Here is a 72089-nt window from a genome sequence, read left to right as displayed (position 1 = left end):
ATTATGTAAAATTAATAAATCTTTTACACATTTATATATTTATTTATTTTTTTCAAATTATTTTTTATTATGTGTTTGGATGATAATCATGTAATGAGTGGTTGTTTTTGTTGATACTTTTCAATGGCTATCATATAATAGATAATTGTATTTATTGTTAACAGATATTTTTGAATGATTATCATGTAATGGATGGTTATTAGGCTTTTAATATGTAATCGATATATTTAATATATGAAATATTTTTAATTTTTAATTTTTTGATTTAATGTATTAGTTTAATAATGATATCAAAGTTGTCGCCATATTTGACTTTTAGAAAAATAGAAACTAATTTAATGAAAATTAAAAACAACCACCCATTACATTATCATCATCCAAACATATACTTAAAAATAAATTTGATAAAATAAATAAATAAATAAATATGTAAAAGATTTATTAATTTTACATAATTTTATCTTTGGTGGGTAGAGATAATTTTTAAAAATTTAATAATATTTTTTTCACGTTTATTTTTGTTAAATTAGTTTATATTTTATTAAGTTGATGACTTTGCCATTGAAATTGAGTAATAGTATCTTCAATTGTTCTTATTTGGAACAAGATTCAAAATTTATAATCAAATATATTACAATTGAAAAGTCAGAGACCAAAATGACACAAGCCCCAAATTATAGGCACCGTTAATGCAATTTGCCTAACTTTGTTATATACGACTAAATTACTTGGGTTATGTTTAACTCAAATTCAAATATAAATGTTATTTTGGACTTGTAGAATTTATCATAGATTTTGTTTCGATAATTTAAACTATTCATTTTATAAAATTTTATGTGTATATCATCAATTAAAAAAAGTATGTTATCGAAAAAATAGACGACTAGTGAGTTTTTTAAAATAGATCAATTTTTTTTTAGACTAATGTGATAAAATAAAAACAATGTGTACATAGTTTGAAAAATAAAGAAATGTTGTGAATAAATTACAAAATATCACTAGATTGACATATTATCATATAGTATTTTATACCTATGCGATAATTTCTAGACACAAAGGCTTCATTATTTAATAATTGATTCTCATTTGAAAATAATTAATTTAATATATATATATATATATTTTATATAATCTATACTTTTCCACAACTGCTCCCACAATATTATTCACCCCAAAGTATTAGTAAATTAATTTAAGTATTTGATAAACATGTCATGCAAGGAATCTATTTTCTATCAACAATGCCCTATATATTCAGAAAAATATTCATAAAATGAAATCAATAGACTATATTCATTTTAAGAGTAACTTACATTATACTAATTTTAAATTTACAATGTACACCTCACTTTGAATAATTTTTGAGACACAAATTCAAGATAGGTCCTTGCCGTATAATGCGAAGTAAGTTAAATTTATAGTATTTTACAACGGACAAATTTATTTCATATTCTTTTATTTTAAGAAAAAAATCCCTTTCTCAATTAAAAAAAATATTAGCAAAAAACTAATGTGGAGTATTGTACTATGAGCAAATACGTCCCACACAATTCATCTTTAAAATAAGTGGTAGGCCCGTTTCACTTTCTTAAAATTTTTGGTAATGAATTGATTTGAGTTAAATCCGAACATTTTTGGTAATATAATGTTAGATAATGTCTCAATGGGATCACATAATTAAATGTGGTGTTATCATTTATAAGAAGCCTACAATTTAACTGATTCAATTTAGTTAATAGGCTTAAGGGTATATGTGTTATGGACCTAATGTGTAGATACTAGTTATATAATTTCTATTTCTATGAGGGGCAGAAATAGAAATTAAAACATATTGGTTAAAGTTAGTTTTCATTCCTTTTGAACTTCCACAACCTTTCAGTTTTGAAAACCAATAAATAGAAATTAAAACCAATAATGGTTAAAGTTGATTTTCATTCCTTTTGAACTTCCACAACCTTTCAGTTTTGAAAATCAATTACAACCTTTAAAAGGTTATGGTCCCTATTCCTTCCCAGGTGGAAAAATAAGAACACTGCCATTTTTTTCTAAATCCTCTCAAGGAGAAACATAAGGCACCAAAGGGGAAAGGATTAGAAGGCAATAACATAATCAATAACAAAGAGTTCATTGATAATCACGCTTCCGTTTAACCGTTCATCAATGGATTCAGGTATGTCATTTTGTCTTGATTTCTTGATAATACACATGGTAAATGATCCAAAGTGTAAGGTTTATGTTCTGAAATTTATGTTTACATATAATTCTAAAACTATTTTTTGTGTTTTTTTTTTTTGAAAGAATAAAAATTAGTTTGAGAATAATAAACATCAAAAAAATATTTCTAAATTGCCTTTCAAATAGATAAAATTATATAAAATTGATAGGTGCTTTAAATTTTTTTTACAACATTAGTTTTTTATTTTAAAAAAAATTATGAAAAACAAACCAAACATAATTAACTTCTATCAGGCGACTAAAAAATTTTAATCTAGGGACCACTAGAAGATCTAACTAATTGGAGGTCTTGCTTAGGTATGCATTTTCTTTGAAGTCTTCTAATCGTGACATTTGGAAAAAGCTAATCTAAAATATTTTGAGATTTTTTGACCAAGTTATTGTATTGATTGAGTTCATTTACCAACGAACTTTCCTAGTGATGACATTTTTCGACGTAATCAACTTTGTTAGAGATATAAATGAATGTTAGAGGAAACATCCTTTGCAAAGATATATAACAAGAAAAATTGAGGGGTCATCAACATTTAACGATGTGTTGCTTTTGCTTTCAAGCTAAACCACAAATGTAGGGGTGGCCAAACTTCAAGTTGGATTGGATTTGTACCGAATTTGTAGTATAGTAAAAGGATATGTATCATTTCAAACCTAGCCTAATATGGGACATAATCTAAATTATTACAACCGCGATTTTAAAACAAATTAAATCCCAAACCGGCCTACATAAAATAATAAATATTAACTATTGTTTTTTATTTGTTATTTTCATCTTGAATGGATATTAAATTATTTTATTTATTATTTGAATTTGAAACGTTAACAAAATTCAATAGTAAAATATATATAATTTTTAACAAATGTTTTAATTTAAACTCTAGAAAAAAAGTAAGGGATTTTTTTTAGGGTCTCTCGTATTAAGATTGTTAGGTTTTTATTCTTGGCAACCCCGTTTGACAAAACTCCTTTAAGTTGTATTTGTTTTCGCACTTTTTTTTTCCAGTGAGGCTATGAGTGTTTAGATGCGAATCTAACCCGAATTGTGCCTTACAGAGAAGTTTATGATGTTAATGCTTTCAAGATTGCTACTTCGTTGATTATGACTGGGGTCGAGCTGCCCGGTCAGCTCGCGGGGTCGAGGGGCAGCGCCCCCGAAGCAAAATGCAATAATGCATTCAAAGTTGCCTTCCCACTCGAGCGTCCATTCCCCCGCTCGAGCGGAGAACGCTGAGTTCCAGAAGTTTGGTGAGTCTGCAAATATACTGTGATCCGTGTTTTCACGCTGGAGCGTACACTCTAGTGCGGAACACGTCATATAGAGTCCCCGCTCGAGCGTCCATTCCCACACTCGAGTGGACCTCGCGATTTCAGATTCTATAAATTCGCAAGTTACTCCAAATCTAGGATTACTTCTCCAGATCTTCTTCTTGGGTTCTAGGGTTTATATCTGGGGATATTTTGCTAGTTTTCTTTGATGTTTTGATTGAGTATTCAACTCATGGTTTAAAGAGTATACATCAAAAGATTATTTGTTTGTTCTACACAAAAGAGAGAGTTGTTTTTCAGTGGATTCTAAAGAATTCGAGCCCAAAGCTTTGGTGGATTCTGGAGTGCCTCATCATCTAGACAATTTCGAGGTGAAGACGGGGTTGGAAGAGGCACATAGGGGTTGGTTCAATTCGGGCGTGGATTCGCTAGGTAATTGAGAGTATACCTGTGTAATTCCTTTATGTCTTTTTAGTGGATTGTTTTGTGGCTTTTGCCGGTGATTTTTTTTTATCATAATTGGAGGTGTCCAATTGTGATTTTTTCACGTAAAATCGTTGTGTCGATTTGTCTTGATTGTTTGATTGGGATTGTTATATACTGCTTAAAATTGATACATAATCACAAATCAACATCTAGGGGATTTCTAGATTTTTCAAAGATTTTATAACATAAAGGACATCTAATATTTTCATAATATTTAAGGTCCCTCAGCATCAATTTAGAAAAAATTAGATGAGAATTCCTCTGGATTCTAGTCTAGAGATTTTCTCTAATTTTCGCAAAAATTTCTCTAGGTTCGAACAACAAAGAACTGTAATAATGATTCAAAATCAAAACTTTGGGGGGCTTCTAAAAAAAAAAAGTAGAGTATTTGAAACTTTACTTTCAAGATAGGTATGAAGATGAATTTGGGACAAGCAGCCAAGTTGGAAAAAGCCAAAAAATGTCAGCAAAGCCAGGGTAAAAGACTAATGGCCCAACACTCCCATCCTCCAAACTAAGAACCCTAGTTTCCCATTGACCATATGCCTTAAGTTCATCATATTGATCATGAAAGTTTTCATCATACAAACTGCAACATTCATCCAAAAAGAAAACACAATTCTTCTCTTTGTATCTATCGAAATCTGCAACAAAAACAGAGTAGGAGCAATAGGTATCCACCAACAATACTCTCTCACCCAAATTTGTCACTTCAGCCCATCTATGCTCTTCTTCATTCAGCTTATAAACCTTGAAACGAATAGAGAAATTCAGAGAAATTCTAAGAAATTCTAAGAAATTTTTTGGATTCCAGTTTAGAGATTTTTTTTGGATTTCTAGAGAATTTCTCTAGATTTCTCTGAATTTCTAAATCACGAAATATAAGATATTAGGGGAACAAAAAAGGTAAAAGGTCTAAAGCATATCAAACAGTAATTGAAAAATCCAATTTTATCATTCAAATTGATCAAATTTAAAGCAAATATCATCAAAACCAAGATCCAATTAAATAATTCACAAAACAAAAACATAAATTAAGAACATATGAGTGTATATATAAAAGGTCTATGCATCACGACGACAAAATGATCGGCTAAGAGAGGGAGATCGCTACAAAACAACCATCGCCTTCGCAATCAAGCCAAATCTGAGCCGCCATCGCAACCTCTTTTCCACCATCACCAAACCCACCAACGCAAGCAAGAGAGAGAGATTGCTACAAACCGAGATTTGAAAACCAAATCTCTCTTAATCGTGTTCAGTGACTAGAGATTCAACCAAGGGCTTGATAATCGAAGTAAATGGAGGTTTTGTGACATGAGAGGAGAAAGAGGCGGAAGCAGAGGTGGAGGCAATGGCAGTGGTGGTGGCAGTGACACAGGCGAAGCAGACAGCGGAGTAAGGTCACAGAGGCAATAGATTACAGCGGAGAGGAGTTAGAGGAGAGAGAGAGAGAGAGAGAGAGAGAGAGAGAGAGAGATATGAGGTTTGATTTGAAAGAGTCAAATTTCTCTGTGATATATGGGTGTGGGGTTGAAGAACCTTAAATATCATAAAATAATATTATGGATCTCTTCCATTATTAAAAATAAGAGAGGGACTTTCGACTAATTTTTTCAAAAAAGTACATATATATTTGTTTTATATATATATGTATATATATTACTTTATTTTATAATTAAAATAATATAAAATTATAATTAGTATTGGGGAAATTACCCATAGGTCCCATGGGAAACATGTGATCTCCATTTAATCCCATAACTTTTTCACTACACCCAAAAGTCCTTTCCCCTCTCTCTCTGCTTTTTGCTTCCCTTCCTCTCTCGTTTTTTTTTCTACATTTTTCTGTCACCGTGTTTGTCATAGAAGAGGACCACCGGTGATCATATCTTTCTCCATTGATCGGGGTTCATTGATAACCACCAAGCATTGAAATCAACTCCGACGAAGAAGATGATATATTTTCCGACGAAGAAGATGAATGGATCTACTTAGATCTGATATAGATCTACTCAGATCTACATCAGATCTGAGTAGATCTACACAGATTTGGTTAGACATCCGTCTTTCCCCTTCGATCTCTTTTTTTTTTTTTTCTCTCTCTCTGCTATACACTTCTGTTTTTCTGTTCTAATGGAGAAAATTTTCGAATTCTGAACAAGCAGTTTTCGAGTTTTAGTTACAGGCGGTGAAAACTGTAAAATTTTACAGTTTCAAATTTTTTTTTAGTACTGGAATGAATCATGGTTTAAAACTGTAAAATTTTGCAGTTTTATAACATTCTTTAGAACTGTAAAATTTTACAGTTTGATAACATGTTTTTTAATTTTTTTTTCCCGACAATATTCTAGACATTCCGGTGAGTCTCCGGCGACCGTTAAACGGAAGTCCGACGGTAGTAAGATGTGAACAGTGTCTATAAATTAAAAAAAAAAAAAAGATTTTTTGGTAACAATTAAAAATGTGTTGGACTAATTGGTGCAAGTATTTTGTTTTGGGATTAGTTGGGTTTTGAACTTGTTACATGGGACTTATCAATAAGTTCCCCATTAGTATTTTATAAATGGGGCGGGCCAAATTACGCTCGGCTAGAATTTTTTATTCCAAACCCAAACTAAATATTAATGGGCATAAAATCTCAGCCTTATCTGGTCCTATGGTGAATACTGTGGTGAATTCATTTGATTTCTCGATATTTTAAAAATTATATCCAATCCTTAAAGTGTTTAGTTTCTTAACAAATTTTCCTCTTTCATTAAATTTCTGTTAAAAAATAAATATAATTTGTTGATGTCAGTATTTGAATTTTATAAATAACATTTTTGCCCTTTTAAAAGTCAAGTGAACCTTATAAAGTCTAATGTGCCTGTTTGGTGCAGCTTAAAAGTTACTTGTTTCAGCATTCAGTTTAATTTAAGCTATTTTGATGTGTTTGGTTTAGCTTAACAATGCAGCTTATAGTTTTTGTAAGTCAAAAATCAACTTATTCTTTGAGTGGGGCAGAAGATACTTAATTTATAAGTCAGAAATCAGCTTATGTTCATAATTATAAGCTATAAACTATTAAGGCATAAGCTATAAGTACTTTCTCACAACTCTACCAAACAGAGCCAATATATCCTTTACAAAAAATGAAAATACCTAAAATGCCAAGCACTATTTTATTTGTCAAGTGTACTAATTCCTTCTCCCCCTCCCAATTCTCTGCAAACAAGAATAGAGCAAGCTCCACCTACGACAATTGCAACCCTCATTACAACTAACAACCTCATTATTGTTGTAATATAACAAAAGAAAATTTAGTATAATATAAAATAGGGAAATTATATGGTAGTGGAGGGTTAAAAAAAAAATACAAATTAATAATAAATTTTACAAATATAAAATAATAAACTATTCCGGCAATCAGTAATTAATTTTTAGAAAATGAGTGAGAGCACTAATTAGTGCTACCACTAATGATGTGACAGTGTGTTCCATCATGAATGATTTGATGTTTTGGCCTTGGTGTTGTATTTTTTTTCTTTTTTTTATTGAGTGTCATGTCATTAGTGATCTTTTTAGCGCTTCAAAATTAGTAATCTCTATCATTGTTGTTAATTTTTACAGTTGCACTGACATGTATTTTCTCCTATAAAATATTACATCTTACCAGGTTGTCAAATGGATCACCCAATTTTTTTGAATATCTACAAAGATATTTGCCACGAAATTCTCAATTTAATTATAATTAATTTGGACAACGAAGTTCATCGCATTTATATTAATATTTTGTCTAAGAAAAAAGATATTCTTATAATTTTTTTTATAAAATCTACTATAAAAATAATGTGACTGTGACATTTATGTAACTAATAATCAACTTGAAGGATTCTTAATTTTAAAGTGATAAGTTCATAATGGTGTCACATTATTCTATATAAAATTTTGAGTAAATTATAAATACATCTTTTGAAATTTACTTAAAATACGAATTATTTTATGTGATTTTAAAAATTACATCTCGTCTATTGAAATTTTTAATTTCATAATAAATAACTCATTTTATTAATAAATCATCAAGTTAATTAACAATTTTTAATGATGAGTAATGCTAGAGACCCCAAATATTCTACCAAAAGTTTTACCAAATGTCTCACATGGGTGTGGAACCCACACAATGTAGGTCCCATGTGAGTCCCACACCCATGTGAGACATTTGATAAAACTTTTAGTAAAATTTTTGGGGCCTCTAACATTTTTGTTTAATGATATCAAAAATTTATTTCAATTAATAATTCAAGTAACTTATTATTGTATAGGAGAACAATTAAGAATTTTATTTTTTCAGTTAATTCTGTTAAATAAAAAATTATGACATTGAAATAGTTATAATTTTTTAAATAGTAAAACGTAATTCGTATTTTAAACAAATTTCAATTGTATATTTAAAGTTTGTCTTAAATTTATATATATATATATATATATTGTTTATATAAAAATTAGTAATTAATGTGAGATAATGGACCCCTATGATTTTTTTCAAGCCAATCACCTCTCACAATTACTCCACTTTTGAAAAGCAGAGATAGGTGGTGATAACGCGGACCAACCAATGCTGGCTTTGATGGTTGGACCCACCTACCCCTGGCCCCACCCATCTCTCCAATTGCAATTTTCAAACCAACCGTTATAATAATATAATTTTTTTTTTAAAAATCACCGAATACAAAAAACATATATATGAATATTTGACACATTTTCATATTTTGTTATATTTAATAAATTTTAATTTTTTTTTTACTTTTTGTGTATATTGAATCTAAAAATTTTAAAAATGATTAAAATATTTAAAAATTTTATTAAAAATCTAAAAATATGAATTGAAAACTCAAAAAAAAAAAAAATGAAAACAAACAAATGTTAATATCTTTGAGTAATTATTGGGTATTCGCAAGTTCGCTATATAACATTGTTTACATGGTATTTTAAATTATTTTTTGTATAGTATAAATTGGTTTTAATCAAAGCTAAGTAATTTATTTCTATTAAGTGATTAAGATATAAGAATGACTTACAATATATATTATAATATCTCATTTGTTAAAAATATCACGTAAATAACATCAAATAATATTTAAATATTACTTAGTAATAGTACTATGAACTCAAAAAAAATAATACGTGTGCAATTATGATTTATTTTATATGTAGATCTCACTATTTATAATTGAGAAGTTATTTTGAATTTTGAAATCAAATTAATAAAAAGATCATTAGTGACAAAAATTCAAAAAAAAAAATTGTGAATGTCAAGCGAAGCCTGAATTTAAATCACACAACACTTTCGAGATAACATGGATTATGGCTCAAAAAAAAAAAAAAAAAAAAGGTTACAAATTTTCATACTTCCAAACTAAGCTTTCCTAATTTAATAATTTTTCGCAATATCTCTCTCTATCTACAACTAAACAACAAAACAAACCCAATAATTTCAAGTATAAAACCAAGACCCAATCAACATAGGCCTCGCCCAAACAACCCGCGGGGTCCGACGACCTCCGCTTACCCCCCGGTCAAGGCCCCAGGGGTTGGGCAGCAACAAGAAGGCCTCACCCATGTCGCACCACCCCAGCCCCGCCGCCCCTCCTCCTCCACCACCGGCGGTTGCGCCGCTCTTAAAACAGAAATCGTGGTCTCCCGACGCCTACCGCGACGAGGCGTGGCTGAGGCGGAAGGGAAACCACGACAGCCGCAGACGGCGGAGCAAGAGCGTCACCGACGAGGACCTCGATGAGCTAAAGGCGTGTATTGAACTAGGGTTCGGGTTCGAATCGCCGGAGATCGATCAACGGTTGTCCGATACTTTGCCTGCTTTAGGGCTCTATTACACTGTTAATAAGCAGTTTTATGAGAATTCGAAGTCCTCCACGACGGCGTCCGAGTGTGACTCGCCGTCGTCTTCCGTTGGTAACCACTCCATATTCGATCCCGGTAATTTCCTCTCTTTTTGTTTCAATATGTCGAGTCTCAAAATTTAAGATAATATCAATTATGTAAAAATAATTATTGTTAAATTAAATTTTAAATAAATTTTATTTTTAAAAGCTTCGTTTCATTAGTTTAATGAAATCTAATTGTGTTTGGTATGTGGGAAACTTGTGGTGAAGGTGATAATCCTCAGACGGTGAAGACGAGGTTGAGACAATGGGCACAAGTGGTGGCTTGTTCGGTGCGTCAATCTTCTAGCTGATCAAGATCATCTCATCAATGGTTTCAATCAAAGCAAACCGACCATGGTTTATTTATTAAAAAAATAATCAAAAAACAACCAACTTGTTTGATTGATGCGAACCAACCATGGTTTGATGCGAATATGCTTCTCCTCCTCCACCATCACCGCCGTCGTTACACTAGTGTTTTTTTTTTTTTTTTTTTTTTTAATTTTATTTTATTTGGTATCTATAAATGTAATAGAATAAAAAATTAAAAAGGAAAAAAAAAAAAAAAAAGGAAATATTGCAGTGGGGATTGACTTTTTGTTTGTTTGGATTTTTTTACCTAATTTGTATTTGCTGTTTGTGCTTTGCTTTCTTTATTTGGTTTTAGGTACAATTAGATATTTCATATCTGATCGAATCTCATGTGAAAAGGTCCAAATTTGTGCGATATTCTTTTATTTTAACTTCTTTTTTTTCTTTTTCTTTTTTATTTCTTCATCCGCCGTGCCAATTGAGCTGCCAATGCTTTAAATTTAGCAACATCTAAAGGAAAAACAGTATTATTCAACCAAATAAGTTGCTAAAATTCGACAACATTAGACTTTGTATCAAGACATCACAAGCACCTACGTAATAACCAAAATACCCTTACTAGAGCTACAAAATATCAATTTGGCACATATATATTTGATTTGTCATTCAACAATGTAGATTACCTAAATGCCTCGTTTGTTTTCAAAAATAAAATGGAAGAAATTAATAGTGAGAGAATTTTTAATGAGGGGATTAATAAAATTGTGTTGTTTTCATAGTGAGGGAATTAATAAAATTGTATTTGTTTTGTTAGCAAGGGAATTGATAGTAAGGGAATTGTTAAATTATTTTTATATAAAATAATAAAACAAATAAAATTATGTTTTTTAGTTAACAAAAAAATACAAAAACATTAAACATTAATGTTTAAAAAAAAATGTCCAACAAGTTAAAAAAAAAAAATTCAGTAGCCGGACGTCTGACAACTCACTAAGCCGACAGACTATTTTTGTAGTACCACCTCTTCGCTCGGACTATCAATCCGCTCTCTTAAGATTTATCTTAGTACGAACGGATTACCAATTTGGAGGCCACAAACAAAACAAACCTGAGCTAGGTGTCAAAAAGAAATGAGTCCAAGTCACATGTGTTGCCAGCAATGATGATGTGACAACAATTGACAAGAACCATGAGTGGTCCATTAGGCACACAAGTATAGTGTTTGCGCGGTGGCACATTAGATGGAGCGAATCGAACGAAAGAGAAAGTTCCAATAGAAACATGTAGACGAAACACAAATTGAACAATTAGAGTGTGGACATAAATAGGTGCCACATCAAATAAAGTGTATCAAACGAAGAAAAAAAAAATATCAACGGGGAGATGTAGAGAAAGCATGAATCAGATTGTAAACATGAGCTTAATGGTTGTCTGCTTTCAAGTAGAATAATTGAGGTGGCATTGTTAATATCTCTACATTTTAAGGTTTCAATCCTTGGTAACAAAATAGTTTACCAGGGTTATGAAAAGTAAAGTATAATGACAATATCGATAGAGAAGTTAAGGCCTAGTTTGGGAAGACTAAATAAGTGCACTTTTTTACTTTTTTTGTATTATGTGTAGAAAAAGTAGAGAGGAGATGTTGATTGATGTGACCCAAAAAAGATAAAAAGATGAAATAACTGCACTTTTTTCTTTGTAGCTAAACTTGGCCTAAATATGTGTCAAAAAATGTGGGTGCTATGATGTAAAAGAAAAGGATTGTTTCCGTGCAACACTACAAAAAAAAATTATCAAAAGGAAGAGTTGTTGTAGAAACATGTAAAAAAATAAATTGGTTCACTTATTTAGATGCAATTAGACTGAATTGTTTTTTGTTTATTAACTAGATTTTCCAACCCATATTCTTTTTTATTTTTTTAAAAATAAGGTTTCTATATTTTTGGTAGTGGTTATTGGTGGGGGTTTGGTTGATTTATGCTTCGTTGATTGTGGTGGTGGTTCGTAGTGATAGAATTTCCTAGTTTAATTACTATACTGTGATGGTGAGATCTAACACTTCTATATTGAACAGTGAAATCTTACTTTGTATATATATATTTGAGAAATTTCACTAATTTGGTAAAATTATCTATAAAAATTTCAATTGGTGATGGTGATTAGTGGTGGTATTTCACTTTTTAAATTCTACACACAGACAGTGAAGTTTCACTATTTTTCTTGGACAGTGAAGTTTCACTATTTTTCTTGGACAGTGAAATTTATTGTTCAACCGTAAAATCTTGAGAATTTTACAATTTTGATAATCTCTCCATTAACATTTCCACTATTGATGGTCAAGAAGATGGTAGAGGATTTTTTTTAATTTTCTTTTTATATTTTTTGTAGGGTATTTAAAAAAAAATTTGTTGGCTTGAACTTATTTTACCAAACTTTTGAATATCCAATTCATTAAAATTTGAGGAAATATTATTTTGTCCCACAAACTATCACTCAAAAATTAATTGAACTTATATTATTTTAATAATATTGATTTTACACCTAAACAATTTGATTTTAGATCAATTTAAGCATTCAAATTTCAATTAAATATAATTTTGTGCATGTTAATCATTTGGGATGATTCTTTTTATTACATGGATTTTTCAAAGATAACAAAGGTTGTATTTTTTCGCTATAAATTTTATCATTTAACTGTTATACTTCGACATTGAGATTTTATTGTGTTAACATTAGCTTATACAATGAAATTTTATTGTGGTAATGTTAGTTTAGAAAGTAAATTTTCATTTTTTTTTCTCTAGAACTTTACATCCAACATTGATTTTGTTTGAGACAAGTAGTGGTAACTTGTGGTATGTACAGCAGTTAAAAAATTAATAATATATTTTTATACAAAATAATATAAGTAGTAAAATTTTTGTACGCAAATTATGAAAATAAAAAATATTGAAATTTACAATTTAAATTCCATAATTTTATCACAGTTTATTTATTATTTTTTAATTTGTCACAAATTTAATCATATAACTTTCAACCCCTTTGATAGAATTGCAAACTTAGGTAAGCTAAACCCAAATAACTTGAGTCGAGTTTAAATTTTTTTAAAGATTGAACAACATAGTTTTTAATTAAGTGAGAACCTATGTAAAAATTTAAAAATTCAAATTAAATTTGAGTGGACTTAGACAGAAACGCCAAATAACCTGAGCAACCAAAACAAAATTATATATATAAATATATAAATTGTTTGCTAATTTATATTTTTAAATAATAAATAAAATTAATTAAAAGTTTAATACTAATGAACGAAAAAAAAGCAATATACTTAAGATTTCCAATAGAATTTTTTTTTTAAATATTTAAAAATACACCTTTTAGAAAGGGATTGATATTATAAAAAAAATTTACTTTTTATAATGGCATAAATAATTTAAATATGATTTTTTAGAAATTATTTTTAATTTAAAAATTACAATAAAATATTAAATAGAATAAAAACAATTTTTTTACAAAATAAAAGTATTTGAATAAAAAAAGGTAAGAAGAAAATTTAATATGGTATTTTCATTTAATTTGAAAATAATTCTAGATGAACAATAAATTATCACCTATAACCCTATTTTTTTAAATAAAAAAAGTTTAACGAACTATCACTTTTAATATAAAATAATAATAATAATGCTTCTTCCTAATTTATTTTAGCAAAAGTAACTTTTTAACAATTTGAGCCAAAGATATCTTTATTCTTTATTTTAATTTTTTTAATTGACAATTGAGATTTAAAAAAAAAATCTAACAAAATTCACCATGTTTGGTAAGTACTAAAAAAGTTATGTTTTGTTCTTTTATTTAAAAAAAATTATATTAAAAAATATTATTATTCAAGTCCTTATAGTTTAGAAAGATATAATTTTTTTTATAAAATTTAAAACAAAAAAAAGAATATGACACATCATTATGACACATGTAAATATGGATCTCATTCTAATTATAGTAATATAATTTGAAGAAGAATTTAAATTTGAAATTTTATTTTATAATTTAATAAAGGATGCAAAATTAAAGGAATGAATATTGATCTCATTTTAATTATAGTTGTGACGCTCCAAATTTTTTTTTGAAACGTCATAAGATTTAAATAACAATAACTTACTAGATAAAATTTTAACTATTAATTAGGAAATTTTAAATTCTTACATAGTCAAAGTCCAATAACAAAATAAAACTACAAGTTCACACACAACGTCACAACATAGTTAAGTACTAATACAAGAAATAACAAGATTTTATTTTGATAAATTCTTGACTCTAAATTAGCCAAGGTTCGATATTAGCAGCAGCTCCAATCTCAGCTTCAGTTCCTTCCTCGACATAATCTGGCATGAAACGCCAGGGCAACAAAATATATGTCATGAGTTTTGCAACACAGTAAGAAAACATAACCAACCTACCATTCTTTTTTAGAGAAAATAACGAGATTATAAACACGAGATAATAATATAATTGTAAATATAAATTACAACCAATAAAATAGTTCAAATAATTTTAATAACTTAGGTGACCTTTGAAATCTCGCCAAAGAGGTTTAACTTATCAACCACTAAGTCATGGTCACGGTTAATTTGGAAACCCCCTCTTTGTCAAATATTCAAGAACTACCAAAGATGCCCATGCCCGGAGTTATATACCCAAGCCATGACATCCGTGGTCTGTCACAAGGGAACGGTCTGCCAGGGGTACGTAACTTTCCTGCGTGCCACTCGCACATCCACCCTTATTCCAAAATCAAATACCGACAAGAGTTCAAATAATCCCCGTGCCATCTTAGGGTTTTCGTGACACGATTTACTTAAAAATTATTAAAAACCAGGGATCACCTTGAATAACCGGTATTAACCCTCTATCAACTCTATATAATAAACACAAATTATTCAATGTCCAAAATTTAACAGACAATTAATTTAAACCATGGTATGAACATAATAACCTACATATTAAAATTTTAAATAAATTATTTACACAATCCTAAAATTCGTGCCATTGAACAGAATACTCAATAGGGATGTTTAGGTCACTTTTCAGAAAGAATTTCATAAAAATAAGATGTAAATAATCCTGTAAAATTTCCAGCAATCTTTATGACACAAATTTGTCACATTTCCTTACATTAATTCAATGCTTAATTTTATAGATCAAATCCATAGTCTAAAAATTTATCATGAAACTAGACTTTTCAAATTTCATCTTTTAGTTAGAAATTACCAGATTTGGCTTAGTATAGAATTTTAAATAAATTTTCAAATACATAGTAAAATATGTCTCACAGTTTTAGATTTAGTTAAAATTTTGTATAAATTCGTAGAAAGCTCAAAAATTGTTTCCAAAATTTCTGAATGAACTAGACATCATTATCAACAACTTTGTAGAAAAATTATCTCGAAATTTTGAGTATAAAATTGTCTAAAAATTCGAATAAACATTTTGGCAGATTCAAAACAGATTATTTTCAACACAATTTTAAATTTAATTAAAAATTTGTATAAATTCGTAGAAAGCTCAAAAATTATTGCCAAAATTCTTGGATGAACTAGATATCATTCTCAACAACTTTGTAGAAGAAATCATCTCGAAATTTTGAGTATAAAATTGTCTAAAAATTTGGGCAAACATTCTGGCAGATTCAAAACAGATTATTTTCAACACAGTTTCAGATTTAATTAAAAATTTGTATAAATTCGTAGAAAGCTCAAAAATTGTTGCCAAAATTCCTGGATGAACTAGATATCATTATCAACAACTTTGTAGAAGAAATCATCTCAAAATTTTGAGTATAAAATTGTCTAAAAATTCAGACAACATTCTGGCAGATTCAAAACAGATTAATTATTTTCAATCTTCTCTTTAAATGTATATACTACACATGCAAGCTTATTTCTTTACAATAATAAGATGATTTTAAGACTATCAACATCTTCAAACACTTGATATACACATCACAAAATTCCTACACACATACATAAAATTTCTATTTATGAGTAGTCATTTTAATCACAAGGACATAACCTGAAAACTTTACTAATAAAAAGAAATGAGAGGGCTGAGAGGGTTTTTTTACTTAATAGTAGGATTCAAATGGGTAATGAAATGGTAGAAAAATTTTACTTCCTTAACCTTCCTCTTTTCTTTTCCTTCTACTGAATCTCTCCTCACCCGTTGTAGACGTCCCCCGAACGCCCCGGGAGGAACGAGTCCCCCGTTCCATTCGATATTGGGCTCACTACAGTTCAAGACTCTCAAATTGTCACGGTTCTTAATCTGAACCAAAGAGTCCAAATCCGGCAAATCGTTTTGAGAAAACAGATTTTTGAAAGAAGTGCCAAACATGAACTACTTTGCCAGATACAAAGTCGCCACCTAAATATTTTATTTTGGGGGAAATTTAAGAAACCCTAACTCGTTGCCTAAGGCCACGTGTCCGTCATCACTAAAGTTGTCTTGGCTCGGGAACTTGGATACGATTGGGGAAGGTCACTTCGTGAGCACCCCCGCTCGCCCGATCAAAGATCGGCTTCTACTAACTATGATATCAAGTTTTGAAAACATTGTGTGTTCTTATTCCGGTTATTAGCCTAGATTTACTATGTGATGCGCATAGCATACAAGTATAGACTGGATCTCCTGAATTGGAACAAAACATTTCATGTTTGTTTATTTGAAAATGGTTTGATGGTGCTACCTGCAAGTAGGCTAAGACGTGAATTTGCCACCCTCAGGTGGGCTTAGAAAACATGATTTTGCCACTATCTAGTGGGCTTAAAACACACATTTGATGAATTGTTCCAATTCAAATAACCCAACCTTCACCTACAGGCATTCAGACAATTATATCATGTAAGCATATAGCCTCATGGTAAGCATGCTATTCATGGCAGTCACTCACACGCATGCAAGGATGCTAAAGCATAAAACTTACCGAGTACTCCAAGCCAAAACAGAAGCTAATTAGAAATCCATGCATGATCCTAATTATACAGAAATGCCTAATGCAACACATGCAAAAATGTAACTATAGCAGGCTCGGCTATTCTAGACATGGCATATGAAATGCTACAGCTAACATGTATTCAACTTGGAATTGAAAATACAATGCAGTTAGTATGATGCGCCGAGCCCGGTGCATGTAAAACAGATGAATGAATGCAAACATGCTATCATACTGTATGCTAATTAAAGCATGCCCTAATCTAACCATCATAAGCGGGTAAATAAAAGGGAGAAAGACGTGGGGTTGGAAGACATACATCACATACACGCACACTTATTACAATATTGCCCTCGCGCAGAGGGTCTGTGAGAACCCGAATATAAAAATTTAGTAAATAATTAAATAATAATATTACAATCTCAAATATTTTGGTGGTGAATTCTAAGGTGCAAATTAAATATTATTGGAGGATCTTTTAATTAATTTTTAAGCCTAAAATAAATTTATGGTGAAAGTCTTTAATTTAGAGACAAGGTTTATTATAAAAAAATAAAAAAAAAAAGAGAGAGAGAGAGAGAGGAGGGTGTGACTTGAACTCTAGACCACAAGGTTAATATATAAGACTCCTACCATTTGAGTTGCATATAATTTATATATATGTTTTGTATATTTATCTATTTATTTGACCTATGTGTGCCCACCACTAGTATAAAATAAAATAAACACAAACTCTACTCTATTATTTGTTCACCACATAGGGCAACAACACAGCAGCCATAGGAGAGGGTTTGAGAGAAGGAAAAAAAAAAAGAAGATGTTGCAATCAAAGAACTTTTGGGTGTGTTGTGTTGTGTGTGATCATCAAAGGTTAGCCCTCCTAGGTTTTCTTCTTTTCTTTCTTTGTTCTTCATCCTTATGCTATAATTATTTTATTCATTCATGGAGAGGTTGTAGGTTTATGTATTGTGTATATACATATCCTATTAAGAAACTTGAGGAGCTAAATTTATGTGTAAAGATTGGGTGTAATTTTCAGTCCAAAAATTCTGTGTAAAGTCACAAATTTTAAAAATCAAGAAACCATATCAAACGGATGAATTTTAATCTGAAATTTTTACAGTAGATCAATTACATATTGAATTGCATATCTGAATTTTTTCATAATTTTTGGGAGTCAAAATCCATATAAATTGAGGTATTCAAATCTGTCCAGGAAACCAGTCCGAAACAGTAAATTCAGGAGTGTTGTTCTCTTTGGGTATAAATCCAAAAATTATCAAATTAGTGTCATTAGAACTGGTTACGAGTCTAGTTTTGCATGTTTTTGGCCTTGCATTGATTGCTCATGTATATTAAGAGAACCGTCAATTTCTTTAAAGTGCTGCAGAAAACAACCTGTTTGGATATAATAAATTGTAGATAATTATTTTGATAAGCAAATCAAGTGAAACCAATTGGGTTTGAAACTTAGGATATATTAGATCATATTTGGAGGTTTTTGGAATTTTTCGAATAGTGTAGAGTGGGTTTTGTAATTTTCAAAGTTAGCGAATAGGTTGGGAAGACTTGTTTGAAATTATGTTTTATCTTAAAGTCACAATTAATTAAGTTTTGACCGGAACCTATGTCTTGGGTGATTTTAGACCTTGAAGAACATGAACTTAGATAATATTTAAGAGTAACGGTGAGTTGGGTGGAGCCGTGTTAATGCGCTTTAGTTTGGGGTTACTTAGTTCGTATTCTTTAATATTTTTAAATTAGTAGTGACATGTAGTTTTCATATTGGTTCAGGGCACTAGTTGGACTTTCATACTCTATTCGAGAATTATATTATTTCGGTTTCAGGTGAGTAGTTTCATGCTACATATTTTTATAAATGTTCCCCTACCCTGAATGTTGGAAAATTAAATTGTTGTTTCATGATTAAACTGTTTTGATAAATTATTATATTATCAATTGAATCAAATTATTTCTGAAACATGTGTGAACTTGGCATACTGTAAACTATTTGTTTTGGTCTCATGTTTACAATGATGAACTACCATGTTTTGCAAAACTGATGTGTATTGATTATTGGGACCATGTATGTATTTAGTCTAGGGAAATTATTCCACTGTGTGTGGTGACTCTGGCCACTAGGGAACAGATCCGGGTTGGGCCGTGATGACTCTAGTGCTCAACAATTGTAAGGAAAAGACCTTTAAAAACAACTAGGTGACCTTCAATCGGATCGTCTTTGAGAAAAGGCCCAGGTGCCACCCTGAGGATGACTCTTAGTTCGGTATTAGATCCAACGGGGCTTATAGCCTTGAGAACTGTGTGGCAGATTATTTGTTTTTATTGGTACTCAGAAAATTATTGGTGTTCATGTTATAATCTGTTTTAAGTGGAAAATGTTGTTTATCATGTTCTTGCAAGACATGAGTATTTTAAGTGTTGAACTGTGGAACCTTCTTTTTGAAACAGATTGTATTTACCAAACTGTATGCCAATCTAGTTTCTGTGATATATATCTTATTTTGGAATTGAACCCTGTTTTCAAAACTGTATTTACTATCCATGTTGCTACTCACTAAGCTATCAGCTGATTTAGTTGTTTACCATTTCCAGGTGTTAGAAGGACTTAGAGTGGACTCATGGCGTAGCAGGGACTCAATTGCATGGACCTCTAGGGCATTCCTTTAGTTTAGAGTGTTATGTCAAGTTTGTGCATATTTATATTTATTCTTATCGAAGTTCATTTAGGATTATTTTTGTTATGTGGGTTGTTTATATCCCATAAGTTTGGATGGTTTTTGATTACGGTTGATTTTGCCGTTTATAATTGTGCCATGTCTGGATTGAGTTTTGGTTATTTATTATTGGACTATTGTTCAGTTGTTCAATGTAATTGGATTCGTGTTTAGGCTTACGTATGCCTAGGGCTAAGTCCCTGTGGGTCACGGCCGGTCATGCCTGGATTTGGGGTGTAACAGGGTCCGAATAAATAATATACAGTCCCGAATAAATATTACAGTCCAAATAATTACAAAATCCTAATTAATTAACAAATTAAACTAGGTAAGCTGTAAACTAGCATGAAAGTTAGGGACTGCCTCGACGCTGCTTCGGATGATGAATGATGCATGTCTGGGTTGCTTTGTGCGGAAATCCACTGCGATGCCCCGGTTAGCCTCTGTTTTGCAATAATTTTTTTGAAAAGCTCGCCAAGCACCGGAAGACTGCTAATTCTCGATTTGCTGCAACAGAGAGCAGGAAAGGGACATAGCAATGTATTTTCACAAATGTATGCATGCTTCAGTCCTCGTGCCACCAATCACGCACATCGATGCATGATGGCTGAGGAGTCGAATTGCACAACTCAATATGAAATGAATGCACATATAAACACAACAAAACCTAAATTCCATCATGGATAATCCGGAGTGTCGGTGACTGGGAATTGAGACACGTTTCGTCACTCGAAGTACGAAACGTCCCTCGTTTCCCGTGCTCGGGCTAACTCCTATCCCAAGCACAATGCAATATGCATGACATGCATGAATGCAACTAATATACAACCTAGCATGCACAATGCTATGAAATGGCATACACGATGCACGAGGTAACATGGCATACACAATGCGCTAACATACAACCTAGCATACGCAATGCTATGAAATGAAATGGCATACACAATGCACAATGGACTTACACCAACATGAGTGGACCTCAGCCACACTCACATAGGAGGCCATGAGATGAAAAAAGACACTCGAAATGCGTGCACACATGCACGCAAACCGAGGACCGAACCTAAGTCACGAATGCCACTCTACCAAAGCATGGCAAAGCATGGAATATGGCATACAAGCATGCGAATTTCAGTAGCAAAATATGATGCAAAACATCCCCAAAACATGGAAACATGGCACCCGATACATGGAATGAGACCCGAAACATGAAATTAGGTACATGGAATGACCTATGGCTATGCAAAGGATGCATTATTTGAACATGAAGTGTGAAGAAAGAATCAAGACAGTCCCAAAACAAGCATATTTACAGTTTCAAGCAAGGCTAAACAATGGACACAAATAGGGCTAAGTTAACATGCAAAAATGGCCCCAAAAGGGAGATAATGAAGCAAGTAGCAGCTGCTGGACCTAAATGGCCAAGATCCCTTCAACAAAGTTGAAGAGGGGCTCAAAATGAAGCAATTTACAGTTTACAACAAGCCACGGATCTAAACACAAATAGGCCTAAAACAATGTGCAAGAAATGGGCCAAAAGGGAGACAAAGAAGCAAGTGATGGTTCCTGGCCTCAAACAGAGGGAGGCCCTTCAACAAAGTTGAAGAGAGGCCCAAAACATGGTATTTTACAGTTAGTGATCAAACCTAAAACAGTGCACATGCAAGCTTAAAATATTATGCAAAATAAGGCCTAAAAAGAGGTTTAAACACAAAGAGAAAAAAGGGAGTTTCAAACAACAAAGGTCCCTTGATCAAACATGAAGAAGGGGTTAAAATAAGGCTATTTACAGTTCGGACCAGAGCCCAAAAACACAAGCACAAGGGGCTAGCAAATCATGCAAAAATAAGGCCAAAAGAGGGATAAAGAGGCAAGTGACAAAAGAAAGTCTCAAACAGTAAAGAGCCTTCAACAATGTTGAATAAGGGCTCAAAATAAGCCACTTTACAGTTTATAACCAAGCTCAAGACAGTTTACAAATGAGCCCAAAATACTATGCAAGAAAAAGGCATACAAGAGAGGTAAAGAAGAAAGTGTAAAAAGGAAGCCACAAACAGGGAGAGGCCCTTAAACAAACATGAAAAGGAGCTCATAAAAATTCTATTTTCAGTTAGGGTCGGAGCCCAAATATGCAAGCAAGTATGGCTTAGAAAGCATGCAAAAGGAGCTCAAAAAGAGGGAAAGTATTGCTCACCCTTGTAGATCAAACTTCAACAGCCTCTTGGCTTGAGAAAAGGTGTTCCTTGCCTCTGGAAAACAGCTCCAAGTGTCTGGAATAGATGGTGGTGGTATGGTGCTAGGTGGTGGTGTAGAAATGGTATAGGGTTTGGGAGATTTTGAGGGTTAGAGTGTAGAGTAGGAGAGATACAATATGGAAGCCTCAAAGCAAATTTTTGTAACCCCTCAGATGGGTGCTGGAGGTGCTGTTATATAGGCAAAAGAGGGGGAAAAAAAGGGGGGGGGGGAAATGAATTCAAGTTTCCCCCCAAAAGTGCAGCCTCCCGAATACACAATCTAGGGGGAAACAAAATACATATCTGTAATGTACCTGGAGAGAGGATCAAGGCCGGCTGGTTTGCTAGGGTTTAGGTGGCCGGCCGGCTCTCCCCATGGCCGGCCAGCCAAGGGTCAAAAGTCTCAATGAAGATTAATGGCCGGCCATACCAAAAAGAAGGCCTCTTATGTGTGCACAACACAACCATGTGGTCAAAAACTGGAGAGGATGAACCAGGAGAGAGAAAAGGCCACTTTTAGGAGGGGTTCAAAAGGGTCACACACAATTAATGGCCGGCCATATGATATTGGTGGCCTCTAAGGTGTGTACAACACAAATATGTGGTTTGGGGCAAGAAAAAGTGACCTTAAGGTGGTCAACATTGGCTTTCAAGTGAGAAAAAACGGGCGACGGAGGAATAAAACTGGTTGTCAGAACAATTGCCATCCTCCCACCTTTCTACGACCTTCCTAACAATGAAACAGAGGTCCCTGCCAAAAATGAACCCAAACCGATGCAAAATGAAGGTTCGGAGGCCGAAACGCGCAGCCCAAGGCCCCGAAAACTAACTGTTAGGCACCAGAAGTGGTGTTCGACCACGAAGTTGGTTTTTTGAGCCACAGTGTCCCTCAAAAGGGAGCAAATAGGATGCATGCCAAAAACTGGAGCAAACGGAGGTGGTTAAGCGGTCCCGAACTGAGGCACATGGCCAATGGCTCCGAAAAATCGAAAATCGGACTCCAAACCGACAAAATGGCCTACGACCACGAAACGTAGCCTACGGCTACTGAGAGATGATCTACGAGACCTCTCCCTCCCTTTGGGAAGAGAAAATAGAGAAAACAGAGCCTGGTTCGCAAACCGAGGCAAAGCATGAAAGAGTCTGGAAGTCTGGAGGCAAGGCTCGCAGCCGAGACTCTGAAACTTCTGAACGAGAACAATATGCAACATCACCAAGCTCTCAATCGGTGACGTCTGAGTCTTAAGGTCGGTCAAAAATGGGGTGTCTACACCCGTATATACTTCTTTTGTTTGTATGTGATAATAAACTGTCTATCTAGGGTATATATAGACAAATCTCTCTCTCTCTCTCTCTCTCTCTCTCTCTCTCTTTTTCTCTTTCTCAGTATGTTATTCTCTGCCACAATTTTACTCTACCCAAGAGTCATGATGTGGTGGAATTTACCAACCTACATGCAAGTTAGCATGTGGCATATCCTTGCCACCGATTCTGATTCTCTTCTTTTTTTTTTTTTTTTTTTTTAATTATTAAATAATTATTGAACATCCACAACATTTTTATTCTTAATAAGGTCTTTGTTAGTGATTGAATTGGGTTAATTTAAAACTAATTTTTACACTATTATATATATATTAGGTAGATTCTGAATACAATTAATTAATTAATTTTCTTTTAAGAATAATTTAAATATGGGTTTTCACAATCTACCCTCCTAAAAAAAATTTCATCCTCGAAATTAATTCGTACCATTAGACTCGAAAAGTTGAGGGTTATTGGCATGTATCATATCTTCTCGCTCCCACGTTGACTCTTTCGTCCCACGATGTCTCTAGAGAACTCGAACCAACGGAATAGTTTTACCTCGTAATTTCTTCTCGCGACGATCTAAAATTTTGACAGGTTTTTCTTCAAATGTCACGTCTTTATCAAGATTAATTTCCTTCCAATTGATGATGTCAGAAGAGTGTGGCTCGTATTTCCGTAGCATGGAGACGTAGAAAAACATTATGTACTCCAGCCAGTTGAGGTGGTAGAGCCAAACGGTATGCCACTTCTCCTATTTTGTCCAAGATTTCGAAAGGCCCAATGAAACGAGGTGACAAAGTTCCCTTCTTTCCGAAACGAACAACTCCTTGGCGAGGCTTTATTTTCAGAAACACATGATCTCCAACTTTAAATGCTAAAGGTCTTCTCCTTTGATCTGCATAGCTTTTCTGCCTACTCTGAGCGGTCTCAAGCCTTTGCCTAATTAGTTTCACCTTTTCGGTAGTTTCTTGAACGAACTCTGACCCTAAAAGAGGTGCTTCTTTGACTTCTGTCCAACATATTGGTGACCGACAAGGCCGTCCGTACAAAGCTTCATACGGTGCCATACCAATACTTGCTTGAAAACTGTTATTGTAAGAGAATTCGACTAGTGGTAAGTGTTTCTTCCAACTATCCTTAAAGTCCATCACACAAGCTCGAAGCATGTCTTCTAAAGTTTGAATTGTTCTTTCTGATTGACCGTCAGTTTGAGGGTGAAAAGCTGTACTAAAACACAACTCTGTACCCAAGGCTTTCTGCAGACTTTGCCAGAATTGTGACGTAAAACGAGAATTACGATCTGACACTATTGAGACTGGTATTCCGTGCAATCTAATGATTTCTCGAATAAACAATCGACTTAAAGATTCGAGTGTGCCTGCTAGTCCTATTGGTAGGAAATGTGCCATTTTAGTTAATCGATCAACCACCACCCAAACGGCATCATGGCCTTACGACGACCGGGGTAATCCCGTTACAAAATCCATTGTTATGTATTTCCATTTCCACTTAGGTATTGGTAAAGGTTGGAGTTTCCCTGCTGGCTTTTGATGTTCTGCCTTCACTTGCTAACACGTCAAGCACTTAGATACGAATTGAGCAACGTCCTTCTTCATTTCACTCCACCAATACTGTCGCTTAAGATCCTGGCACATTTGTTTCATCCCGGATGAACCGCAAAAACCGAATGGTGAAATTCTTTAAGTACTGCCTCTCTTAATTGTTCGATGTTTGGCACAAAAATTCTACCTAAATACCTTAAACTACCATCTTGGTGGAGCGTCCAATCCGGTGAAGATTTCCCAGACACTAATCGGGCCTTGATGAAGTTCGCCTTCTGATCAAGTCTTTGGGCTTCCAACACTTTGGTAAGAAGTTGGGGTGTTGTAACTATTGTAAACAACCTACCCTTCCCATTCTGAGTCTCTGGTTGTAACTTAAACCCATTCATGGTGCTTATCATTTCTCATTCTTTAATTGATATGTTGGCTACAATCTCTCTTGTCTTTTGACTTAGTGTATCTGTTACAACATTAGCCTTCCCGGGATGATAAGACAAAGTGAATTGGTAATCTTCATGGTACTCTATCTAGCATCTCTGCCTCATGTTCAAATCTCTTTGTGTGAACAAGTACTTCAAGCTTTTATGATCGGTAAATATCTCAAATTTTTAGCCATAAAGGTAATGTCGCCAAGTCTTAAGTGTGTAGACCACAGCCGCCAATTCCAGATCGTGAGTAGGATAATTTTTCTCATGATTCTTCAATTGTCTTGATCTGTAAGCTACTACCTTCCCGTTTTGCATTAACACACTACCTAACCCTTCCTTAGAGGCATCACAATAAACAGTGTACCCAACGTCACGTTCAGTATGATTAATATAGGAGCGCTTGTCAGTCTCTTCTTGAGTTTTTGAAATGACTGCTCACACGTTTCGTTCCATTCAAACTTTACTCCTTTTTGCGTTAGGCGTGTCATCGGCTTGGCTAATTTGGAGAAATCTTGAATGAATCTCCTATAATAATCTGCTAATCCCAAGAAACTACGAATCTCAAACGTATTCTTAGGTTGTTTCCACCCCATTACTGCTTCTACTTTAGCAGGATCCATTGATATTCCTGATTCAGACACAATATGACCTAAGAATTTTACTTCCTTCAACCAAAATTCACATTTGCTAGCTTTAGCATATAATTGGTTCTCTCTTAGAATTTACAAAACGGTTCTCAGATGTTGCTCGTAATCTTCCTCCGATCGTGAGTATATCAAAATATTGTCAATGACTACTACCACAAATTGGTCGAAATAGGGGGTAAAAATTTTGTTCATTAAACTCATGAATACCCCAGGCGCATTCGTCAAACCAAATGGCATTACCACAAACTCATAGTGGCCATAACGGGCTCGAAACGCTGTTTTGGGTATATCATCTCCTTTGACACGAAGTTAGTGATATCCCGACCTAAGGTCAATTTTGGAGAAACATTTTGAACCTCTTAATTGATCGAACAAGTCATCAATTTTGGGTAAGGGATATCGATTTTTAATGGTGACTCGATTTAGTTATCGATAATCGATGTACAATCTTAAGGTTCCATCCTTCTTCTTCGCGAATAATGCTGGCGCTCCCCAAGGGGGCGTACTTGGTCTGATGAACTTCTTGCTCAACAGTTATTGTAACTGCTCCTTTAATTCTCGAAGTTCGGCTAGCGCCATACGATGTGGTGCTATTAAAATTGGTGAAGCCCCAGGTTGAAGCTTGATCGTGAAATCTACGCCTCGTTTTGGGGATAATCCCAGTAATTCGTCAGGGAAAATGTCAGCGTACTTGCACACCACATGGAGTAATTCCGGATCCTTTCGATTTTCGTCTTCCAAAATTAAACTTGCCAACCATCCAGTCAGTTGGTCATGCCACCGCGACTTGCGACACATTGGAGTTAGAGAATCTTTTCTATCTTCTTTAAATTGAACTTTCGTGCCATTAAGGGAGGATGTTGTCACTGTCTTATGGTAACAATCAATAATGGCTTGATGAACTGACAACCAGTCCGTTCCTAGAATGACATCAAAATCAGACATATCCATAACCCTTAGATCACATATCAAATATGAACCGGAGATTTCTAGTTCACAAGACTTACATACTAAATTTACTCGGGTTTGGCCCCCTAAGGGTGAAGCAACACTTATAGCTATTTCTAACGTTTCGGGTTCCAAACCCAAACTTGACACACATGCAGTAGATATAAAAGAATGCGATGCTCCGGAATCGAACAATACTTTAACCTAAGAATTCATAAGGATTAACATACCTTGAATTACTGCTGGGTTACCAACATCCTCTTCTCCTTGAAGAGCATACATTATTCCTACTGCCTATTGGTTAGTCCCTCCTGGTTTCTTTCCATTTCCAGCTCCTTGTGGTTGTGTTCTTGGTTAGCCTGCATTCCTAGAGGCTCGTGGCTGCCCCTTGTTGGTCTGAGTATTTTGAGTAGGCTTAGAACCTTGCCCTAGCTGGCATTTGTTGTATTGTTGTGCTCCTCGCTGATCCGTGAAATACTCCCCACCCTGAGGACACTCACTTCGACGATGCCCTTGCTGACCACATCTGAAACACTTTTCTTTTCACTCAATTACAAAGTTTCCTCCTTGCTAGTTTCCTTGATTCTGTCTTTGTTGCTGCTGCAACCCGCCGACATAAGGTGTCACGACCCAAACCCGGCCCTATGGGTTTAGCACCGTAACCGGCCAGTAATCCGAGATTACCGAAGGCCTGCAGAACAGTAGAACAGTAAAACAGAGTATAGGGTCTGGTCGAAGCCAAAACAGTAAATAAACAATGTCCAATGAGCTGTGACAGTCTGTATGCAAAAAGACTTTTCATGCATTCATACATACAAAAAGTACAGTCTATACAAATTTACAGTCACACAGTACAGGGACCTAATCCCTTGATAACAGTACAGTTAGTAGCTGACAGTCTATACAGTAATCCAAACAGTATGGAGACAGACAGGGGAAAAACAAAACGCCCCAAAGCCATAGCATGGCAACTCGGAACCTCTCAGTGAAGCACAAAGGCTGGCTTGACGAAACTGGAGTAACCCTGACGCTCCTAGCCGCGGTCTGGTGCCTGAACACCTACATATATATATGAGCAGTGAGCTAAAGCCCAGTGAATAACATAATGCGTAAAGAGGTTAAGAATGAATGTCCTTACAGTATGAAAACGGTTCATTTAAACAGTATTACAGTCGTTCAGTCAGTACAGTCATATGTGGTACATCCATTAGCATAACAGTACAGTAAACAGTAGGTCTTAAAAGACCGAGCAGTAAATGATGGCCATCAGTCAGTAATAGTAGTGGTTCCAACAAGGGAACCGACAGAGAATTCTGTCACAGTAACAGTAAACAGTAGGTGCTAAGGATGCCACAATATAGTTCAGAATATAGGACATACATTCATTCAATTAACAGTAATCAGTTCAGAAAACAGTACAATTCAGTTGTTCAGAAAATAATCATTTGTGAACATATCTTTACACAATCGTTACTCACAGAGTTTGGGCTACAGTATGCTAGAGCGTCTCCCCAGTCGCCAACCCTACACAGTTAATAGATTGAACACACTTAAGCTACACAGCTGGGAGAGATAGTAACTTAACCCCTAATGCCTCGGTGTGTTCTACATCTATATCCTCAGTAAGATGCCTTAAACTAGGCCTAAGAATGCCTAGAATGGAATGAGGATGCAAAGATGTACTCAAAAAGCAGTTTCAGAAGTTTCAGAAAAACAAAGTCCCGCTCGAGCGCGGTTTTCCCCGCTCGAGCGGTCATGCAACAAAGGTACACGCTCGAGCGTCAAATTTTCCCGCTCGAGCGTACTGTAAAAGTACTGGATGGGTGAAATATCCGCTCGACGGATGCTCGATCGTGAGACACATGCCTCCGCTCGAGCGCCCAATCCTCCGCTCGAGCGGACTGTAAAACAGTGCAGAGAAAAATACTGGATGCTCGGATTCTACGCTCGAGCGTCACTAGCCCCCGCTCGAGCGGAAGTGCAAAATCTGGGAATTCCATATTGCACCTCCAAGCCAAAACCAGGTTTTAACAACTCAAAACTCGATCTCTTGGGTTGAATTTCCAGAAAACATTTGTAAACACATAGAATAACATGGTTCAAAGCTCAATTTGAGAAATCAAAGTCCAAGGGTGTTCAATTCAAACTCAATTTCAACCCATTTTCAAGAACATGATGAACATGCAAACATGCATGAATTTTAAACAACTCAAAGCTCAATTTGATGCTCTAAGGAGCCAATTGATCCAAAAACAAGATGAAAACATGGACTACACTCAAAACATGGACATGCATGTAACAATTTGCCATGAACTCAACTCAAAATCCAACAAGTCAAACATGCATGCATGAATTATGCTCTATTTCAACATGCTAGAACTAATCCATGGCTCAATTCTCAATTTTGACATGAATCATGCAAGAACAAGATAAACAAGAGGGTAATTACTCTACCTTAGGTCTCCAATGCAAGATTAGGAGCTCAATTATGCAATCTACACTTCAATTCTCCAAGTTTTTAAGCAAATTGAGAAGAACTCAAGCTTTCTCTCCCTCTCTCCCTCTCAAGTCGGCAAGAGCAAGGAAATGGCTGAACAAAATGTTGCCTACGTGTCTAATGAGGTTCAAATTTATTGTATTTAGTGGCCACTAAGTGGTCTAACGGTAATTAAGTCCAAAACTCGCAATCCATCAATATTTAATCTAATTTAATCATACCTAATCAGTTTTTAAGTAATTATACCATAAAATCACATTAATTATGATGATCATAAAACATCAATCAATTCCCGATTCGGCCGCCGATAAGGCCTTCAATTAGCAGTTTAAACATAAAACGTAAACAGATCAAATAAACAATCGAACAGATAGAATACAAATTAACATACATACTCAGTCAATTCAGTTCTAGTTTTCAGTCAGTCAGTTCAGTACTTTAATCAGTTCAATTATCAGTCATAATCAGTTCAGTTTGACGGAAATCAATGTTTATCGGTAAGTAGTGATGAGGGTTATTACATAAGGTGCTGGCTCAGGATGGTCTCTGGTGTTACGGACTAGGCCCACTTTGCGTGGTTGGTTGCTGTTCCTTGATCGCTGATTTCGAATGTGTTCGGAATCCGCTAACTCCCGTTCCACAATTAAAGCTCGATCCACCATTTGAGCATAGGTGGAAAGTTGCACTGCGATCAATCTTCCTCTAATGTCTGTGTCCAAGCTCCATTCAAATCGCCTAACCTTATCATCTTCATTTGCTACTATGGCTGAAGCGTACCGTGAAAGGGTTTCAAAACGGTTCGCATATTGAGCGACTGACATTTTTCCTTGTTTCAGTAGGAGGAACTCTTGAATCATTTCTCGTCTTAGCGAGTTAGGAAAATACTTTTCCATGAACAGGTCTTCGAACTGTCTCCAAGTTAATGTCTCTACTTGTCGAGTACTTTTGATCATTTCCCACCAATGATCTGCTTCCCCTTCCATTTGAAATGCCGCCATGGTCACTCTATCTTGTTCATTTAGGATGTCGGAAGTATCTAGCAACATCTTAATTTGTCTTAACCAAGCTTCAGCTTCATGGGGGTTTGATCCACCAAGGAATTTGTGGGGACGTAGCTTTTCAAATTTTTCTATCATTTCCGATTTGTTTTGATCTTGGTTTCGAGGTGGTATATTGCCTACCCTATCAGCAATCGCGCGTATAATTCGAGCGACGTTGCAATCAGACACTCCATCACCATTACCGTTGTTATTATTTCTTGTTTGTCTAGCCATTCTGCATGATGGGATTTTTTTTTCCTTTAGTAATTCGTGATTTGTTCATTTATTTATTTATTTATTATTATTATTATTATTATTATTATTATTATGTGCAAGGATAGTAAAAAAAAAACTTCATTAATTAGATTAGATAAGTTACAATTAAATAAAACAAAGGAAAAGATTAAATAGCATACTACGGGCAAAAGATAGCCCTTACAATCTGAGTTAACTCCTATACTCACAATTCTAAACTAGGCAATTTTTACATGTGAGCATACAAAACAATCGGTTAGCCTAGTTTATAATTCCCTTAAGACCCCTTAAAATATCCAAGTAAAGTCTCTCCACACAAGGGCTTCCGGCTCCCATGTGGCTTGGAAAAGCCCCATGAATCGCCACAGCACCCTTACGAAGATAGCAGTTTTGCACACACGATGCCCTAGCAGCTGCACCGGCTCCTCCCGATAGGTCCACCAGTCCCTGAAGTCCACTGACCCATCTTTCCTTACAATTCTGCTTGGGTCGGGCATGATACACTGAAGGCTCCAAAAGTCAAAAAGGCCGCCCACCTTATCGGTGAAACCATCCGGGAAGGGGCCTAATTGATATACCCAAGGAGTCTTTTGTCTTAGAATTTAGACAGGTCCAATATAGGTACCCACCCAACTCTCAGTTTTCCAAGCACAACCTCATAGGGGATAAAGTCTGACATATACAAAAGAGCCAATCTGTAACCCGTTTCGCACATCCCAACCCTCAAACGTGGCTTCTACATCTCTAGTGCTCTCCTCGGTATTGACTTCTATAGACTCATTTTCAGTGTTTGACTCAATCACAATAACCTCCAGGGGGTTGTATATTGGTACAACTTTTTCAGACTCAGGTTCAGGCTCAAGTTCAGGATCAGGTTCAGGGTCAAGCTCAGGCTCAGACTCATAGTCTTCTATAGGCATCTCCACTTCTTCACTTGGGTCAGATTCTATGTCATAGTTTTCCACCAAATTTTCCTCGTTAGAGTTAATGTTTGATAACCCTGGCATCCTACAATTAAAAGGTTCTAACTTAGTTAAGTCACCGAAAATTACAAATTAACGTAAGGTTTTCTTAAATGTAAAATAATAAATTACTACCCATGGCCCAAAGGTTCAAACCTAGGCTTTGATACCAAACTGTGACACCTTAAATCTTTTTTTTGAAACGTTATTAGATTTAAATAACAATAACCTGCTACATAAAATTTTAACTACTAATTAGGAAATTTTAAATTTTTACATAGTCAAAGTCCAACAACAAAATAAAACTACAAGTTCACACATAACGTCACAACATAGTTAAGTGCTAATACAAGAAATAACAGGATTTTGTTTTGATAAATTCTTGACTCTAAGTTAGCCAAGGTTCGATATTAGCAGTAGCTCCAATTTCAGCCTTAGTCCCTTCCTCGACATAATCTGGTATGAAACGCCAGGGCAACAAAATATATGCCATAAATTTTGCAACACAGTAAGAAAACATAACCAACCTACCATTCTTTTTGAGAGAAAATAACGAGATTATAAACACGAGATAATAATATAATTGTAAACATAAATTACAACCAATAAAATAGTTCAAATAATTTTAATGACTTAGGTGACCTTTGAAATCTCGCCAAAGAGGTTTAACTTACCAACCACTAAGTCATGGTCACGATTAATTTGGAAACCCCCTCTTTGTCAAATATTCAAGAACTACCAAAGATGTCCACGCCCGGAGTTATATACCCAAGCCGTGACATCCGTGGTCTGCCCCAAGGGAACGGTCTGCCAGGGGTACGTAACTTCCTTGCGTGCCACCCGCACATCCACCCTTATTCCAAAACCAAATACCGATAAGGGTTCAAATAATCCGCGTGCCATCTTAGGGTTTTCACGACACAATTTACTTAAAAATTATTAAAAACTAGGGCTCACCCTGAATAACCGGTATTAACCCTCTATCATTAACTCTATATAATAAACACAAATTATTCAATGTCCAAAATTTAACAAACAATTAATTTAAACCATGATATGAACATAATAACTTAGATATTAAAATTTTAAATAAATTATTTACACAATCCTAAAATTCGCGCAATTGAACAGAATGCTCAATAGGGATGTTTAGGTCACTTTTCAGAAAGAATTTCAGAAAAATAAGATGTAAATAATCCTGTAAAATTTCCGGCAATCTTTATGACACAGATTTGTCATATTTCGTTACATTAATTCCATGCTTAATTTTATAGATCAAATCCATAATCTAAAAATTTATCATGAAACTAGACTTCTCAAATTTCATCTTTTAGTTAGAAATTACCAAATTTGGCTTAGTATAGAATTTTAAATAAATTTTCAAATACATAGTAAAATCTGTCTCACAGCTTCAGATTTAGTTAAAAATTTGTATAAATTCGTAGAAAGCTCAAAAATTATTTCCAAAATTCCTGGATGAACTAGACTTCATTATCAAAAACTTTGTAGAAGAAATCATCTCGAAATTTTGAGTATAAAATTGTCTAAAAATTCGGGAAAACATTATGGCAGATTCAAAACAGATTATTTTCAACACAGTTTCAGATTTAATTAAAAATTTGTATAAATTCGTAGAAAGCTCAAAAATTGTTGCCAAAATTCCTGGATGAACTAGATATCATTCTCAACAACTTTGTAGAATAAATCATCTCGAAATTTTGAGTATAAAATTGTCTAAAAATTCGGGCAAACATTCTGGCAGATTCAAAACAGATTATTTTTAACACAGTTTCAGATTTAATTAAAAATTTGTATAAATTCGTAAAAAGTTCAAAAATTGTTGCCAAAGTTCCTGGATGAACTAGATATCATTCTCAACAACTTTGTAGAAGAAATCATCTCAAAATTTTGAGTATAAAATTGTCTAAAAATTCGGACAACATTCTAGCAGATTCAAAACAGATTAATTATTTTCAATATTCTCTTTAAATGTATAAACTACACATGCAAGATTATTTCTTTATAATAATAAGATGATTTTAAGACTATCAACATTTTCAAACACTTGATATACACACCACAAAATTCCTACACACATATATAAAATTTCTATTTATGAGTAGTCATTTTAATCACAAGGACATAACCTGAAAACTTCACTAATAAAAAGAAATGAGAGGGTTGAGAGGGTTTTCTTATTTAATAGTAGGATTCAAATGAGTGATGAAATGGTAGAAAAATTTTGCTTCCTTAACTTTCCTCTCTTTTTTTCCTTCTACTGAATCTCTCCTCACCCGTATATACTTCTTTTGTTTGTATATGAGAACAAACTTAGTCTATCTAAGGTATATATAGACAGATCTCTCTCTCTCTCTCTCTCTCTCTCTCTCTCTCTCTCTCTCTCTCTTTTTCTCATTATGTTATTCTTTGCCACAATTTTACTCTACCCAAGAGTCATGATGCGGTGAAATTTACCAAGCCTACATGCAAGTTAGCATGTGGCATATCCTTGCCACCGAATATGATTCTCTTCTTTTTTTTTTATTATTATTAAATAATTATTGAACATCCACAACATTTTTATTCTTAATAAGGTCCTTGTTAGTGATTGAATTGGGTTAATTTAAAACTAATTTTTACACTATTATATATATTTTAGGTAGATTCTGAATACAATTAATTAATTAATTAATTTATTTATTTTCTTTTAAGAATAATTTAAATATGGGTTTTCACAATAATAACATAATTTAAGTAAGAATCCAAATTTGAAATTTTATTTTAAGAATATAAAATTAATTTATAAACCAATCATATTGTAGCACGTGTTAACAAAAAATTAAACAAAATAAAATAAAAATGAGAAAAAAGAATTACAACTTTTAACCTTAATGAAATGATAATATTTTGCAATTATAATAGTATATAGATATATTGATAAATTATGGAATAGATCATTATTTAAAACTTATATATTATGGGATAAATCATTGTAATTTTAAATTTAAATTAAGAGAATGCTTTCCATTTTAGTGCTTCTCAAATTTGAATCTTGAAATGGATTAGTATAGTTTCTATTTTTTATTTTATATATTTGATATACTTTTCGTATGAAAGTCATAAATCAAGAGATATTATTATTATTTTATTTGCTTGAATGAGACCTATAGAGGATTTTTTTTAATTATTTAAAATCAAAAAATTAGAAATTTTAGTTTGAGATATTAGAACTCTCACAAGACTTGTAGTTAGAAACCCTTATTTATTTATATAATATATAGATAGATAGATAGATTTAATAAGAATTTATATTTATTTTAGATATTTTTTAATATGCAAATTATTTTTTTAGATTTTTTATAATAATAATTTAACAATCACATCACTAACCATGGTATATGGGAGAAGTTGAAAAATATGTAGCAGTAAGTATGAAAGAAGTCAAAAAAAATTGTGAGTTGAAAGCAATCAATAAATGCTGAGAGTTTTTTTTTTAAATTAAAAAATTAGAAAATTAAAATTGAGATATTGGAGCTCTCATAAAATTTGTGGATTAGAAATGCCTTTTTTCTTATATAATATACAGATAGATAGATATCTTGCTTATAATTTAAAAAAAAAAAAACTATTTTCAAAAACTGATATCTACATTAAAAAAAAATTATAATGTCTTAAAGTTTAAAAATCAAACAAAAGATTCCTTGGTCAATTAGATGCACTGCATGAGCTTTGTCCTTTGTGCTACAAAAGAAAAACAAATTTGTATAATGAAGTGCTCTCACTCAATCTTTTCTCTAAAAAGAATTCCCTCAATTATAACTTTTGTGAGATTATAAGAGAGAGAGAAAAAAAAAAGGGTAGGTGTGTGAGTGATTTTTCGATCACACTGCTCAACTTAGTATTCAGCTGGAGAACACTAGCAGAATAAATGACACTTGGCAGAATAAATGACACTTGGATAACCTGTAACAGAAAGAGAAGATTCCGGCAGTGGTTTGTCCACCCGGGGCATTCCGACGATCAAGTCAGTATATCTCTGAAAGATAATTAATAGTGCTAATCTCACTGTTCAGAATATAAATTGCATACCTTAGACCTACAGGAGTGCCTCTCTTTTATAGCTAACTCAATCCTTGTCCCAACAGGAGCCTAACTCTAATAGACTTAGGATTACCATCAATCGTGGACTCCTAGTAGGATTGAGATAAACTCCCTAAGAGTCTTATCCTTTCCCAACTGTAGTCTTCCCCTTTTCTAGGACTCTTGTGCCTTATCCGCTTATCTCGGATTCCGATATCTTCGGAGGTAACCTCGGCCTCGCCGAGATAACCTCAGCGTCATGTCCAGAACACGTGGCACCTTGGCGGACACGTCGGCGTCACCTTAGTCACGTATTGGTAGTTAGAAAATATATCCCCACAGTAGGCATGGAGAAAAAACTAAAAGAATAATACAAAAATACATGAGTGGCAAAAAGTATACTAAAAATAAAGGATATAATTCATTTATTTTTGAGTCTAATGGGTGTCACATGCATAATAAATTCTGTCTTCGTATTTTAGTGTCAAAGTAATTTTTGGAATACTTTTCTGGATGCATAGGCATAGTATTAGTGAAATTTAAGATGGCGCATTTGGAATCACTTGTTTTATTGTTAAATAAAAAATTTAAAGAATAAAGATTGGGACCTTCTTTCTCCTACCCTTTTGACCTTCTTTCTTTTTTAATTGGTCACCTTTTTTTTCTTCTTTTTTTTCTCTTCTTCCAATCACCACCCGCCACGTGTGTGGGGTGGTGAGGGTTAAAATTTGAGGGAGTCTAAATCACTGCTGAAATTTAAAATATAATAAAAAAAAGTAGCTATTAAGACCATTTGTAACTGATTACATTATTTGAATCGTGACAATGTCATGTTTAAGCACGTCGTTGTGTTAAAATTCAATATTTTGAGATATTCACTCTAACGGAGTATGTTAGTTTTTAGCACAATTCAATTTCTATCACGTAATGTGATCTTGTCTACTTAATTATATGTATTGACAATATCTTTAAATTATAGTATATTTAATTAAAAAATTATAATTCAATAATTAATATTTTTAAAATATTCAATTCATTAGCTTGAATCAAACTTACATAAAAAACAATTAAATAAATTTTAATGGTTAACATTTTCTTGTAGAATACCTTTAGATTGTATTTTGAATTAAAATTAATTAAATATGACAATGTGTTCTTAAAAAATATTAATTTTTAATAGAAAAATACATAATGTTATATTTTTTAAAGGACTGTATAATAAATTTTAAAAAAATATCATTGATCAAACATTTATTGAATTTCACACAATGATTCTAATTGTATTTTTTTCTTTTAAATTTTAAGGAAAGTGAGTATAATATATCCTTTTTAAAATGACAAAAAAAAACTAACTTAGGATTGATTTGGAAATTAATAATATAATTAAAAAGTTAAAAAAAAACTATTAAAAAGGTTAAAAAGTCATGCAGAAGTGAACAATTCTCACATTCTCTTTTTGGTATATATATATATTTTTAAAAAATTAAAAAATCATTCCCAAACATTTTAAATTTTGAGAGATTTACGTATAATTCATAATAAATGAGCTAATTGTCTAATAGATTCTATGAGAATAAATTACATTTTTCATTAAACACGATTAAAAAATGTTACTAATTGTTAATTTTCAACGACAGTTTAAAATTTTTGTCACAAAAAATGTCACTAGTTTTAGCGACAATTTAAAAAAATCGTCACAAAAAGTCACTAAATTTCAATTCAAATTTCAGCGACAGTTTGAAAATTTTGTCATAGAAAAAATCACTAATTGTAATTTTTAGCGACAATTTATAAAAAAACATGACAAAAAATTACTAATTGTCAATTTTTAACGACATATGTAAAAATCGCTCAAAAAATTTATTTTTAACAACGTTTACTAGGATTTAGGTCTCGTTTGAGAACAAGTTATTTTAGTAATTTTTTAGTTTTTTACAAATAATGTGCAAAAAAACATAGAGAGTGATGCAACAACTTATAGTGATTTTTTATAGGACTGCGCATAGGGTTATTCGAACCGCACAATCTGCCAAAACACGAACCGATCCGCATACAAATGGGCGGTTTCGCAGACACAATGCGAACAGATGCGGTTTAGAATATGGCATTATTGTAGGTTGTGGGTTTTGCTTGCACCCATAAGAACCTGCCCGTAGTTAGACTCTTTTTTTTTAATTTCTTTTTTTAATTATTTATGATGGAGTTTGTGAGTTTATAAATGTTTTTATTTTATTTAATGGGTGTGAATTGGATGAAATTTGACAACAATTTATTGTTATTTTATTATTACATTTTGGATAAATGTAAAAGTTTATGAATAAGTACTTTTAGGTAAGTTTAGGATTTTGAATGATTTTACTTTAATTGTATTGTTGAGTAGTGAATGATTTTAATGATTTAGTTTAAAATTTTGAAAAATTTGCTTTTGTTAGTTTATGATTTTATTTAAAAGTTTAGGATTTTAAATGATTTGCTTATGTTGAAAATTGATTTTGTTGTGTTTTAAATTTTATAAGTTTTAATTCATTAATTATTAATATTGAGCATTTTAGAAAATGGGAGAAAATGGCTCAAAATAAATATTTACAAAATGAAAAAAAAAAACTCAAAAATAAATTTTTAAAGAAAAAAGTTCAATTCGCAAAACGCCCGCAACAACCCACACATCTGCAAACTTTATCCGCACAAATCGCAACCCACACTATGGGCAGTTATGGGTTCAATTTTTTCCAAAGCAGTTATGCAGACAAGTTCAAACCACAAACCAAACTGTGAGCACCTATAATTTTTTGGCTTTTTAACCAAAATGTTTAATCTCCAAATAAGATCTTATTTTCAATAGAACTTGATAAGAATTAAAAAGCTATGCATAGTTTTTTTTTTTAGATAAAAAAGAAAAGGATGCTTTGTGGTGTCATCACTACATCCGTAGGCCTAAGCCCTAAAGTAACCTACCCTGATTTAACCCAATTCATAGAAAAGGGACCCACCACCGAAGGGTAACCCAACCTGATTTAACCATACGTCACATATGAGCCCAAATCAAGATATCAGCGGAGCTCAACCATACGGCACAGATGAACTCAAGATTTGATTAAAGTACAGAGCGAACTTATAGGAAGGGACCCACCTCCGAGGTACCAGCGGAGCTCAACCATACGCCATAGATGCGCCCAAACCGAGATATCAATGAAGTTCAACCATACGCCACAGACGACCCAAGCAAGATTTGATCAGAGTACAGAGCGAATCTATAGGGAGTGACCCACCACCAAGGTACTAGTAGAGCTCAATCATACGTCACAGATAAGCCCAAATCGAGATATTAACGGAGTTCATTTATACGCCACAGACGAGCCTGAGATGAGCCGAAATCGAGATATCAACAAAGTTAAACCATGCATCACAAACGAACCCAAAATTTGATCAAAATATAAAGCGAGATCTCCATGTACAACCATTGAAATTACCTACCATTTCACACCACTTCCGAATCGAATCTAAGTCACGCCTGTTCTCCACTAGGCCAGTATCCCGGGGGTGGTGAGCTATGCATAGTTTATCCTCAAATTTTTAGCTCATATTTTATAATTAAAAAAAATGAAAAAATTACTTTCCAAACAAACTCCTAAAATTATTGCCAAACGAGGCCATATTCCAGATTCACAGCATATATCCACTAGAAATATCAAAACAAAACAAAAAGAGTGCAGTGAACCAAGTATGGGTGTCGTCGTCTTCTCCAGCCACTCGTTACGGTCCCCTTTCTCAACTTCACCTCTTTCTCTCTCCCCTCTTCGTCCTCCTCTTCCTCCATCAAAACCACCTCAAATCTCCTTCTCCACATCATCGCCTCAAATGGATCCACAAATTGGAGGTTCGAGCAAGAGATTCATGGACTTCCCCTACGTCTCAGCCCCACACAGAGATCTGATGGTGGAACTTGTATCAACAATGGAGTCACGTCTCGAGTCCTACCTCCTTCCCTGTACCCTCCCACAGGATGTCCAGTACTACCACAACCACACCGGGACTGCCCATGCCTGTCTCCACATCAGATCTGGCCTCAAACCCTCCCTGGTACTCTCTCTCTCTCTACATATATATATATATATCTATCCATGGAAAATCCTTGTAAACTGAGTAAAATCCAAGGGACGTTAGATTTATAGATAGAGGAGAAATGATGTACGCACACAATTTTAGACCCATAACACTATGTTTGGGAACTCAGTACAGAAAAGAAAAGAAATGATTAGTTAAGCTACAAGAGAAAAGAAAAGAGAAGAAAGGATTGTGATTTTTCCCCTTTTATTTGGATAAGGAAAAAATAAAAGAAAAAAAATATTTTATGTTATATTATCAAAATAATCTTTTTATATTTTCAGTCATTTTATTTCTTTTATTTCTATAGGATAAAATTTGTATTATAAAAATAATGATTTCTTTTCTCTTCCAATCTCTCTAGTTTTAGAAAGATTGAAAATGAGGCTGATAAGATAAATGAGTTTCTCTTCGTTTCTCTCCATTTCTTCCTATTTCTCTTCAATTAAGTTATCCAAATAAGTAATCTCTACTTTTTTTTCTTTTCTCTCCAAATCACTCAATCCAAACATAGCGTAAATTCGCGCACAATAATGTGGCAATGGAGTTTGGCCTACATGGTTGAGTATATAAGTTTGACATTTACTATGCTACATCATTATGGATCAAATTAGGGATTTTTTAGGGGTAGAATTAGGTTTTTTTCGGGGTCAAATTATGTTTTTTTGGTCAAACTATGTTTTTGTTTTTTTTGTTTTTTTTAGGGATCTCGAACATTTTTCATTACATAAAACCATATGATTTCTGTTTTTCGGTGGATTCTCTTACGTTTGAACATTAATCACTGTGTTGGTTGAGAAACAAAAAACCACACGATATGTTTTTTGTTGTTATTGTTATTGTTTAAATGAGACATTCACATGATATAAATTAATCACTGTTTTGGTTGAGAAACTGAAACCACATGATATGTTTTGTGGTTGTTGTTGTTTAAATGAGACATTCACGTGATATTTAAGCGTTTTATAGAATCATGTAGAATCTCACATTGGGAATAAATAAATAGGAAGTGTGTGGTTGTTCTATAAATGTTTCGTGTAGTATTAGTCATTTGATGCTCAAAAATCTGAATATAAATTGAAATAAGACCGTACCTCATGAAAAACTAACCAGAATTCTGGTTTTCAATTTTTGGTTGGTCTTGAGTGGCTGGTTTGATTTCACCGATTTTTCTTTCAACATTACTTGGAATTAGAACCATGTGATACTTTAAGAGAAAAGAATATTAGAACCATGTGTGGTGTGAGATATAAACAAAATACTGAATTTAACTTTCATGGGTACTTTCATTCAAATGTCAACATATGCTAAGAAACTATATAAAGTTACCATATGGTGTAAATTTGAATGGGAAGAGGCATGAAAAGGCTGGGTAGATTGGTTCCTTGTCTCCCAGCCATAAAGGAGCTAAGGCAATTCAATTGTGATTGTTTAAAGCCTGCTATTGGAGCATCCTCATTTGGAGGTATTTGCCCTTTTAGTTGTGCCATATGCTAAGCTGTACTCACTTGTCTACCTTTGAAATTTGATATTTGAGTCATGTGAGTGTTGACATGTTATGTGGAAAAATTATTTGGTGCTCTTGGGACGTCTGAACAGTCCCAAGAGTCATACGTTCACGTGGGTTCGCTGCACTTAAGGATGGCCTCACGTGATCGTGTGGCTTCTGGGGGCATTGCCCTAGGAGCACCAAATAACTTCTTGTATAATTGAGATTTATGTCTACAATGTAGGGATAGAGCGTAATTGTGGAGGGTATATTTGCCTCACATTGATTAATCAAAAGATTAATGGAGGAATGAGTTGCATGATTTTTGGATCTACAAATAACAAGCCATTAGTGCTACCCAATTGGTGATTGCCGGTTGGAGGGCACTCTAATGCTTAAGTTAGATAGTGTTTAGTATATAAATATGATTAACTAATAAATGTAATAGTTACACTCTGTTTGGACCGAGAGGTTTGGTGAGAAAAGAAAACAAATGGAAAGAATAAGGTTTCTCATCACTTGTTTGGATGATTAATAAGGCGAGTAACGGTGAGAAAGAAAGAAACACGAAGAGAGAGACAAATCATACCAAACTTAAGTTTTGTTTCTCACCAAAAGTGGTGAGATTTGGTAAGAAACCAAAATTGCTCTATATAAAAAAGTTTATAATACCTAAGCTACCCCTCTAAAGACAAAACAAATAAAATAAAAAGACAGATGTATTCTCTTTTAGTCATTGTCCATCCAAACAAGAAGGTGAAAAACCACAATCATTTTATTTTTTTTCTCACTTGGGTGAGAAACTCCTATCATTTCTTTTCTTCTCTCTTCTCATCTCACAATCGAAACGGAGTGTTAAGGTATACCTCTTCTTGATCCGTCCTCCAAATGAAAACTACATGCCTTTATATAGGCAAACATGTTACCCATTTCATCCAATGAGAATAAACCACATGTATGGCTAATCTCAGCCTCAAAAACTCATCCAAATGCATGTATATATGAAAACAACTTGACAATTTGTAAAATTGCATTTATTAATTATTATTATTTTTTTTTTAATGCCAATTGGGTGGACCCATTTCACATGGATATATATATGGCTATACATGTGACTTATTCTCATTGGATGAAATGGGTGGCATATTAGCCTATATAAAGGCATGTAGTTTTCATTTGGGAGAAAAATCCAGAAGAGATATGGCTTAACAATTATGTTTATTTGTTTGGTCAACGCTATCTAACTTAGGCATCGAAGTGTCCTCTGGCCGGCAACCGCGGGCTGGTTGGCACTAATGGTTTGTTATTTTGCAAATATGGGAATGGTGTGTGTCTAATCTCTCCATTACTGTCTCAATTAATTAATGTGAGACAATTTTGCTCTCCACAGTAATAGTGACAGCATTGGAGGTGTCTTCATGGCTCCCTGTGTATATGAGTTATACACCAAATGGTACTGCCATGGAATGGAAAGGTCCAACAAGGTTTCAATAAATTATTCATCAAACATGCATTTCCCTTCACTAAAGATAAGGTTTTTGGATGAATTGTGGGATTGGTAAAGAAATCAACATGAGAAAAGCAATTTTGTCACAAGAGTATGATTGTTTGCATGGTGTTTCAAGTGACATTCCATTGCAATAAATGGGCATAGAAGCAACCACAACTTTTTAAAATTTCAATATGTGGTAGAAGCTTTGGCAATTTTTTTTTAAGCTAGATGTGTCTTAAAAGTGGTGCGTTGATACTTTACGACTTAAAATTATCAAGTATTAGAGAAATAAATAGCTAATAGTTATTGGCACAAATCAAGTATTGTTTGACTCATCCATTTGATATCTAGTGATTCCTCAAGTTTGCATTGTATTCTTTGGAAATTATTGCAAAAAAACCAACCAACTTTTGTTCTTTCTATGAATTCTTGTATGTTTGCATTTAGAACCATGCGATGGTTTAGAAGTATTAAATACAATTAAATTATAATTATGGATATACCTCTTTCGCAAAATCATTCACAAAAATTGCTTCTGCTTGACTACAAGCCTTCCACACATTCGAGTATAACACCAACTCTTCAATAGTGAGATTAGTAGAGCCTCACTATGCTCCACATAAGTTGAACGGAACTTAGATGGTGGCCTTAGAGATCTACACCAAGAGAGAGAGGAGTCTAAACAAAAACTACCAAAACACTCTCACTTGTATACACACTTCTCTCTTTTGATCCTAAGTTGGAAACATATTTTCTGGCTAGGGATTGCATGGTTGTGGTTATATGTTTAGTGGCTTCTTTATGTTAGATTTAGATTATTATTCATCTTCTTGTGTGGCTTACAATGAAGATGCCCTTAATTATGTGAAATGGCATGTTGGACTTGGACACATAGGAAAAGATAGCATGGCTAGATTAGGGGTTTTCTATGTGAGTCTTGCTCAGCCCACCCACTTGGGTGCTAACTAACAAGAATTGAAAATTAGAACCATGTGTATGTGTCTGATATAAACAAACTAATGGATTTAACTTCCATGGGTATTTTGGTTCAAATGTCAACATATGCTAAGAAGCTCTATAGAGTTAGTATGTGGTGAAATTTGAACATGAAGAGGCATGAAAGGTTGGGTAGCTTGGTTCCTTTTCTCAACCATGAAGGAGATGAGGCAATTGAGTTGTGATTGTAAAAAGCCTGCTATTTGGAGCATCCTCATTTGGAGTGTATTTGCTCTTTTAGTTGTGCTACATGCTAAATTGTATTATATTGCCTCTAATCTTCAAAATTTGGGAATCTCCACATTCAGTATTTCCAACTTTGAAGGCAACCACCTATTTGGATGTGCTTTTCTATCCTAATCCATTTGAAACTTAGTGTTTGAGCCATGTGAGCATTGTCATGTTGACATGATAAATGGAAAAATTATTTGGTGCTCTTGGGGTAATGTCCCAATAGTCTCAGGAGTCACACGATCGCGTGGACCCCATGCATATTGGGATAGGCTCCACATGATCGTGTGGCTCCTGGGGGCATTGGAGCATTGTTCCAAGAGCACCAAATAATTTCTCGGATAAGTGAGACTTTAATGCAAGGATAGAGGATAATGATAGCATTAGAGGTGGCTTTATGGCTCTGTCTCGTGTATATTTAGTTATACACCAAATGGTATTACCATGGAATGGAAAGGTAACGGTTCAACAGGGTTTCAATAAATTATTCATCGAGCATGCGATTCGCTTCACTAAAGATAAGGTTTGTGGATAATTGTGGGATTGGTAAAGATATTAGCATGACAAGAAGGAATTTTGTCACAAGAGCAGGGTTGCTAGCATGGTGTTCCAAGTGACATTCTATTGCACTGCAATAAATGGACATGGAAGCACCCAAAAAGTTTTTAAGAAGTCAATATGTGGTACAAGCTCTGGCAAAAAAATGAAGCTAGATGTGTCTTGAAAGTGGTGCACAGGTTACATTACAACTTAAAAATATCAGGTATTAGGGAGATATATAGCTAATAGTAATAGGCACAAATCAAGCATTTTTTGACTCATCAGTTTGATATTTAGTGATTATATATAGTAACTCCTAGCTTTTCTATATCTTCAAAATTGGTCCTTGGGATGTGTATGTTTTCTTCTCAGGCTGCCATTGTTCTCATCTTTGCCTTGGCAAAATGAGTATTTTAGTGCTGCTGCTGGTAAGCTGACAAAAATGCTTACTTTTGCCCCTTTTTTGTATGAGGGCATTGGACATATTCTTTGCTGCTGCTTTGGAATATAAGTTGTTAGTCCATGAGATAATATTGAGCCCCAAAAGTACTAAATTGGCAAACTGTGTCCCCTTGAGTCGATGGGGTTTCTCTAGCTTGACTAGTCAAGCGGGGGTCCCACCTCTTCATCTTGACCTGACAGTCCTGGGTGGGACACTATTCAAGCAAACTTGTGACCACCTTCCTAGTCTCCAACACTAACCACCTTGACTAGTGTCCGACACTAACTACCTTCCTAATACATACACCGCAGTCTGCAGATGCCCCTAGGATAGTGCCATAAGTTAGCAGTTAGCTATTCTTTTCCCATTTTTGCTGCTCCAGTGGACATGCTATCTTCCTTATTTGCATTGTAAGCCACCAAGTCTGTTTGAAGTCTGTTTGTTAAACTGGGCTGGCCAAGTCACCCATTAACTTGTTAGTTTTGTTTTTTTCCTTCCGGTTGTACCTTTTAAAATTTTATCCATTCAGTCTATATATTTGACACATTCAATTGGACCTCACTCTCACCTGACACTCATTTTTACACATCTATTGGAGCAACCATTCATTCTCTAAATTAACATACTTCACACAAAAACTTGAGTACCACTTTAACCATTTTTTGTCAGTTGACACAAATTTAACTTCTTCTCTGGAGATGCCCCAAGGAAGTTAAATTGCAATGATATGATCTGAGCTTTAGTATTGTTATTGTCAGACGATGAAGGTGGCTATTCCTTCTTGGGTCCTCCTCTCTTCTACTTGAAATTTATGAGCACGATCCGGTCCAAACCTCTGAAAATTTCCATGTCTACCAGATTGATTTCATGTTGGGAAGTTGGCTACACTGTGAGTTACCAGCAGGAGCACTGAACATAACGAGCCTCTCTGCTTATCTATCTCCTTTAACTGATGCACCAAACTTCTTAATGGAGCTTATCCAGAGCAGCCCAACATCCCTTGTCTTCATACTCGATCTGCCACCTCGAAAAGACCTTGTTCTCCATCCAGACTATCTTCAGACCTTCTATGAAGCCACCCAATTAAACAGACACCGACAACTACTCGAGAAAATCCCTGAGGTACGACCTTACTCGTCCTCGTCACTTTACATACGTTTTCTTGTCTCTCCTACTGCTATTCTGGTCCGCATAGAAACTGGCGGAACAGAGCGTATGGAAGAGATAGTTAGACATCATGTTAGTTCGATTGCTAAGGAAGTGTTGGGCACATGGTTGGATTGGTGCGCTTGTGGAGAGAGAGATATGGGAGAGGCTGACAGGGATTATGTGGCCAAGAGGGATAGAATGATTAAGAAAAAGACTATTGAGATTGATTTGGGATCGAGCTTGCCAAGGTTGTTTGGGGAAGAAGTAGCGGCCCGAGTTTTGGCAGCCATACAGGAGGTTTTCAATTGATGAGATTTGAGTATTTGGTATCTGTATTTTTGATGTATGAATGTGATAATTGTTATTGTGTAGTGGGTGTTAATGCCAACTGATATATATATGTAAATACTTGAACTTTAGGTGAAAGATCACATCCTTTTTTTTTATGGAATGTCTATTCAATAATATATATGGTGAAGCCTATTTTGGTAACCAACTTTGAACAAAAGAGCTCATTTTTCCAAAAAAAAGAAAAGAAACACAATCTTCAGTAGCATAACCACATGTCAAGGAAGTCTATAGCCTTTGCCATCCAATCTATAAATTTTATAAGGAAAATGGGATTTTTAATTTGAAAGATTTTAATACCTCTAAAGTCTCAAACTAATTTTTCTGAATTTTTGTAATTATAAATTCGCTCTATTTCTTATGCGGCATACTCCTCTCACTCTATATTTATTTGTTTTGGCTTTTTGAATTTTAAAGTAAATCCAAACAAATGCACAATATCTTTAAATTCTCTCAAATCACCCTTCTTTTATTCCCTCTCTCATTTATGGTTCTTTTATTGTTCCTTTCCTCTTCTTCAATTCCCGTTTTCAAGTTTCCATAGGCTCTTGAGTCGTGAGCACACAACAAAATTGAAGATTATAATGAGCACTTATTATGAATAAATGGCTTGGGAGTTTGTGTGGTAATTGACATGTGTTCTTGTCAGTTAATCCAATTATCTTTTCGGATACTTATTCACTTGAGTAATGCTAGAGACCCTAAATATTTTATCAAAAGTTTTATCAAATGTCTTACATGGGTGGGGACACACCCATGTGAGACATTTGGTAAAACTTTTGGTAGAATTTTTGGGGCCTCTAGCATTTTTGTATTCACTCAGCTGTAAGTATTCTCTCCTGCTTTTCCTCTTCCTATAGTACATCCATTTTGATTATTCTTAATTTTTTTATCGAAACTTATGTACTGAAGAAAGTAAACTCGAGGTTGCAAGGCTCTCAAGATTGCAAGGCTACTAGTGAATCATGCGAGCAGTAAACTTATGTATGTGTGTGCGTTGGTTTTTTTTTTTTAATTTTTTTTAATCTGTTTGGATTAAAAATTAAATTTAAATTAATCTTCTTCTCTTTTTTTTTTTTTTTTTTAATTGTTGATTTTGTTTTGCTCGGTATATATTCCCATGCTATTACTAATTTTAGCTGATTCTTACAACATTGCATTGTTGTGAGATAAAAAATTATGATAATTTTTCATCTAAAATGCTCTATTAGCTTTAAAACATTAATCTAAATTTTTAATTTTTTTTAATTTTTAAGTTTTAGTAAATACACATGGCATAGAAATATTAGTCATCTAATTTGAAAATTAAAAATCTTAAAATAAAATATCAGAAGTAAAATTTAGCCATCTAATTTGAAAGTTAAAAACTTATAAAGGAAATTCTAAATATAACTTTAGTTTTATATAATTTCAAATTTTAAAAATATTTACTTCAAAAAATAAAATAAAAATAGAAATGCATAATTTTCCGTTTTCCTATATTTGAGTGATTCTCTCCTTTTAAAACCCAAAAATTATGGGATAGTTTTCATAATTTTGAATTTTAAAATTTATTTCTTGACGGGCTATCCAATTAAATTTTTTTTTCAATTTCTTAAATCAAAAAATTTGAAAAATTAGTTTGAAGAGATTTTATTTATTTGTTTGATTAATTCAGAAATTATGTACGACACATGAATAATTATTACTTTTTAAATTGAAAATTTGATTTTAGGCAATGATCAATTTGAATTGATCTTTTTATTTTATTTTATTTTAGGTAAAGATGTTAGAAGATTTTGAAGAAATTTTATTTATTTATTTTTTAATTCAAAAATTATATGAATATTGTTGGTTTTTTTGGCTTTCGAAGGTTATTATTGTAATTTTAAGCATGCTAGTAAGGATCAATCAGTCCTTATAGAAGATTAATTGTCAACCAATTATCAGACGATTGTGTTTTAGTTCTTTTAGCCTCAATGAAGAGGACTTTTACTGGTGGCTTTGTTTAGGAGAATTAAGCAAACAACGATCAAATGAAGAACAATTGTAACATTTCATTAAATAAAAATGAAAGACTTACAATCATCCAATTCAGCCTCGTAGAGGTTTACAGTAACAAACTACTTGAAACTACTCCTATGAACGAAGTGTGGTGCAGGAATTTTAAGTACAAAAATATAAAGAACAAGAAATGTAAAAACTGGAAGGAAAATAAAGTAGATAAAAATTGGTTTCTTGGATCTGAGTCTGGGGCTTCTTTCTAGGACCTTCTCTGCTATTTATACTTCTCAATGACAACCGTCGAAATGAGTTTCTAACCGTCGAACCATCCCTCCATGATCACTGATCATGTTTCCTCATAATTAGCTCCATTATGCCATATCTGCAGTTAGGCTTCCATCCTGATTTTGAATTTAAATATATGAGTAACCGTTAAAGCCACGTCATCTTGCATCTCTTTACTGATCTAGTGCTATCCAGATCTACAATAACCAATACTAAGGGATTGTTTGTGATGACCTAAATAAGTGCACTTTTTGTCTTTTTTACGAAAAGATGTGCAGAAAAGTAGAGAGATGATGTGATGAAAAAAAGATAAAAAGATAAAAAGTGTGTACTTATTTAGGATAGCCAAACGTGGCCTAACTGCCACGTGTGTGATTACGATTGAAGATTTGAATTGTCTTCCCGTATTGCCCTCATCCTACCACGTATTGAACTGTGATTAGCCTATACAAAATATGTAGCCAACATTACCCCCCCGCACTAATATACCCAATACTTGGTGATATTAGTGGATCAAGGTATTTTATTCACGTCTTAGAACGTGTATGGACTTTGCATTTTCAGAAATGCAACTGTCATTTATCAATGAACATTTGCATTAAATTTTCTTCTATCCTTTGAACATTCCCACTATCTCAATATTCAAAAAGACTAGTTCAGCTCTCATGGCCAAGTAGACTGTTTCTTACCTTGATCAAGCATATGAAAAGTTGTTTGATAATGCTGTTCGCCCTCAAAAGAATCTTCATGCATTGATTAGCCACCTTTACCCACCTTTCCATAGTCAAGTCATGGAAGCTTTTGCAAACTATCAATCTTTGGATTACGAACCTATTGTCTACAATTCTTTATCCCAAAATTTTGCAAACATGAATATTGGAAGCTTTTCCTCTGACCCAAAACCTTCTGTGTGAGATGAGGCTGTAACTTCTTCTTCTTTTGGGGCTTCTGATTGGAGAAGCTGGCCAGAACCTGAGGAGTCCAAGTTAAGAGAGCGAATCAATCATCATTTTGTCAAATTTGTTGATCCTTTAACTTTCCCTCCCTTTGCTCGAAGTTCGGTGGTTTACCTATATGTACCCATCGACCGGCGACGCCGTTTGGAAGATAACTTACTCGTAGCATGGTATACGTCTTCTATGCCTACGAAGATAGTACGAGCCACTCGTCGCCCATAAAAGGCTCAAGGGTATAGCCAGTCATTCTTAGCCTAGAAGGCAAAACTTTGTTCTTCTGACTGGCTTGATATCGTCAACAACCCCCAATTTCATCCTTCTTTCGAGATAGAAGCTCTTGTACCTTCTCTTCCGCAAAACCCTCACTAGATGGAGAAATTGAGACTTACTCTCTTTGAGGACCAGTTTCACCCTCTATCTCCTCCTACTAAATATCAGTGACAGCAAGCCCAACTTCTGCTTGCGGCCTTTTTTCACTTGCCTTTCAATGTTCTTGAGGACGATGTTCCTCTCAAGAACTTTCGCTGGGCTTGTGATGTTATGACCAGGGGTCATGTCCTTAACCCTATTGCCCAAGTAGAGCTCCAAATGTTTTTAGACCAACTCCCACTGTTCTTCATTGGCATCACATTTCTATGGCCACCACTCGATCTTTGGATCAAATCTCAACCCGTCGAGTTCATACCCGATATGAAGCAGAAAACCTCATCGATGAATATGATGATTTCAAGAATAAAGACTCTGCATACTGGGATGGCTTGGACATGGATGAGATAGAACAAGGGTTGAAAGAAACAGAGCTTGAAATAAAGGCCGAAAAACTTTTTTATCAAGTAAGAGCATATCAACTTCAGCAGCCTAACCTGGAGAAGGTAGAAGATAGAATAAAGAAGGAACAGAAGTTCATTGACCATAGTTAGAAGAAGTTCCATGACCTTATCATTTATTCTATTCCTTATTTTTGTGAACTTGAATATGTAGCCAATAAAGGCTTTTGATGTAATTGCTTTTGTCTTAATAAAGTTAAGATGTTTTCTCTTTATTTGACATGGTTTGATTTTACCCCATTTGTCAAAGACAAACAAACTTAGGGTTTCGAATTCAACAATTTCATCCTTCGAATCTCGATTCGATCATACCCAATGAAATACTGGAAACCCAATTTGAACTTTTTTAACTTATGGAGTGTAATTGACAACTTTTGCCCGTTTTTTTTTTTTTTTCAGAATCAGAGTTTCGGATTCACCAATTTTGCCCTTCGAAACTTGATTTGATCATATCCAATTCCCCAACATATGGTTAATATAATCGAGTAATTTCAAATTAACTAATTTTCCTTCGAACAAACAGTCTATATTTTCCAAAATATGGAAACTTTTTTTAAGGACTGCACTTTTTTTTTTCCAAAAAAGTGATTTCTTTTGTATATTACCAAACCAACTATTGGTTTAAAACCTAGAACAAACAAATTTTAACCGTAAGGTATTTCAAATTTTGCTTTGAAGGATTTTACTTTTATCAAGAAACCTAAAAACAGGTCTTTAATCGTTTTAAAGTAAACAAATGCCTGGGCATTCTTGCACCCTTAGGTGAGAAATGTGCTTCGAAGTTGACTTCCTGTTTTCGAAGCTGTTTATCACTTGATTTCGATGCCAAAACTTGGCTTTGAAGCCAAAAGTTTGATTTCGAAGCCAATATTAGTATTTGAGATGCATTTCCCTCCCAAATTATCACCATTGAGGGAAACCTTTTGTATTCGTACTTTTAACACTTCTTTATGAATTCAACCCACTTAAAACGATTGGGTATATTTTTCAGACACAAAGGTTTAAAAACCCTTTTTATTTCGTGCTTTGAATTCACTTGTTTGCCTAACACACAAACTCTTCATCTCTATTGACCCTTTCTTTCTTGCTGCTCGTTACTAATGAAGTCTTCTTTCTTGAAAGTACCAACTGGCAAACGTATAAGCCCAACAATGGCTTTGAAAATATGTATTGAGAAAGAAATTGATAAATTTAAAACTGGTGGATCGAGTGCCATAGATGGACGCTTCTTTATTCCTCGCCATAGCAAAAAACAAGAATATGTCTTAGGTCCTATCTTTCGAGAGGTTTCCGCCCAACTTCATGCTTTGTACTCTCGTTTGGAGGACCACTTTCTTCTCTATGAAGGGGGCTTGACTGAGGAAATTGGAGGATGAACCGACCTCATCGTTGCTGGCCAACATTGAGTCTGTATTCTCGATGCCCTTCGTCTTTCCAGGTTTATCATTCCTGGAGATCATTTTTTGATTCCTGCCGCTCTTTGTTTTTGGAATATGGCCTTTAACTTTTTTCAGTTTCGGTGTGGTCTGATGGCTCCCGCTGTTCTTGATATCTGCCATCTCTTATGGCTTTCACCACTTGGTACTTCCTTTACATCCAACTATCTAGACCTTTCGGTTAATTTTGCTCTTCCACCTTTGAATTCTTTCTTCAGTGACGTCGTAAAGGCTGAGAATAAAAAGGAAGGCCCTGTGAGTGATCGAGAACTCTTCTCCTTTATTTTATATTGGCTGTGTAATTTTTTTTTTTGTATATCATCTCAACGAATCATGCCTGAGTTTGCCCCACTTGCAAAGGCCCTTGTTTTGAAGAAGCGAATAGCCTTGGCCCCTTATCTTTTAGGCCATGTCTGTAGAGCCTGCTTCCAATTCTTTGAGAAACCTCCTGATATCAACCAAGGAGGTCCTCTCTGGGTGCTTCAACTCTGGCTCTTTGCATACTTCACTGATTTACATCCCAAGTTCTTGAAGTTCTTAGTTCAAGACCCTAGCACTTATAGAGAAAAGTATGCTAGAATTGCCCTTTATCCTGCTTCTTTCGCCTACTATCTTACTTTTTTTCACCAGCTTCCTGTTTCCCCAGTTGCCACCTTCTTTTATCCCTTCGATGCCAATAAGGGACCGACTTGGCTAAGGACATTCTTGGCTGATAAACAGTGTTCCATCCCATTGCACAAAAATATGTGGGCCTCTATTTTGTTACTAAGGGAACTTTTTATTGATACTTTAAACCCTAAAGCTTATAAGTGCATATCTGATGTATATTGCCCCTCCCAGTTTGCCAGGCAATTTGGGCTTACCCAAGGAATTCCCATTACACTCTGTAGTCTCTCGAATATCCATCTCACAGCCAGAGACTTGAGAGTACCCAAATTTAAACTAGAGGAGGCAACATTTAAACTGTTAAAAGACTTGAGTGAGTTTAAATTTACCTCATTCCTCCCCTCTGGCTCAGCTTTAAAAAGATTTCAAAATTGGTGGACAGTTAATATAGAAGTGCATCTAGCAATACATCCTCATGATTTACTAATAGGGCTAGGTGTGCCTTCTAAGACTAAACCAAAAGAAACTGGGACCATCCTCTCTCCTTCTACAGCTACCAAGACTATTCCTGTAGTCTTACTCCCTCATTCCAGAGTTTCCAGAGCTGCTTCGAAAAAGGGTATGCATTTTTAGGTTTTCTTTCTTTCAGAATTTTCTGTTTGTTTTCTTCATATTCATACTACTTGGTGTAGGGTCTCCACAAGAAGAATCTCCCAAGAGAGCTGAAGCTTTGGCTATTCTCAAAGACAAACATCAGCAGAGAAAGAAAAGAAAACTAATACTCACTCCTGAGGAGTTTGAGTCCCAGATTGAAGAGAAAGAGATAGAGAAAGAGTAGAAAATACCACTGCAGAGAAAAAAGAGAAAGAAGATAACTGTCTCTCTTTCTGGCTTGGTCAAAGACCCTACTCATGAGGCAGTTGCCAAAGTAGTGGAGAAAGAACACTCTAAAGAAATAATTGTTTTCTAGAGGGCTGAAAAAAGGCGACAGCAGTAACTACTAAGGGATGAAGCTGCTGTTGCTGATACAATCCAAAGGGAAACCGCGAGAAGACAACACATTGCTGAGCATTATTCCCTTCGTAGTTCTCCCATCATTGCCACCACTTCTGAAACCAGTAATTTCCTTTCGTGTCTCCAATTTCCTTTCTCAAATTCTTAATACTGAGACTTAACATTACTTTGTATTTCTTTTTTTGTAACAACAACTACTCTGCCTTCTCCTTCAATAAGGACTCCTTCAGTTTCATCTAAAGTTGAAAGACCTCAAAATGTGGAGCCAATTCAAATAATACTCCCACTCCCTGGTCCTACATTTTTCATGCCTTTCTTGAGGCAAAGTATTCCTGCATCCCTATCTTTTGGTTTGGCTCCATACTTTCCTCACCTATCTTTTAACTCTACTCAATTTGCTCTCCCTTTAAGCCTTGCTGTTCCTTCATCTTCTGAGGAAATTCTAGCTATTACTTCAGTTATTACTTTATCTCCAGTGATAGCTGATTTCCGTAGAGAAGACACTGGTAGCTCACCAATTCTTTGTCCATTATCTCTACCTAGCTCTAGTTCCTCTTCTCTTGACCTACTGGTAGCTAAGACTATAGATACTGGTAGGGATACTTCATCTTCTCCTTTTATCCTTATCCAGCTATCTCTTCCTCATATTAGAGCCCTTTCTGCGCCAACCATATCAACAGAAGAAGTGGACATTTTTAAAGCTAGATTAGCTAGCCTTTTTGACGTGCCTTCCACTACTTCAATAGCTAGCAATGAAACTAAGCCATTAGTCCTAGCTAATTCTTTCTTAAAAATTTTTGAGAGCTCTTCCTCCACTAGTAGGACTTCCCTGCCTACATTAGACTTGGATAGCTGTTTGGAGTTGTTGACATTCTTCTCAAGGATCCCCTTCGAAGCCTTACAAAGGCCTATAATCAAGAATGGCTTCCTTCAATGCTTCAAGGTTGTTGAGCAATCCAACATGACTATTTTAAGCCATTTATCTCAGGTGGCAGCCACTATTGACTTGTACATCAACATCTGCCATGTTGCCAAGGCTGCAGAAGAGAAATTACTGAGAGACTAAAGGTTTGTTTCCCAAATACATGTTGAAGTGTCAGAATTGAAAGAGCAACATTCCTCTGTCTCCCAATTTTGAGCTCAGTTATTGGAGAAGAAAGCTCAGCTTGAAAAAGAGTTATTAGCAGTCAACCAGGCTTTAGATCGAACTGCCACCAAACTGCAGATCACTAACTAAGGACTGGCTGATCGAAAGTAGGAGATGGCTACAACCATTCAGTTGTTCCCATCTCTTAAGAGTAGATAGTCTATTGTAAAGGAACAGCTGAAACGTTGTACTGACTTTTGGGCCAATCTATGGCTGCATGTATTCAACTCATTATGAAATAAAATCCTTATTTATTATTTGAGTGTTTTCATGTTCTTTTCATTTCGCACTTATTATATCCCTTGTGTTTCCTACACGGTTAGATAATAAGGTTTTAAATATCTGCCATTAATCTTCTTAGGGTGTACATATCCATTCAAAATTTTCAAATGATATGCTCTCGAAGGCAAGACTCTATGAATTTGATATGGTCCTTCCCAGTTAAGTGATCATTTGCCAAACTTGTGGCTTTTAATCCCTATTGGGAGTATTGTCTTCCATACCAAATCACCTTCATCAAAGCTAATGTGCTTGACCTTCTTATTATAGTTTTTGGCTGCTTTCTTCTTTTGGAAAATAATGCTATTTAATGTCAGAATTCTAGCTTCATTCACGTTCTCTAATTCCAAGCACATACTCTGATGGTACTGCTCAGGACCTAACTGATCTTGGCCTCTCACTCTTAAGGACTTGATGTTAATTTCTACAAGTAACATTGCATCATGCCCATATACTAAGGCATAAGGAGTAACTCCTGTACTTGATCTTAGAGAAGTCCTGTAAGCCCATAATACATCCAACAATAAGTTATGCCAATCCCTGGGATTGTCTTCCATAACTCTCTGTATTCCTTTTTTCAAGGATTTATTGGATGATTCTGCCTGACCATTTGCTTGTGCATAATAGGGAGTAGAATTAACAAGGCTAATTTCAAATTCTCCCACAAAAGACTTCACCATCTTCCCATCAAATATAGTCCCATTATCCACAGTTATAGTTTGAGGGATGTCAAATCTGTGGATTAGATCTTTAATGAATCCAATAACTTCAGTCTGGTCTACAGTCTTATATGGTTTAGCCTCGACCCACTTAGTGAAGTCGTTTGTGGCTACTAAGATAAAACAATGATGCTTCGAAGAGGATGGGTGTATTTTCCCTATCATATCCATAGTCCATCCTCTAAACGACCAAGGCTTCACAACCGCATGCAGATCAGTTATGGGTACATGTCTTATTGTGCCGTGCTTTTGGCATGTTTGGCAACCTCTAGCATATTCTATGCAATCTTTAAGGATGGTTGGCCAATAGTAGAAATGTCTTCGAAGCAGCCATCTCATCTTCACACTAGGCTGATGAGCACCACAGATGCCTTCATGCACCTCAGCCATGGCTGTCAATGCTTCGTTTGGACCTAAACATTCCAATAATAACCCGTCTGTCCCCATTTTGTAGAGAGCATTACCATACATTATGTATTGCATAGATTGCAATTTGATTTTTCTACTGGCTTTTGAAGATGGCCCAGCTAGATACTGCATTATTGGATGCCTCCAATCTTGTTCTTGTAAGTCATTATGATTGAGTTCTAAGACCACATTCCTTTTATTTAAGGGTGGTATTACATTTTGATATGTTGTTTGACTTATGTTCATTTGAGTGTTATCACTTCTCTTGAAATTCGAAACTTTCTGAGCCACATCATTAGCTTTGTTATTCAAGAATCTTGGGACATAAGTTACGTTTGCTATCTGAAATTGAGAAACAAATGTAATGCAACAACATAGTATGGCAACATGCTTATACTTTGACATTTGAAAATTCCTTTCACCTGGTTAACCACCAATTGAGAATCTCTAAATATATCAACTGCATGAACTTGTAATCCAATAAGTATTTCCAGTCCCATTATTAAAGCTTCATATTCAGCTTGATTATTGGAACAAGTAATTTCATCTACTCTAAAATCATGTGTGGTTTCTACCCCTTTGTGGTGACTTAATCACTACACCAATTCCAGTTAGACCATTGGCTTTTGATCCATCGAACCACATTTGCCATGGTTCAACACTAACCATACCAAGTTATATTATCTCTTGACTTTCTGTTTGACATGGATGGTCTGCCAAGAAATTAGATAAAACTTGTCCTTTTACTGCCTTTTGGGGGACATATTTTAGATGAAATTCTGATAAAGTTAGTATCCATTTGTCAATTCTTCCTCTCAACATAGGTCTCGATAACATATATTTAACCAAATTTGTGGTTGCAATTACCAAGACAGTTGTAGGCAAAAGATAGTATCTTAATTTCATTACAGCAAAATACAATGCAAAGCACAACTTTTCTACAGCTGAATATTTACATTCACAAGAATTTAGAAACCTACTAAGGTAATAAACTGCTTGCTCTTTGCCTTCTTCATTGTCCTGGGCTAAGAAAACTCCTAGTGAATCTTCTACCGTAGCTATATACAACTTTAAGGGCTTGTTACCCTTTGGTGGCATCAGCACTGGAGGATTGGCTAAGTAGGCTTTGATTCTTTCGAAAGCAGTTTGATACTCTGCTGTCCACACAAATTCCTCTTCATTTTTCAACCTTAATAAGGAAGAAAATACTTTAGTTTTCCCTACAGTATTAGAAATAAATCTTCGAAGAAAATTAACCTGTCCAATGAATTTTGTAATTTTTTCTTACTTGATAGAGGTCTGGCTTCAATGATAGCTTTGGCTTTATTCTGATCAATCTGTACTCCTTTCTTGTGTACTACATAGCCCAAGAAATTTCCAATTGATACGTCAAAAACACATTTGAGAGGATTAAGTTTCAACTTGAACTTTCTTATTCTTTCAAAAGCTGCTTCCAAGTGAAACAAATGTTCCTCCATAGATTGAGACTTTACTACAATGTCATCAATGTAACACTCTAAATATCCTCCAATGAGATCATGAAAGATATTGTTCATAGCCTTTTAATATGTAGCCTCAGCATTCTTCAGGCCAAATGGCATTTTAACCCATTCGAAGGTGCCAATGTTCCTAGGACATCTGAATGCTGTCTTGTAGATATCCTTTTCTGAAATGTAGATTTAGTTATAGCCAAAGTGCCCATCCATCATTGATAAAATCTTGTACCTTGCTGAACTATCCACCAATAAATCTACTATGGACATGGGGTGCTTATCTTTTGGAGTTACTAAATTCAAGTTTCTGAAATCGATGCATACCCTCATTTTACCATTCTTCTTAACTACAGGCACAATATTAGATAGCCATTCAACATACCTGGTTGTCCTAATAAAACTTGCCTTAAGGAGCCTGAGAATTTCGTCCTTGACCTTCTGAATCACTTCATGACTCATCCTTCTTGGTTTTTGTTTGTATGGATTGAAATTAGGCTTCATGGGAAGCTTATGTTCTACCAATGATCTGTCCAACCTTGGTAGTTCATTGTAAGACCATGCACAATCTTTACATCTCTTTAGGATCACCAACAACTGGTTCCTGTCAAGAGCACTTAACCAAGCACTAATGTAGGTGGGTTGTTGTGTAGAACCTTCCCCTAAGTTAACTTCTTCCAAGGGGTCTTGTATCTGAGAACTCACTGATGCTTATTTTTTGATTTCTTCTGTCTTCGAAGCAATCTCCTTGCTTTGTCCTGTTCCCAGTTTCTTTGATTCAACATGTTTACCCTTCTCGTCATAGGCAAAGTCTGTCCATAAGGTTTCTTCTTCCTGTATCTCTTGGACTTTTGTTTCAATATCCAAAGCACAGTATTTATCAAAGGCCCAAAACCTAACCTGTTGCTGCTCCTGCTTACAGCCAATTACCATAGCTTCTTTCTTTTGCTCTTGCATCTTCTGGACTATTGATTTTATGTCCAATGCTAAGAACTTAATTAAAGCCAAAGATCTGGCCTCCTCGGTTTCATCTTTTTGCCTATAACCAGGCATCATTGTCATTATTGGCGACAAATTCTTCATTAGCACTTTCCTGGACTAAGTGCTTCAGGTGTGCTAATTCCTCATCAGCCGTCACATCGGCAGATCCATCAGGTTTTCTCAGTACACTGAGTGGTGTCACTCATTCAGTATACAATTTGGCCTCTGCAAAATCTGCACAAGCTATGAAGGGTTGAGGGTTTGCGTTGATCTCCTCTGTCTCTCTATTGCACAAGGCCATCATTATTTTCTGATGTAGAGAGGAAAGCACACATTTGTTGGTGTGAATCAAATCCTTACCAAGTAGAGCATTATACTTAGCATTACTGTTGATAACGAAGAATGCCATCATGTAGTCCTTGTTTCCCATACTTAGGTTGATGGGCAAAATGCCCTGAGCCATCTGTTTGTCTCCAGCAAAACTAGCAATGGTTGTGCTGGTTGGGATTAATTTGGGGTTCTTCTTTCCTAGTTTCTTCAAAGAAGATTTCGGAAGCAGGTTTACTGCTGCCCCATTATCCACCAATACCTGGTTCATCTGTATCCCGTTGAAGAAGCCCTTGATATACAAGGGCTTGACATCCTATGTCATGGATGTCGTGGGATACTCAAAAGGGTAAGAGAGGTTAATACTCACCTTTTCCTCACTCTCGTCTCCAATTTTCATTGGTGTGGCCACTTCGGTTTCGTCTTGCACCATACTCACTTGCGAGTCTTCACTAGAAACTGGAATTGGGTCAATTTCCTAATCTTCTTGATTTTCATCTTCAGCTTGGAACTCCTGTGGTAGTATATGCACCATCTTCATTGACACTGGAGGAAACGAGCTAAATTAGACAACTGGCTATACTTTTTTTTTTCCTGGCTAATTTGTTCAATTACTTCAGAAGCATCTTCCATGCTGCATTCTAGCACTTCAGTGCTAGTAACTTTCTTCGAATGGTCTGTTTCTGTTGATTTTTTGACCAAAAATATTTGTTCAGCCATGAAGGCTTCGAACATTTCCTCCTCAATAATCTCCGTCATTTGGCCTAGGCCAACTTCTCCCTTTGTCTCACTATCGCTTTCCATCAAAGCCCTTTCCAATCCTGCTAAACTGAATCTCTCTTTGGCTTTTAGTTCGGAGTGAACTTTGCCCAACTGCTCTTTGCTGCAACTCATTTTGTTTTGAGGAGTCAATTTTGGACTATGATCTAACGTTGAACTTTTCTTTCCATCTGTTTGGCCCTTTGACTAGACTAATAAAGAGCTTTCTCCACTTTCTTTCAGATCTTTCTGGTACTGAGTGTACTTTCGCTGGATCTTCCTCCTCTAGGATCTAGAAATCACTGGGATCATACTTTGTTCTTTTATTTTTGGATGCTTTAGTAACACCCAATTATTTGGAACCACGAAGGGAGGTTTGACCATCCTACCCTGGTCTCCAACAACATTTCTTAGGGCAGGTATTTCCTTAGGTTTGTTCTGCATAACAAACTAATCTAGAACTCCAGGTACCCATGAACCCACTAACTCAGTTGTTGAACCGTCTTTTTCTTCCTTTGAAACTAGTTTCGAAGCTGCTTGTGAAGGCCACTGCTTGGCCTTGACTCTCTGTTTTGGGCCTAATTTAGGCCTTCCATGAAGGTGACCACTTTCCATCCTGTGTGAGGCTGGTCTAAGGGGCCAATCTTTGGCTTTTATCCCATAATTTGAGCCCATTTTAGCTCTCCTTTCAGGATGATTGCCCACCATTCTGTAATAGTTGGGTGGTCTAAACTCATGTAGATGTCTTTTGCCCTTGGAGTGCACTCTAGTGTCTGTTGACCCAACCATGAATGGCTGCTGCCTAGGACCAGTTGGATATGGCCTTTTGTTATAGGCACTAGTTGGTTTAGGATGCCTTTGCACATCCTTGTAATATTGCTTTCCATCAATCGGAAGCCCTTTCAACCATTTGTAGCTCAACCTGCACCTGTGACACATTTTTTGCATAATAGCTGCCTCTAAAGAATCATCATCCAATGCCTCTTCATCAGAATCTTCCCTCTGGTCTACAAAGCCCTGTCCAACAACTGGTGAACTTCTAGCATCTTTCTTGACAGTAGTCTGGCTGGCAACATGCATTTGCACATTGACCTCTTCCAATTCCTTCAAGGATAAGTTCTAGAAGTCTGGCACAATAACATTGGCTGCAACTTCGCCAATTTCTGGGAATGGATTAATGTTAATCCCCATAGCCTTTTCTGCTTTAGCTAGGAATTTTAAACTCCCCTTCCGAATCTGTTCTTGGATCCTGTCCCGAAAAAAAATACAGTTTTTAGTTGAGTGAGACCAATAATTATGCCATTTACAATATACTTTTCCTTTAAGTTCCTCTAGAGACGGAATTTTGACTCGTTTTGGTAACTGCAGGAAGTTTGCCGCAAGCAAATTATCAAAAAAGTCATTTGCCTTTGTTAAATCGAAAGAGTATTTTTATAAAGGTCTTTCTTTTTAAACTGCTAATCTATTGTTGTATCTTTATGAATTAATGCCTCACAGATCACAGGTTCTTTTCCTATAATCTCTGCTGCATCAATCTCATAATTAGAATACGTCTTGTATAATGCATTACTTCGATCTTGTTCTTTCTCTAGTAATGCTTCATACCTAGACATCTTATAGGTTAGTTCCACTGAGTATCTAAACTCAATTGAGTCAAACTTCTTTTGAAGCCTAAACTCTAACCATTTTGAGTCAATATCACGAATTCAGGCTCTGGTAGGATGATCCTACATTTGTTTCGTGTTCTTTTGAATCTGACAATAAATTGAGCAGTCTTCTTATCAGGCCTTTGACTCAACCTTGCCAAGTCTGTCATGGAAACCTCTGGCTCCGTTTGGAAGAATTGGGCATGAAATGCATCCTCCATTTGTTTCCAAGTTTGGATAGAGTCAGGTGTAAGGTTAATATACCATACAAGAGCTGCCCCAGTTAGAGAATTTGGAAACAGTCTTAACTTCAAGTAATCATTATTGGTAAATTCACCACATTGAGCAGCGAACCTAGTAATATGCTCTACTATTGACTGGTTTCTATTCCCATAAAAAAAAGCAAAGTTTGGTATCCTAAACCCTCTTGGGTATTCATGTACCCTATTTACCCATTATGGATATGGTTTTCTGTACATAGGAGTTTGAACCCCCCTAGCCATTGGTCCACACATCTCTCTAACAATATCAGCAATTTGGTCCCTAGGAACCATATTTTGCACTTGTTGAACCACTACTGGAGTAACAAACACAGGATTTGGTAGACAACCATGTGTCTGAGGTCCTCTTGGTCCATAGGGCGGTACATTTGGGGCTGGTTGTCCCTGTGGTGCTAGCTGCTGTTGAGGGTATGGGTAACCCCTTTGAGCTTGTCCTACGAAAGGACTTGGAAAAGGTGCTGGAACAGGTGTTGTGTCTTTTCCAGTTGCAGAAAAACCTTCCAACCCCTTGGGTACAAATTCGAACAAAGGATTAGTGAAATCCCTTGTGCCAGGTATGGCTTCGAAAATAGGGTTTGGAAGGATTCTTATGCCATTTTCTTGCGTTGGCTTGGATCCACTAATTTGCATGGTTTCATTGTTAAGTAATGAGGTATTTTGATTTGTCACAGGCCTCGAAAGAGGCTCATACTAAGACTAAGGTGATGGTCTTTCATAGTTTTGATTACTAGTTTAACCATCAGTGTGTCCATTACTCTGCATAGGCTATTTATCTCTAGCCAATCTTTGCTAAGGGACATTTGAAATTTTCTCTATGTGCCTTGCGTTAGTTGGTTGATGAGTATTCATTCAATCCATAAAGGATGTTGCCCATCTTTCCATTGTGTTCATTAACTGCTGTCCCATGGCATGTACTAAGCCTCCCCATGGATTTATTGACTGAGTAGATGGAACAATAGATGGTCCAATTCTTTGGCCTCATCCAATATTTTGAACATGTGGTACTTGCTCCGAAGTGTTGGTCTGTTCGACCATAGGTTCTGATAAAACAGGTACTTTCACAGGATGTGTTATCACATTATCCTTTAGATTAGGTATTTCTACCTCTCCTTCTACACCTTTTTCCAAGCGTTTATTTTCTCTTTATCTCCTACGTCTAGCCATTTCAATTAGTCCCACTGGGCGTGCCAAAAATATATGTTGGCTTTTTGGCTTTCGAATGTTATTATTGTAATTTTAAGCGTGCCAGCAAGGATCAATTAGTCCTTACAGAAGATTAATTGCCAACCAATTATCAGATGATTGTGTTTTAGTTCTTTCAGCCTCAATGAAGAGGACTTTTACTGGTGGCTTTGTTTAGGAGAATTAAGCAAACAATGATCAAATGAAGAACAATTGTAACATTTCATTAAGTAACAATGAAAGACTTACAATGATCCAATTCAGTCTCGTAGAGGTTTACAGCAACAAACTACTTGAAACTACTCCTATGAATGAAGTGCAGTGCAGGAATTTAAAGTACAGAAATGTAAAGAACAAGAAATGTAAAAACTGGAAGGAAAATAAAGTAGATAAAAACTGGTTTCTTGGATTTGAGTCTGGGGTTTCTTTCTGGGGCCTTCTCTACTATTTATACTTTTCAATGATAACCGTCGAAATGAGTTTCTAACCGTCGAACCATCCCTTCATGATCACTAATCATGTTTTCTCACAGTTAGCTCTACTATACCATATCTGTAGTAAGGCTTCCCTCCTGATTTTGAATTTAAATATATGAGTAACCGTTAAAGCCACGTCATCTTGCATCTCTTTACTGATCCAGTACTATGCAAATCTACAATAATCAATACTAACTGCCATGTGTGTAATTACGATTGAAGATTTGAATTGTCTTCCCGTATTGCCCTCATCCTACCACGTGTTGAACTGTGATTGGCCTACACAAAATATGTAGCCAACAAATATATTTGAATTGATCTTTGTGTGATTTATTTTAGAGATGGAAGAATTTTAGGTAAAGATTTTAGAAGATGGGCAAATAATTATTTAATTAATTTCTTTAAATCGAAATGTCAACAAACTGTATTTTTGTATTTTATTTTAGGAAAGGAAGAATTTTAAGTAATGATCTTAGAAGATGGGTTTGAAAAGATTATTTATTTGTTTGTTTAATTTTAAAAATTTTTATTTATTTATTTTTTTAATTCAAAACTTATATGAACATATTTGAATTGATCTTTTTTTTTTTAAAAATAAAATTATTTTAGGGAAGGAAGTAGTTTAGGTAAAGATTTTAAAAGATGAACAAATAAATATTTAATTCATTTGTTTAAATTGGAAGGTCAACAAACTATGTTTTTGTACGGTAGTGCTACGTAGCTCGAAACCCGGTTTGACACCAAAACAACGTCGTTTTGGTGTCCATTTTTTTTTTCTTTTTTCCGTCTCTTTGTTGCAGAACGAAGAAGGAGATGAAGAAGAAGGGAGAAGAAGAGAAGAAGAAGAAGGGCGAAGAGAAGGGAGGAGGAGGAGGAGGAGGAGGAGGGAGGGGAGGGGGCCATAAAAATCTACTGGAGGAGGAGGTGGGGCGAGGCGGTGGCGGAGCTTCCACCTGCGACGATCGGCGAGGAGCAAAGGTGCTGCGACGACGGCGGCAACGGTCTGAAGCTGCGACGATCGGCGGCGAGGCGACGACGGTGGTGCTGCGCGAAGATCTCCTCCCTCCGTTCTTCCTCTCCTTCCTCTCCCTTCTCGTTCTCCTCTCCATCTTTCGAGCCAATTCGAGCCTCCCCTGTCGAGCTACGGCTCATTTCCGGTTTTTGTATTTGATTTTAGGAAATGACGAATTTTAGGCAATGATATTAAGAGATGAGTTTGAAAAGATTTTATTTTTTTGTTTGTTTAATTCAGAAATTATGTGAGACACATGAGTATTTATTATTTTTTTAAACTAGAAAATTGATTTTAGGCAATGATTTTAGGAGATAGGTTTGAAGAGATTTTATTTATTTAATTTAGAAATGATTAAAGTGTAATTTTAATGAAAATGATTAAAGTTTAATTGATTCTAAATTATTTTTCATATATATTTTAGACAAATTTTATATTATTATTTAATTTAAAAAATTAAATTTTAATTGTTTATTTATACATATGCATGGTACACGAGTATTATACTAATAATAAAGTAGAAGTAAAAGTATTATTCCTTTCGCTTCTAAATAATTATTGACAAAAATTTTCAGAAGTTATAAACGGAGGCATAAATAACTTAACCGTAAATTACAAACACACCTCTGGAGTTTTTTTAAATTATGAATTATCTCTTATAATTCTAGAAATTACAATATGCACTCTAAGGTTTCTAATTTCATAATAAATAAGTTCTTTTATTAATAAATCATCAAGTTAATTAATAATTTTTAATGATTTTAAGATTTTATTTTAATTAATAATTCAGATAATTTTATTATTGTTTAAGAGAATAGTTAGAATTTTTTTTTTTGGTTAATTCGTTAAATAAAAAATTCTGGCAAAAAAGCATTTATAATTTTTCAAATCACAAAAAAAATTCATATTTTAAACAAATCTCAAATAGTATATTTGTAATTTACCCATAACTTAATAAGTTGTACAACACAAGATTTTTTTTTTTTTTTGAGCACCACAACACTAGATTTATGTTACCAAATGGCGCATTATGAATAAAAATAATAAATTAATTATGAATTATTATAATTGGATGTGACTGGTGTCCAGTCTGTAATTGGATTGGATTGTATTGTTGGGTTAAGTAGATCCATCACCATCGATAATCCAAACTGATCAGTAAGTATGACTTATCGATTATTTTATTTTTGTAAAAAATTAAGTTGATCGGATATCGATAGTCATTTGATTAGATCATATACTTGTCAACGTTCAATATGATTTAAAAAAAAATTTATTAATAGAATTATGATTTGATCAGGTAACAATCGATATCGGATCGATGAGCCTAAACATTAAAATGTTTGAATAAATGATATGAGTTTCGTGGTAAGTCAACGGAAGCCTAACAATACAGTTCAGTCTAAAATGAGACTGAAGCCAAACCTTACCCATTATAATTATGATTAGGGTTGCTAATGAGTCGAGCCGAGCTTTAGTATGTTTGGCCTTGTTTATTAAGATTTTAACGAGCTCGAGCTCGAACTCGAGCTGAATAAAAATTTAACGAACCGAGATTGAATCGAGTTGGCTTAGGCTCGACTCGAGCTCGAGCCTGTTCACGAGCCTTAACGAGTCAAAAATTTTATAAATTCATACTTGCATTACAATTAAAACTTTGATAATATAATTATATATATAATATATATAAACATACTAAAAAAAAATTCATATTTTGCTAAAATAATAATATCTACTACTACTATTATATAAATGTACTATCTATAGTTAACTATTATTTACATTTATATTTTTCAAATATATAAATAGCATATTTCTCTTATTTTTTATACATATTTTTATATTATTTAATATATAAATAATAAATATTAAACGAGCTAGCTAACGAGCCGAATTTTAGAATGTTTGGACTTATTTATTAAAAATTTAACGAATTTGAGCTCGAGCTTAAGTTTAAACATAAAAAAAAATTAACGAACCAAATTCAAACGAACTCTTACCAAATTAAACTCAAACTTATATTTATTTGCGGCCCTAACTATGATACAGATACATATCAAGGGAAAAGTTTTGTACTGTGTATGACAATTGGTTGGGTCTACATTGATTCGACTTGACTTGGCCCACAAATTTGACAATTTGATTCTTTTTGGGGGTACACAATCCCATAGCCCCAAAATTATTTCTTTGTGTGCGGTGCATTTTTTAAAATACATCATCAATTTTTAAGCAATACGTTTAGGGAGTCAAGTTTATTTACTTAGGCTTTTTTAAATAAGGGAGTCAAGTTTATTTAGGCCGCGTTTGGATACTTTTAAAAAAGTCAAAAAGTTAAAAAGTTACTCAAAAAGTTAAAAAGTTAACACTATTCATCAAAAGTCAACAATTACGGCTGCACAACTCCCAATTCAAATTTTTCCCTACAAATCAATTTTTATAATTTTTTATTACACATTTTTCAATAAAAAGTCAAAAAGTTAACCCAAACATCCATATTTTCAACCTCAACTTTTTAGCCCAAAAAGACAAAAAACACACTTTTTTAGTCTTCCCAAACTTGGCCTTACTTAGGCTTTTTTAAATAGGTGATTATATAGTGAAAATCTAATTTGTATAGTATAGAATTATATATAAAATAAATCTAAATCACAAGATAATAATTATGAATAATTTTTAAATAGTTAAATTTGTATTTGTAATATTATGCATTTTTAAAATATTTATGTTTTGAGATTTTTATTATCGCGTGATTGAAAATGCATTAAGTAGATATATAAAATATATATATAAATCTTGGGTGCAAATGTCCTTTTGCCCTTTCTAGGATTATATACATATTTTTTTTAACAAAAAAATACTATATAAATTAACAATTTTTTTTTTATTAATTATATGTCATGCAATAATGAAATTTTAGAAATTGAAAGATGATCTACATTTAGGAAGAAGATTCTCTCCAACACTATTTTTAGAATAATCATCGTTCAACATTTGATTTAAAAATCATAAAATATAATAATGATTAACTATTAAATTTTGGCATTTAGATTTAATTCGAAATAATAACTAAATGAAAAAAAAAAAATTGATGGGGGATCCTCTTCCATTTAACCAGTCCATTATCCTTTGCTGACACAATAATGCAATTTTAATCAGTTTTAGCCAAATTATAGGGGTTGGTTGTCCCTTGTAATTTGTCCATTATCTTTTTATGTGGCAAACCCCAAAGCCATTTCCTAGTGCTGGCTCTCAGTAATCCAGGGTCCATATGACAAATAGAGTAGGTATGGGGGTGTAATTTTGGCCTGTGGTCCGTAGATGGCCCAAAGCCAGCCCGCTGTCTGAGGTGGGCCTGGCCCATTAAGGTCCATTTAGGCCCGAGCCCAAGCCCAGCCCGAGGCCTTAGGCTAGGGCTTGTGCCATCGTTTTGTAAGCCTGGTCCGGTCCATGGGCCCGACCCCGCTCAAGGCCCGCCTAAAAGCCCAGCCTGAGGCCCAGTATTATTTTTAATGAAAAATAATAAAATTTTGGTGAAAAAAATTTAAAAAAATAAAAAAATTGTTTAGGCCCGTCTAAGCCCACCCAAAACTCGAGCCCAGGCCCAAGCTCAGGGGTCGGGCCTGAGGCCCACCCAAAGCTCGAATACCCCTAGGCTTGGGCTTGGGCTTGGGCGTAGTTTTCTGGCCCGTGGCCCGACCCGACCCGACCCGACCTGATTTTTGGCAAGAGCCCACAAGGCCCAACATGAGCCCTACCCGGGCCAGGCCAGGCCAAAGTTACACCCCTAAGTAGGTACCAGTCTTGGGGTTTGGGGTCTGTTTTGTTGTGCAAGTTAAATTATTTTATTTTGACTATAGCTAAATCATACTCAATTTATAAAGTAGTAAAAGATTTCCAATACTATAGGAAAATGAGAAAAATGAATACTTAATTTATTCTCTCTTTCTACAATTCAAAAATTTAAAGGTAAATTACACTGATTTCTATTAAAATTTGAAAAAATACAATAAATCGTATAAATTTGACATCTTTATATTTAGCTACTGTGAAATTTTTCATAAACACTTAATTCCATTTTCATCAATAATTTTAGTTATATGGATGAAAAAAAATGATGTTATCATATTTTTTACACGAAAATGTATAATTTACGCCACTTATTATTTTTTTTTCCCGCATTTTTGTATTAGTTTCAGTTCATTTAATTTTACTAAAAGAGAAGTCAGTGTAAGTATATTAAAACTGTGGAACTTAATGTATTTTTTTCTAAATTTAAAAAAAAATGTAATTTACCTAAAATTCAAGGAGAATTCTATTATAAATCTCATACCATATGCACCCTTAATTACGTCATTTTATTCTTTAGTTATTGAGAGGGAGATTTCTGCCAAACAATGTGGCTGAGCTAAGATAGCACAGAATGTATTGTTGGGCCAGGTGAGAACCTGAGACGTATCATTAGGCTAGACTGGGTCCGCTATCAATACAGTGCTAGTGCGAGACTGAGGTTATCTGAGATGCGTTAGGCCTAGCTGTACCCCACTCAAAGTATCATGTTGGCCAAATGTGGCCGAGCTGGCCCAGGCTGGCAGGCCGAATTGGCCTAACATGGAAGTCCAAGGCAGCAGAGTCATATGACGACCGAACTATAACCTGTTCAGGCTGTTACCAATGAGGCGTACGGTCTAGGGGATTGCGATTTGCAACTGAGATGCCGCACAATGCTCTTAGCTTCGGTTCGTGCTAAGTGATTAAGGCTTTGGCTGAGCACGCTGCATCTAATAGTCCGGTCAATTTTTGCCTGGCATATAAGAAGTTGATGTAACATTTTTGGTTTGCAAGTAATAGCCCGGTCGGGCGTTCCACGTGGACCAATAAAGAGAAGAGAAAAATCCACTCCTAGTATGCGTCAATACCATTTGGCGGTGTGATAAACACTGTTTGGAGGTTTTGGTCTCTACACATGTAAAAAGTGTAAAGGGGAACATAGCTGCCTGTCCAGAGAAGGACAGTAAAGGTAGCACGCCCACAATCTCTGAGGCTGCATGGCCAGCATTGAAAAGGAAGAGCATGTAACTATTAGTGGTAAGCTATTTTTGATATACTCTCTCTCTTTAGAAAGTGCTCAGTCTTCTCTTCTCCAAGTGTGCTAACTTGATCATCAGAGGGTTTATCCGGCAGCACACCGCAGGGCAGCTCATCGTCTTTTTGTTCTAAGGTTAAGCGACGTTACACGAGGCTTGGACACGAGGAGTACGAAGAGCAACAAATATCTCCTAGCCGTACAATTGGCGGCGTTTGTGGAAATCTCTTTGATAGACAAACCTTGTTCTACTAGCCTTGTTGATTGTTCTCCATGGCAAACATCGATAAAACACCGTTGTTCATCGTCGACGGAATCATTCCAGAGTCAATCCGGAGAAGGAATGGCCCTCTCGCTATTCTGATCATGGCGGGCCTAGAGACCTTCTCTAGAAAGCAACCTAGGGACGCGCGAGACAAACGCGCGAGGAGCACTGACCATTCAAAGAGTCCTAAGGGATGCCAATGACGAGGAGAATCGCATGCTTAGCGCCTGGAGCACAAACTTAGAGACCAGGACGCCCTTATTCAAAAGATGGCGGCTGAGATGGAGACATTGAAGCAACAAATCAAAGGAAAGGGTCTTGCTGAAGTGGGCGACCACAGTGAGCGCACCCAACCCCGTCGCTCCAGCAGTCATCACTAGCGGGGGACACCTTCACTCTCTATCACCAGAAGTTACGGTGTCGGTGATTCCGATCTACCGGTGGAGAGATCCTGCACATACAACAACAGTTACCGTCCCTCGTGTCCATCGACGATGTTGAGATACTCTTACTCCGCCTGTTCGAAAGACCTGAGGGACGTACTGGAGGAGCAAGCGCGCCATCAAGAGGCCCAAAGAGTGCCGGTGTTACAAAGGCTGAGTCCCCAAATTTGTTGCAATGAAAAGGTGGCCATGCTGCCGCCCAGAGTAGTGGTTCCGGCACTAGTGGACAGAGACTTGGCACGACTCACCACCTCTCTATTGTCTCTAGAGATAGAAAGCACACCCCTCCCTGCCAGATTCCATCAACCAAAGTTCACGCTGTATGATGGGAAGACGAACCCCGTACATGCACGTTAGTCATTACTAGTAAGTAATGGTAGGCCATTGGCGCAATGATGCCTTGATGTGCCTCATATTCCCAGCAAGTTTGGGAGAACTGAGGCAGAAATGGTTCGAAAGGCTCCTGGAGGAGAGTATCGAGGGGTGGTAACAGCTAGCGGAAGTCTTTGTCACCAGATTCAAGACCAACACTCGAACGTCCAAAGAGGTCGACCACCTCCTGGGCATCAAGATGGAGTCATGCAGCTTTTTGAAGGCATACAATGCCAAATATTGGGAGACTTACAACGAGATCCTAGATTGCCCCACCAATTTGACAATCGCCCAATACAAGCAAGGTCTGCCAATCGGACATAGATTGCAAGATTTGCTCATGATGCACCAGCCTACAACCATGGAATCATTGATGCAACAGATAAACGAACACATCTGAGTTGAGGATGATGCAGCCACCGCTACCACAACCGAGAAGGAGAATCCGGTTGCGGAGGATAGATGTGCGGTTGGAAAGGTTCACTCGGTGGGGCAGGAGGATAACCGCCCTAATAACTGAGCTAGAGAACAACATAGCGGTGCTAACTGCAATGACAAATTATAGGACGTGGAAGTGACTGGGCTAATGCTCCTCGCAACGAAGACGAGGACACTAAAAGAAAATTGAAGGCATGAACCAGCAAAGTCACTATTTTTAAGATTCCAATCTACCGCATCCTCAGTGAAATTCGAGGCAAGCCATATGTCCGTTAGCCAGCAAAGTTAAGGGACGCACAGAGGGAATTCAACTCGAGATATCGCTGCATTTTCCACGAGGAAAGGGGGCATCGCACAGAGGACTACGTATAGTTAAAACGACACTTGGAAGAGCTGGTTGCGGCTGGGCACTTAGACTAGTACATAAACGGAGGCATGAGGGCCGCTCCACAAGGGCAAGCTGAGCCAAATGGCCTTGCCATCCTGGATGCAGCGCCCCAAGGAGTCATCAATGTTATTCACGGTATCATCGAGCTCGCACGAGTTTGTGAGCTTAGGGGGATGATTAAGAAGGCTAAGCACATGAGGGAAGTGCTCTCTGTTTAGCCTACCGTGAAAAAGGAAAAGACCGAGGTGTAGGGCATCATGACCTTTTTAAGCAAAGACCTGGACAAAATTCAAACCCCTCACAACGATGCTCTGGTGGTGACACTTCGAGTCGAGGACTTCGATATCAAGAGAATTCTGATTGACTAGGGGAGTTCGGTCGAGGTCATGTACTATGACGCATTTAGACAGATAAAGTTGGAGGACAAGGACTTGGCCCCAGCAACATCTCCTTTGGTCGGTTTCAACTCCCAACCGGAGTGGCCGATCGGAAAGATCATATTACCGGTCAAGGTTAGGTCGATCACAAAGTAGGTCGAGTTTTGAGTAGTAAAAGTCTCATCTACCTACAACTTGATACTGGGGAGGGGTTGGT

The 72089-nt window shown here is 35.1% G+C and overlaps 3 protein-coding genes across 3 annotated transcripts; 2 read left to right on the top strand and 1 right to left on the bottom strand.

Moving 5' to 3' along the window:
- The first annotated feature begins 9325 nt into the window (after positions 1–9325).
- Positions 9326–10635, top strand: LOC114260488 (uncharacterized). The gene is made up of 2 exons (XM_028200633.2): positions 9326–9960; positions 10137–10635. The coding sequence occupies exons 1-2, from the start codon at positions 9585–9587 to the stop codon at positions 10217–10219; spliced, it is 459 nt and encodes a 152-aa protein (XP_028056434.1). The 5' UTR covers positions 9326–9584; the 3' UTR covers positions 10220–10635.
- A 16018-nt stretch (positions 10636–26653) lies between these two features.
- On the bottom strand, positions 26654–30838 carry LOC145824335 (uncharacterized). Its single transcript, XM_082923978.1, has 2 exons — positions 30086–30838; positions 26654–27271 (listed from the first exon to the last, which is right to left on the bottom strand). Exons 1-2 carry the CDS (start codon positions 30836–30838, stop codon positions 26654–26656), a joined length of 1371 nt encoding a protein of 456 aa, XP_082780104.1.
- Positions 30839–39332: 8494 nt separating this feature from the next.
- ACD2 (accelerated cell death 2 (ACD2)) lies at positions 39333–46788 on the top strand. Its single transcript, XM_028200634.2, has 2 exons — positions 39333–39981; positions 46054–46788. The coding sequence occupies exons 1-2, from the start codon at positions 39502–39504 to the stop codon at positions 46651–46653; spliced, it is 1080 nt and encodes a 359-aa protein (XP_028056435.2). The 5' UTR covers positions 39333–39501; the 3' UTR covers positions 46654–46788.
- Positions 46789–72089: the final 25301 nt, after the last annotated feature.

The sequence above is a fragment of the Camellia sinensis genome, chromosome 4, assembly GCF_055761805.1.
Source record: "Camellia sinensis isolate YWXY chromosome 4, ASM5576180v1, whole genome shotgun sequence".
Classification (NCBI taxonomy): Eukaryota; Viridiplantae; Streptophyta; class Magnoliopsida; order Ericales; family Theaceae; genus Camellia; species Camellia sinensis.
The sequence above is the reverse complement of the archived record's forward strand: the minus strand, read 5'-3'. Positions and strand labels throughout refer to the sequence as shown.

Coding starts and splice junctions, on each gene's coding strand:
- LOC114260488 (XM_028200633.2), top strand. CDS start 9,585: ATGTCGCACCACCCCAGCCCCGCCGCCCCTCCTCCTCCACCACCGGCG. Junction 9,961..10,136: donor CCACTCCATATTCGATCCCG/GTAATTTCCTCT, acceptor CTTGTGGTGAAG/GTGATAATCCTCAGACGGTG.
- LOC145824335 (XM_082923978.1), bottom strand. CDS start 30,838: ATGGCTAGACAAACAAGAAATAATAACAACGGTAATGGTGATGGAGTG. Junction 27,272..30,085: donor ATCCTGAGCCAGCACCTTAT/GTAATAACCCTC, acceptor ATGAATTCTTAG/GTTAAAGTATTGTTCGATTC.
- ACD2 (XM_028200634.2), top strand. CDS start 39,502: ATGAAAAAATTACTTTCCAAACAAACTCCTAAAATTATTGCCAAACGA. Junction 39,982..46,053: donor CTGGCCTCAAACCCTCCCTG/GTACTCTCTCTC, acceptor CATGTCTACCAG/ATTGATTTCATGTTGGGAAG.